Below are 72,089 nucleotides of genomic sequence, written 5' to 3'. Positions count from 1 at the left end.
AAAAAGGAAGCTCCATGTCTTAACAAGGCTATTCTTCCTTCACTATCATATTTAATTTGTCACAAGTCATCGACGACATCCTCCAACACTTCGAAATCATGAACATGAGAAAAACATGTTGGGGTTGAGATTGTGATGTAACTCATGAATGATGTGCAAATATTCAAAACAGACTTTGAGGGATCAGCTTATCATCTAGCCCTCCTAGCGCCAGAAATGTTGACGATGTTGGACCCACCAACATTCAAGCGGATCTACCTAGTAAGAAGTTCCAACTATACCTCATACCATTTGGAGTAGAAGTCCCAGTAGTGGGTTGTATTGTAGTGCCTTGACCGTGGTAGCATGTAGAGATAAGAATGACGACTTTGGTCATAAGAAAGTGTGTGACCTTGTAGCGAGTCAAGTGAGATGCATGGGGTTTATAACAAACATAGGGGAAAAGGAGGTGTGTCCCTTGGAAGCCTATAATAGTATGCATCTTTAAAGGAAGACATGAGTGGAAGGACATCACAAGCTGGAAGCAGAATAGTCCACAAACAAAAGTGACAGGTTAATCTAGCAACATGCCTTCAACAAGATTCATATAATTGCATACAAAATAGTTCATAAGTAAATGCGTAAGTTAAACAACATACATTGCTAAATTAACTAGAATAGTCAAACTACAATAAAAATATATGCATGAAAATGTGTTGGATTAGTTATATTATTATTAAGTGAAAGTTCCATCCATATATACACCATTGACAGTCACTAGCCCCAATAATGGAACATTATAGTCAACACTGCCTAAAACTCCAAAGAATTGTACTTGCTCTACGATGTGGAGAAGCCAAGGCTCATCATAATACTCCCAAGTCTTCTCTAAGCCTAATCCTAGCAAAACACTTGGCTCCCTAAAGCCTCTTCTATGAGTTATGTGGTTCTATTTATAACAAATGGTGGGGTGACCCTTGACTTTCCCCTTTGACTCTTTGACTACACTCATGACTCTTCAACTCCTTTACAAATATCTCTTTACATTACATAGTGACCTTCCACATTCCACTAATGACACTTGGAATTTCACTTACAATATATTTACAAATAATATACATTTTCCACATATACCCATGTGGGACAAAATAAGTTAGAGTTAGCCTAACAAGACAAACACTATGACTCTAAACCTTGGGGAAAGATCAACTCAGCCACATCTTCTTGATGATCTTCGATGACGAACTAATACTAGGCTTGGTACTACACTATGGTGTCCCCATACTGTTTGGTGACATATTTATGGAAACAGACTCTTGCCTCCATGGCTTTTGGATATATGGTCCTCGAACCTTTGTCCAACTCATATTTAAGAATGTGCAACATTTTTCCTGAGTACATCGGAACCACCAATGTACTTCTGCATGTTTTCTGTGCTCAGCTGCAAGTCATTACCAGTGGCCTCTCACATTAAAAGCTCCATGTACCTATCGACCTCCAGCCAGACTTGGCTCTTCTCAATGGCTTGGGTGAGGGATTCTATGTGTCCTCACCATGACATCCAGACACTTGAACAACCATGCATAGGAAGCCTCAATGCTATTAATGAGCGAAGGGAGTTTCTCATAGTTCTGGATCAACATCCAGATCCATGTTTTGTCTAGCTCTACTTGCAGCTTCATTATCTTATGCAAGTAAAGCGGGGATCCCTTCTATCTCATTGTCCATTATTTTATGTTTGCAATAGCATCATGTATGTCTTGGAGAATTTGGACCATATTTATGCACCATTGTTGAAAACCATATAGATGGGAAACTAGCATGTGCATGGTGACAAATCCGTCATAATGTTTCTGCATGGTGGTCTTAAGCATCGATACTTCAGCAAGTATTACTTACCTCATCTCCGTCATAATGGATCATACATATTTTTCTGCCCTCTACCTCGCCACTTGCAATTCCTTTTCCATATGATAATTCTCTACGAACAAGAACTTGACATTTGAGCTCGTGGCTTTCGCATAAGCCTTAGTGGCATTGACCATGGTAGCTATATGATTTCTAACATTTGACATTATCACCCTTTCCTTCATAAATGTAGGTGATAAATGATCACCCAGGAAACTCTTTCTCTATTCCTGTACAATTTTTTGTTGCAAATCACCAAAGGATATATTGTACACATCCATCACCCGATCGTCATCAAGGATAACAACCTCTCCTTGGTCACTCGAGACTACTTCTAATACTATAGCTGGTGGAGACTGCGGGGTGACATTGGATGCTCTCGACATGAGGTCATTATCTTGGTCCTGTGGATCCTATACCAACTCCATGTCCATATATTCAACCATTTTCGCAATCTACTCAGCAAGTTCCTGATACTACAACTACTCACCCTCTTCTTCATCTATTGGTTGTTCTCACTCTTCAACCTATATTGGTGCATTTTTTTTTATGATCACACCTTTCCCTTCTTCTTGTTCCTGTTTCTACTTCCCTTCCCTATCTCTCCTTCTTAGGTCTTTCTCTTCTTTCAACTTCTTCTCTATTTCCTGCAAATTCCTTTCTACTTCCTCCAACCTGTTCTTTTCTCTCTTCCTTCACTTTTCTCTCTTTATGCATTGTTTCCTCTTTGCCTCCATTTCCAAAGCTGCTTTCTCAATGAGAGGATCTTCTTTGAAATTTTAGCTTTGATCAACCTCTAGTTCTCGACAATATTCTTTTTTACTCTGTCCTATGTCGGTTTGCTTCTTAATATTGTTGTTGTTTTTGCTTCCTACGATGTTGCTGCGTGCAAAGAATCTTTCCATTCTATAGCCATGTTGGCTGGTTCATTGAGCTTAGAGGAGTTGTAATAGTACCTCCAAAGATCTTCCTTTGCCCAATGAAATGTCCTTTGGATGCATGCATAATCCACCTTCGCATAGTGTTTCTTCCATATACAGTGGGGATCATACGAATTGTAGTATTTTGTGCCGAACTCAAACTTTTCCAAGTCCTTGGCCTCGACATCCACATCCTTCAAGCTCTTGATCTCGTGCAATGCAATCTACAAAGGAAGAGCAGGCCATGGTGCCTTCTTCCTCCTATACAACCCTACTAATAACCCTGTGGATATGTGCTATGAAACCTCTTCAATGACCAACTTATCCATGGAAAACCTTAGTAGCACATGCAAAGGCTTCTCTATGCCAAACATCTTGATGAAGGTGCCACCAGGTGAGGCATACCAATCTGTAATGTTAAGTAATGCCTCCATCACTTCTTGGGACATGCAAGGTAGATCATACTCAAAGACCAGCTTGTGAACTAGGATGATGAAATGGTCAGATAGCCTTGCCATGACTCCTTGGTAGCTGCACTCGGAAAGCAACTTGGAATAAATATTCACGGTAGTCTCTGATGGTTTCCATGTCCAACCCATGACAGGAAACTGATGTTGGGCACAAATTGCATCAAGTAGGTATGCAGACATATAGAATCTCACTTTCTCATCCTTGGGAAGATTCCGAGCATTAGTCACATGCATTTTCATCTGAAGATCCAACAAATCCCACCAGTTCAATGGCCCTCCATTATTTTGCAAATGGTCCAACACAACCATCCAATTTTGCGGAAAAGTCTCTATGCTCTCTTGACCATGTAGTTAGCATGCAAAGATGATCAAGAGTTGCTAGGCCTCTCTAAGTTACTTAGTCTTGTAAACATGATTGGGTGTCGATATGAACTTCGACACCCTTGGTATTTGTGATTCTTGGTTTATGGCCTAGGGCAACCCCTCCTTCAGGACTTGGTCCAAATATATTAAAAACAATGTTTTATTCCCTATATGCTACTTTGACCTGAGATAAAAGTGTGTACACGTGGGTTAGTAAATACCCAACCCGCGTATATGTGTTAAAACACTTAAAAAATTAAATTTCCTTAATTATCGGCGGAGTTCATGGGTTTTCCCTGTTGATTAACTCCTATTCCCTGTGACCCAACTGTTTCCCAACTAAAAAACTAATTCGGAGAAGTATAAATAGACTTCTATGGGAAGGCCTAAAGGAGGAGAAGAGATAGAGTTATTATACTGAGATTATCCCTGACTCAGTCTGATGAATCGCTGTGCCTCATGCACTTCCCCAAGCTTTAGGAAACCCTTGTTTCCTTGATTATAGATATTCTCCCTCTTGCTTGAGATATCATGGTGTTGGTTATCGAAGAAGAATGTTGAAGTTTGGGATAGGACAAATCTGGAGGACGGTTCCGCTTGGAGCCGGAAGAAGAAGACTCAAGTGAATTCTCTCCATGTTATTTATAGCTTACTGGAATAAAAGGAATGTTGTCTTGTTCCCGAAAATAACTTTGTTTCTGCATCAAATTGTGTTGTAATTCATGTATGAATGTTGTTTTGATGTATAACTGATCATTATCTTATATGATATAAAGTAAAATTTCATGAATATGCTTTACCTCTATACTGCTATGTATCTTTGAATTGAATGATTTTCAGGTTTGAAGAACATCGAGAGTTGTAGAGGGTCTGAACCCTGCGGGACCTACTTAAACGAAGGAAATCTGGGTACGCTCACTCTCACATAGTTTGTTTAAATAGGAATTTTTCCTGAGTTGTATGACTGTTTCTTGTTGTAGTCTTCTTCTACTCTATTGGGGTCCTAACCTAAGGCCGTAGGATACTTATTCTCGTAGTAGAATTGGCGAGTCCATTGGGGATACCAATCTTGTTATTCCTAGTTTGGGTTGTTCAGTGTCAATCAGGGCTCAGTCTTTGGTTTGCTTGCTATTACAGTCTTATTTGGTCTACTAGAGTCTCATACCTTAAGTCTGATCTTTTTGATTTGGCTTTGTTTTTTACTTTTCTTGTAAAGCTTTGCGTATGGATTTTAGTCTGTTTACAGTAGCGTACACATGTTTGTTTCTGTGAAGTGAACCCGCGTATATGTGAGTTTCATTTATCATAAGCACGTGTACACGCCTCTATGATTGAACACAATCGCGTATACCATTTTTTGAATTGCTTTTTCAAATATCCCTCCCCATAAAGATTTGTTGTATGGCTTGCTTAGTCTCTGAGTGGTCAATTTCTGTCTGAAGAATTTCATTGTTATGTAAGCTTATTGTTTCGAAGTCTCTTCCTTATTGAAAAGATTTGGCCTAGGTTTTCTTTTTGAGCGAGTTTGTAATTGGTGTTTTGGCACATAAGACTTCCTTCAGAAGTTCTTGATTGTTCGGATCCTCCAGAATAGGAGATTGTTTTCAATCTTAGTGTCAAGCTCAGTTTTTGGTCTACTTGCTTTGCTTTCCGTCATTTTGTGGCCTTATAGCTTTTCCTACTTTTCGAAAGTCTTTTTATGAATTTGAAAGTATTTTTTTCCTGGATTCTTGATCGGTTTGTCAAGCTCTTTGCTGCTATTTGGGTTGTTTAGTACATGTTGAAGCCATTTTGCTCAAGTTTTCGTTTATTTTTGAGTTTCTAACTTGCAGAGACTCCTTGTGCTTTTCTTTTGGTCTTTGAGTTTTAGCGGCATTTAGAGTGATTTCAAAAAGTTGTTTTGGTTGTTTCTTGAAAAAGAAAAGATCTCAAAAAACATTGTTTTTTTTTTCTTTTTCCAAGTTTGATTTTGGTTTCTTTTGATTTTTGAAAGTGAATTGTGATCTTTTGCGATTTGTACTTCTTGTTTGGAGAGAAATTTGTGTTCAAAATTTGTATCCTCTTCAATACTTAAGTTGGTTCATTAATAGTTATAAACAATTGCTTTCATTTTTTTTTAGAGTGATTTGGGATCTTGCATCTTCATTACACCTGGCATTACGGTAGTTTGCATTGTTAAAACATTAGTAGTCTTTTTAGTTTTTGCATGTGTGAAGAGTGTTTCAAGAAAAGAAAAGAGAAAGTATTTTGCTTTATAGAAGTTTCGTAGAACCCATGTAGAGATCTCTTTTCATCGAAGAACAAATGATTGCATTCATGTAGTTAGTTTTTCATTGATTTCTTTTGTGTCATACAAACACCATTGGTTTCAATTCCATCTATACCCTTGACTTGAAAAAAAATCCATTAAAATCAAGTGCTTAATTAAAATAAACTAGAACTTTTGTATTTTCATCAGAATACACCAACAAGTTTAGGTTTATTAGGGCCTTGGATTAGACGAGAGGAGAGTTAACTCTCCAAGGCCACTCTAAATTACAAAACATAGAAGTTTGATTAATGAGAGAAATCCAATAGTGTTAGGGAGACCGGGAAAGATCTGTGACTGGGAGTAAAGCACGAGGGTTAGTGAAGATAAGGACAAGAGATACCCCCTCTCTTACTTGTCGAATCCTACCTCACGACTGTTCCACCCAGCTTCTGATACGAGTTAGTGACCATAGTTGCCTATCCTAGGAACCACACAGGTGGCTACATAGGGGAATCCCATGGCACCTGAGGTTGACGTTGTACCACGTTCAACAGTACTTCTAGAGGGCACCTTTATAAAGCTTGGGGGCTTGCACTGGCAAAGGATGTTGTTTGGAGGTCAACGTAACTACCTCTAATACCTTCGCTAGTAGGCCTGGGGTGTAATTACCCCAGTCTATTTTCGAAAGGCCCTTGTTATTAACTTTCTTGTATTTTGGTGTCCAGTCCTAATCACCCGAAGCAGAAATACTTGAGAGTTGTTTGATTGCTGATATATTTAGGGACATTTTAGTGAGTGTTCTGTGCTCCTAGCCAGCCTAGCTTTATAATTTTTTCTGAGTCTTTAAGTAGATCTTTTAAATAATTCAAAGTGGATGACCGACCATCTCGAAAGTCTAGGATACTTCGTGTGCTATCACCTACGAGTCCGGAGCCTTCTCCTAGAAGGCGTAGGAGTGATTCTGCCAGTGGTTTCCAAACAGTGGAAACAGGCACATCAGAGATTAATCCTCCGCTTGGGGGCATTAGTTCGCAAGATAGACCTGGTACCAGTACAGAGTTAGAGAGGAACGCACCAGTTCTTTCTCAAGTACTCTTTCAGTCAGAAGATAGTATTGAAGTAGAAGAGGTTTTAGAGTCGGTTGCGGATCCGAATTCTCCTCTCCCTCCTCACCATCTAGATGTTTTTTTATATGTTGGAACTCCAACTCATAGGCCTTCGAGCCTAGGTTTACATACATCTATTCCTTCAATGATGACTATTGGAAGCATGGCATCTACGACGAGTGTTGCGAGCATGCAGACTCCCATATCTGTACAAGGGGGAGGAACTATTTCCATCCCTTCTAATACTCCCAGCACGACCCTATTTGGGTCTACTTCCATTCTATAAATGAGTGGAAGTTCTCAAGTTACTTCATCCAGTTTTGGATTCTTCCCATTTGGAATGTTGTCTCAAGGTATTCCTTTAGTTCCTTTGAACATACCATCAACTCCCTCTACATCGATGATGACTGGATCAACTTCTTTTCAGGGTTTCCCATTCGGAAGTGGTCATATACCACATTCCAATCCAACAGTAGGGTCAATGCCTATTTTTTTTACAAGTCAAGGTAGTAACCCCTTCCAGAGTTGGAAAAACCCTACGGTTAGTGGGATAGGAGCTGGGAATCAATATTTTGGCCAACAAGGGAATGTTTCGTATTCTTTGGTTAATTCGTTTCAAAGTTTTCCACCCTTTTCTAATGCATGGAACCCTTATCAGGGGCTGTCAGATCCTTTCAATACTTCGTTAGGGTGTAACTTCAATGGTTACAAAGGATTTTCGGCAGGGGTTGGTCAAACTCCAAATTTTGTCGGACCATAAGGATCACCTTTTGGTTTAGTAGGCTCTACGAGTCACTTTAGGCAACCTGGTGCCTTTCAGAATCTAGGTCATTCTTTTCAGACCTTCGAGAACCCCAACCACTCTGGATGGAATTCCCAAGGTCCCCCACGTCTTTCTTTTCTGGCCACGCTTAATTTTCCAGACTTAACTAAATTGATTAATGATCCAATTAGGTACAATTCAGCTTGGCCTTCAGTCCCAACTAAACTTCCCTCGGATATTCCAAAGTTAGAAGGGAAGAGTGGTGAAGACCCAGGAGATCATGTGACCACATTTCACTTATGGTGCTCATCCAAATCCGTGATAGATGATTCGACTAGGTTGAGGTTATTTCAGTGCACCCTAACTGGAAATGCAGCCAAATAGTATATAGAGTTTCCAGGGGGAACCTGTTAACACTCAGGTTGTTCCCTATGAATCCCAAGGGAATACGACCGGGGTAACCACTAACCAGTCTTTGGATTGCAGCCTCTAGCCAAGCTGTAATCAGAGAGGGCTCTCTCTTTAAAGTTTAACTCTGTTTTGATAGTATTTCAGGCTAGCTATGATGTTCAAGGTTTTTTTTCTTGAAATATGTTTGGTGATGGTTCCAGTTAATATATATAGGTACTTACTAGCATGTCTTAGTCCATTGGGCATGGAGTCAGTGGTCCTTTAGTTCCTCTGATACTGTGTGATAATTTAATGATGCTGCAGAGCAAGATTTGTGTCTGTGGAACAACGTTTATAATAGTGATTGAGTAGGGTGTGTCCAGTTTATGCAAGGAAATTAAGAATCTCACATAAAACTGCTAAAGAAAAGATGGTAGGAACATGAATCTAGAAGCAATGAAGAATTTCTAGTTAACATTAACACTTATAGAATTAATAGACACATGAGCAGTTAAGGATTCATGTATATCATTAATTCTGGAAACTAACATTCACAGCAGTAAAAATTGAGCACAAGGTGTAATGAAACAAATCCTGTACTATTCTTTTTCTTTACTGCTAGCTTAGTACAACATAAGTATGGTTTGATAAACACAAGAAAACAAGAAACATAGATTGAGGAAAACTTGTTATTTCATCAGACAGCACAAGAATTCTGCATCAGCACATCTAGCATCATCCATACATCAAATACTTCAGGAAATCACTGAGCTAGTCCAGCCCTCTGTATTAGATAAAACTGAAAGTATACAATAGATTCTCCTTGGAGTCAAAAATCACCAACCCCTTATGCATTACTAAGGGGAGTATTTATACAAAATTTACATGTAAAATGATCAAGAAGAGGAGTTAATGGCTCATAAATGTTATGCCAACTCCTCGAGCTTGGTAGCTGAGACAGTAAAAGCTGTAGTAACTTTTTATTGCTTTAGCTGTCAAAAATAGTCAGAAATTGATGACTTGGTGGGTGTCGAAGTCGGCTGAGGCTAAGCTGTCCAAATATGCGCATTTGCTTATCCTTTAGGCTAGCTGTCATTGTCCTTATGCTGAGTCACCCTTTGAGCTGCCTTTATTTCTGACTTTGTCATGCTGTTTGTCCTGTAGTGACCTGGAGCTAGCAGTGGCCGAACAACTGAGGCTACCGTGGCAAAATCTGAAGCATCGCTTGCCACCAATCCTCCTTAGGCATTTGATGTCTCCGAATTTTTATCAAGGTCTCATCAGCCTCTTTATACCTATAAAAGTTAGGAGGAGTTTCAAATAGATGATTTACCTCATTTTCAATGAAGAACAGGCCTTCAAGTTTTTCATACAAGCTCTGTCCTGTGGGGGGCCCTGTTTGCTCAGATGTACTGCCAGATGCAACAATCTGATTTTCAATAGTGGTTGCCATTCTGTTGGCAAATTGATCTCGAGAGATCAGTCTTCCTGCACCACTTAGGAGGCTGGGCAGTCCCTTTGATTGCAGCACTGCCATCTTGACTTTATATTCTTCCACCTCAGCTTGTATCTCATAGCACTTCCTCTCCACAGTTTGTACATAGTTCCTGAGAGTTAGTACCTTCTTAGCAGTGAGGACGGCCTCGATTCTGTTGGCAATGCCTATGGCTACCAGTTCCTCCTTTTCTTGCCTGTTCAGGAAGTCTATCATCCTGTTGGCCTGTTCTGGCTTGTCTCCCAGTGTTGTCTTGGCCTTATGGATTTCTGCTTATGCTTGGCCCATTAAGTCCATCTGTTCATGTATTGTTTTGATTGACCTCCATTGTTGATTGATGGAATGGCCAATTTTGGCCCATAGAATCCTCTTTATGTCAGCCATGGCAGTCTGTAGATTCAGTTCCTTCTCTAAGGCTTTGATCTTGTCTTTTAGGGCCTTTATTTCTCTGCCCTGCTCCGCTACAGTTACCTTTGACTTGTCATATTTGGCATCCAGTTCTGCCAATTTTTCCTTGGCCTTCTTTATTTCATTGGCCTGGAGCCCCATTTCCTTGATGGCCTTGGTCAATTCTTCTATACATGCACTGGCATCTGGAGCTGCTGCTGTTCCTGCTGCTTCTGTTGTGGGGGCCACTGCTGCCCCTGAAGTTGTTGCTGTTGTTGAAGTAGTTGGAGGAGCTTGGGAAGTGGATTCTCCCTGTTTATCTTGTAATGCTCCTTCCATCTCTTTCTCCAAATCCCTGATCCTTTGGTCTTGCTGCATTATGAGGTCTAATTGGTCATCAACCTGTTTTTGCTTTTGAAGCTCTGCGGTTTGAGGGTGCTCTATGGGCTGCAGCTTCAACCTCTTCTTTAATGCATTCAGGTCATCATCTTTCTTCTTCATAAGGGCCTTCACACCCTTTGGATCACTAGGATCATGTCCAAGATTAATGATGATGTCCTCAAGAGACTTTATTCTATTGTCTTTGGCCAAGGAGGACATTCTCTCGAAATCCAACTGTGTATTGGTGTTTTTTAGGGATTCTTTCAGCTCATGGGCCATGGTTGCCCTCTCCACCAAGGTTGCATAAACCATTTCTCCAGCTTGCTTGTGGAGTTCTATTTGGTCCATGGGATGGATGTCTTTGGCCATGACCTCCACCCTTGTCTTCACAAAATCTGCAGCTGACTTAGGCTGCGGTATTGTAGGCTTAAAGTGACTGAGGATTATTTTTTCCTCTTTAATGTCATACACAGACATTAGCCTTTCTTGCTGGGCTGGTGTTGCATCTATAAATTGCTTGTAGACCTCATCCCTCAGCAGATCATTCTGAGCTTTTATTTGTTTGAAAGAAGCCTTAGTGCTCTTGGGCTTCTTGCTCTACTGGGAGGAGGAAGACACCTCCAAACCAAGTTGCAATCCTTGCTCCTGCTGAAAGGAGCTTGTCCCTGTGTGCTGGCTACCCTCCCTATTTTTCCTTGAGCTGTCAAGGAATTCTTCAGTGATGTCTTCTACCTCTGGGGAGTCTAGCCTTTGCCTTTTGGCTCCTGGTTGTTGGGAGGATCCACTAATTGGAGTGGACTCTTCTCTATCTCTTTTCATACCCCTTTCTTCATGTGCTGGGGTCTACAAACTAGGAGCAGTCAATGGCTCAGTCTGTGGAGGTGGAGTTTGCATTACTGGAGTTGCTGGTAGCTCCGTTTGTTGAGGGGCAGTCTGCTCTTGCTGCTGTTCTGTTTGCTGCCCTTGTTGGGGCTCTTGATGCTGCTCATTTGCAGGGGTAGGATTTTCTTTCACTGTTTCCTCCTCTGTACCCATTATCCCTTTGCCTTTGTCTGCAGCTGGTGCTGCTGTGGAGGGTGCTTGTGTTACTGGTGCAGTCCTTGAGGCCGAGGTCCCTTCTCCTGTTGAATAAGGCCGCTTGAAAGGTACCTTCTGCACAGAGTCTAGGTCAATGGTTTTTTCCAGCTCCTTCATATTCTTTAGCATTATCTCTTCTTCAGTTAGCTTTTCTACTAGAGTACCCTGCAGCCATTCTTGCTGGTTGGCATATCTTTCAATGTGTGGGTATTGGCAATGCCTATAACCTAGAAGCCTGTATTTGTTTCTTCTGGCAGTAATGAAGCCCTCAGGGTCATAAGGGACCCACCGGAAACTGTATGATAGTTTATATTTGTCCTTGAGGATGAGGTCAACATCTTCCCATCCTTCTTTTTTGTTCATGATGAAGGGGCCCAACTGGTGTTTGAACTTGAGGTGGGCCTTCTTTCTGGAGCTGTGGAAATGGGTGAGGTCAAACTGAATCAACTGCCTATAATATTCCAAGGCAAATATCCTCATGGGCACATACTTTGGGAGTCTGTAAGGACAGAGCTCACAGCCATAGACTCTGATGACTGTGTGATCCTCATATAGGTACCAATCACCTATTTTACATTTTTTGGAAAGCTGCAGAGCCTTCTGTATCTCAGTTGACATTCTGGGAGGAGGGGACCTCATCAATAGGCAAGAGACTGGATACACAAATTGGTCAACAAAATCACAATAGGAATAGGGTGAGTTTGTGACTATGTGATAGACAGAGGTCCAGAAGATGACAGATCTTCTTTCCCCTCTATAATCCAGCTTTTTGATATAGCATGGAAAAGCCTCAGACTGATAATACATAAAGAGGTGATAAATATAGGTCGAGTACTTGAAGACCCCTTGTCTATCCACTGCACCCAACTGATCATGGATTTTGTTAGCTATAAACTTGGCAAAGTTATATTTGCGAGCAGGGGGTTGGCCTGGGCTGTAAACAGCTAGTAATACTAGCATTGTCTCATCCACATGTTCGCTGGTTCTGTATCCCAGCACATAAGCAATCATGTCCAGGAGTAATCTGCCTACTTCAGTGAAGTGGACATCTAAATAAGGAGGTGGCCCTGCAGGCTGGCATTCAGGTCTCATGAATGTCCTGGTGACCTTTTGAATCTCCTCACTGGTCATCTTGGCACCAGTGTCCAGCAGATAGTTCATGGAGAATGGGATTAGCAACTCTGTCTAATCAAAATGTAGCATTTTGTTGATGGACTCCGGATTAATGTAGAAGAGGATCCTCCCAGATGGGGTGCTGATGGCTCTGTACTGCACATCATAGTTTTCAGCACATAGGCGAATGATTTCAGGAAACACATTTACAGAGGGGAGACAATAGTATGGCAGGTTGGACTCCCATATGCCATATGTATCATGACCATTCAGGTAGTCCTCTCTCAACTTCCTGAAGGTCTGCAGAAAGTCCCTGTCTCCCACATAGTCTTCAATAAGGTAGTCCTGGTCAGCAAGAGGCAAGGACTGCAGGTCTTTATTGGGTGGATTTAATGGAGCAACACTGAGAGCTGTGGGTGCAGGGGCAGCCATTGTATGATTTGATTTTGAGTAAGATGAGTGCAATGGTTTGCAAGCCTCCTAAGAGATCAAATGATAGGCCAACTGTGGACAATGTCTGAAATGTTTTTTAAAGTGGAAAAGTAGGCTTGCCTCTGCAGATTTTGGTAAATTCACAGGGGTTGTGAATTGCTGGGGGTATGCAAGGTTATGGGAGGTCTATTTAGGAAAGCAGCTGCAGCTAGTCTACACCCGGCAAAAGGGAACAATGCCGGGCCCCTCGAGGACAAATTTAGAATCTTGGTCAGCGTTTTAACTATTTTAGTGTTAAATTATGGTTCCGGGGTAATGCAGGTTACCTTAGCTCACTTTTAAGTAGTAGACAGAGCTTGTATGGAATTTTGACAAGTGCTTTAATGGTGATTTTTACAGAGAAATGGTATGCATGGGCCAAATGGAAGAATTATGGTGAATACCTGGATAAAACGCTTGAAAAGCCTGCGGGCCGAACTGTGGAGGCAGAATTGATGAGTTGGCACAGTTGCAAATTTGAATTTGGAGGTCTGGAGGCGCTTTGGCAGTGAACCAGCTGCAATGGCTATGTCTTCTTTTGCGCGAAAATGACATAAAAACGGCTTAAACCATGACTTTAACGACAAATTTAGAAAAAATAGGTAATTGGCGCCTTCCTGTCGATGACGTCAGCATGACGTCATGGCGGGCCCGGGTACGGGAGTGACGTGGCTGCTGAGGTGTGGGCTAGGGTGGCAGGACACGGTGGCGAATGGATAAGGTGGCAGGACTACGTGGAGGGCCACACGGCGTGGGGGCGGGGAAGGGCGCTACGTCATGATGACGTATGCATGTCGTAAAGGGGAGGTGGTAACGGGATGGTGGTAAGCGGTTTCCCCGCACCACCTTTGGGGAAAGGCGGTATCGGGGAGGGGGGCTCTGAACAACCCCGCCGCCTGCCACGCGTCCCGTGTACGGGGCAGAAAACCACCATTCCCGGGATGCTAAAGGTCGGCAGATCCGACACTGAAAATGCCCGCCCACCGTTGGATCGTGGGTGGCAGACGATCGACGGCTGGCGGGCCTTCCGACGGATCGTGCAGGTTGGGGGGGGTCCCGCTAGCATATTAAAATATTCGTTTAAATAATCTGGGCGGAGAACCTTAGGTTTAGTGCTTTTTGTGGGTTTTTTCGGGGCAAGGTTAATCCAAGGGGGGAAAAAAGGTTTAAAAGTGGGTTTTGAGCAGAGGGGGGGGGTTCTTGTGGAATTTATTGGACAGAGGTGAGGTGATGGCTTAGGGGGAGGCTGTCACTCCAACCTGAGGTCACAGCAATTCCCTGACAGGGTTGACCATAGTCCCTGGTGGACTAATGTCTCCCTTGACAAACTTATTTAGCTATAGTGCTAAAGGGAGGATATCTATACAATGCTGGGATTTATACACCATAGTGTTATTATAGTAGGGAAAGGGGGACATAGGGGATTTAGATAGTAAAGTTAAGGGTTACTATGGATAAAAGAGGTGAATGAGGAATGAAATCACTAAGTTTATTTGAAAACTACTTAGTTTTAGGGAGTAGATCAAAATGAAAAGAATTTTAGACAAGAAATGTGGCTTTTAAAGGAATAAGCACCAGCATAAAACCTCAAGTTCTCTTATGAACACAACTGATGAAGGGATGTTAGTTATGAATGGGAAAAGGGAAAATGGAATGTTAGGCATGCTCCTTTGCTTTGATGCCACCTGATGGAGAAGAAGAGCTTCTCAATCCATTGATGCTCCTTGGTGAATAGGTTAGCACATTTTCAATTGTAAGGAATGACATTTCTACAACCCCATCTGCTTACCCATCTATTTGCCTAGCATTTTTTGTTTCTTCATGGAAGGTGCACTTAGACTTGCAGACCCTTATTTGCCTTTTCTTTTCTCTTGGCCTTTTCTTTTGATTTCCTATCTAGAACCACCCTTATTGCTTCCAAGGTCCCAGATTAAGTAGTTGGGAACCTTAATTCTCTACCTAAGCTACTGGCCTGCCAAGATTAAACAGTTTGGACAAACTTCTTTCTCTAATCTACAACAGAAAATTGAAACATGGCATGATCCAGATTAGGCTTTTGGACCATCCATCAAAATTGAGTCACCCTAAAACTATATACACACAATGTCTTCTCTTGGAAATATGGGATCTTTGCATCATCAAAGCAGAGCATATTTGGAACTTTCTTTGCCAATCATGAAATATGAAACCTATTGGTATAGGTAGCTAACAGAACCTATACTTCTTTAGCTGATTTGGCTAATATTTTCTTGAACCATTTTCAGTTGCCTGTTCGCTATGAAGCTGGAACTGAACTTCTGGCCAACTTTCAGCAAGACACAACAACTAACATTTCAGATCACATCTAGGAATGGAGAAGGACAAAAAGGGTTATCAAAGCTGAAATTCCACCAGATTTCCTTCTCGAATGGTTTTTCAAATCATTACAACCTGAGATCTCAAAGGATGTTTCTCTTTCTGGAGTTTATTCGGAAGAGCAAGCTATTTTCCGAGCCCAGCAATTAGAACTAATTTATTCTTAGTCTAAGACTCTTAAAAAAATCCTACTTGATGCTCCTAGATCTAAGATTGATTTAGCAAAACCAAAGCCAAGCCCTCATGCCGATGGTATAGTTGGATCAATTGACGCAAATACGGTGAACCTTTTGAATCAATTGCAACAGTTGTTTCTACAAACTGCTTCTTCTAACTAGGCAGCACCATCTACACCTTCACCTTCCCAACCTACCTCTATAAATGCCGTCCAGGCCTCTAACGCCAAAGGAAATAAAAAATCCGATGGGAAGAGGAAGGGACGAGGTAAGAAGAAGAACTAGGAGGGGAAATGCAATGCAAACAAACCCGGCAATGGTGCCGGTGAGGGTAGAAAAGAGTCCAAGAAAAAAGTTAATTTTCCATGCAAGTTATGCAATGGAGATCATTTGAATCACCTCTTCCGTAAGATACAAGATGCTCAACGCTTGTTAGTGCAGTAATGGTCCTCTAGCTCCCATGTTGTTTTGACTAACCCTTTTTCCCAAGGGCAGCAATTACTTGTTGGCGCGAACTCGAACGATGGTACCTCTGCAGGGGGCAACCAGGAAGGGGAAAATTCTTGAAATGTTTATATGATGAACTCTCATGTCGACATTGCTACACAAGCATGTGATTATGGTGAAACAAAAACATCTAAGGCTAAATCTATTCTTGAAACCACATACCCACTTCATATTGAGCGACTCTCTGCTGAGTCTATACCTTAGATATTGAAAGGTTCCACAAAGCACTTGACTATTAACCCTAATGCTGGGTTAGCCCAGAACTACTCGATTGTAGAAGATCTGGCTCAAATTCCTTGTGCTATGTCTGCTTTGGAGGTACTCTAGTCGTGTCTTGCTCAGACAAGTGCTTTGCTTTTGGCAATCGGTGCAGTGGATCCAAATAATTCTTTAGTGCACACTTTTGATATGTTGAATGTCAAAAAGAGACTTCCTCACCATATGGCTTTCCAGATATAGTCCACTTACCAAAAAACCAATATTTTTCAGACAGTTATAGATGCGGGAGCTTCCACATGCATAATGTCTATGTCATGTTAAAAGGCCATTGGATCACCTTCAGTTGTTCCTTCACCGACTCTCTTGACAACATTTGATGGACATTCTCATAGGCCACATGAAATTATCCCGACCATTCCTATATGTTTTTGGGGAAAGGTCATAAATATTGAGGTGGAAATCATTGATGCCAACTTGGATTATAACCTCTTGTTAAGAAGGAATTGGATTTTCGAGATGCATGCCATAGTTTTGTCTTTAATCTGCATCCTCTATTTTCCTCATGATGGGGGAATTTTTAAAATTGATCAATTAGATTATTCTCCAGGTGACTCTGACGCAACTTTGAATTCTACCGTTCCATTGGTGGATAATCCCCGTCAACCTATTGAGAATTTAAGAGTTGGGATGTACTCTTTGTTAATAGGTATATTTGACCTTCCTCCTCCTACAACTAGAATCAATACAATTTCTTCCTCCAGGGGGCCTTCACGGAAAGAGTTCTTTCGAACTCATTATTTTTCAGACCCTTGGACCTTACCTTCATCTACCACCACATTAGATGGAGAGCGGGTTGGAGGAATGGAATTTCCCATGTTTGCAACAGAACTTAGCTATCAATCTATCGTTAACCCTACAGACAACCATCCCACTCCTCTTTCACAAGAGGAGTTAGATAGTGATGTGGCTCCAGCTTGGACCCTCGACTCTACTTCAGCTCTGGATTGCTTAGATACAATTTTACCATCTGAAGAAGCAATTTTGGAGGCAATGATGGGTGTGGATCGACCATGGGAAGATTTACAACATCATTCATGTTTTCTTCCTCCATTGCATGAAGTTGAATCCATGTTCTCCAGTATGCTTACTAGCAATGTTTGTGCAGTTTCAAACCCTTTGGCTCAAGCACAATTATCTGCGTAAGGTAATATGTCGATTATCTCAAGAATTGTACCTATAAACATCTCTAGGAATCCTAATGTTATAGAAAATTTCTTCATCAGAGCCGATTTTTCCCCTGAAGAAATTCAAATTTACACCGACCTCTTTATAGAGTTTCACGATGTGTTCGCTTGGTCTTATGAGGAAATGCTTGGAATTGATCCATCTATAGTCCAGAATGATATCAAGACGTATGAGAACACCAAACCTATTCATCAGAAGCTTCGCCCAGTCAATCCTCGGAAAGAAATAACTATTAAAGTTGAAGTTGAAAAGCTACTTAAGGCAGGATTCATATACCGCGTTCCTCTGACGGAGTGGGTTTCCAATCTAGTCCCAGTAGATAAAAAGAAAGGAACGATCCGAGCATGTATCGACTTTAGGGATTTGAATAAAGCTTGTCCAAAACACAACTACCTCACGCCTTTTATTTATAAAATTGTTGATGAATGTGCGGGTAATGAAATTTTTTCATTCATGGACGGATTCTCTGGTTACAATCAAATTACTATCCATACATAGGACCAGCACAAGACAACCTTTATTTGTCCCTAGGGCACATTTGCATACAAGAAAATGCCTTTTGGTCTTTAAAATGTTGGAGCTACTTTTCAGCGGGCCAGGTCTTATGCTTTCCATGACATCAGACATGTTATTGAAGCATACTTGGATGACTTAGCTGCTCGTTCTTGAAAGAGAATAGATCATCCCAGCCACCTTCGGTTAGTTTTTGAGAGGCGTCGTTTTTATAAAATCCAGTTGAATTCGAATAAGTGTGTTTTTGCGGTCACATCTGGTCAGTTGTTAGGATTCATCATATCGACTAAAGGGATTTAGGTTGATCCTTTCAAGGTTGAGGAAATAATTTAGTTGCCTCCCTCGTCTTCCATTCGTCAACTTCAAAGTCTCTAAGGAAAGGAAAATTTCTTAAGAATATTTATAGCAAATTAGGCTGAGATTACCAAAGGATTTATGCGTTTTCTTAAGAAAGGAGTTCCATTTTTGTGGGACAACTTTTCACAATGATATTTTGATGCCTTGAAACAGGGATTAATCTCTGCTCCATTGCTGAGTCCACCAGATTATGGCATAGATTTCCTTTTCTATCTCGTTGTGGCACAATCAACCATAGGTATGGTCCTGGTTCAGGAGGATGATTCTCTCAGTGAGCATGTAATATACTACTTGAGTCGAGGCTTAGTAGGGCCTAAGCTACACTATTCTCCTATCGAGAAATTGGCCTTGGTAGCGGTCCGTGTTGTCCAGCGGCTTCGTCATTATATTCTGCTACAAAAAACGTTCGTCTTAGCGGCTGTCAATCCTTTTCAATTTTTCCTTAGTAGGCAAGTGATTGGGGGCAAATATAATCGATGGATTGTTATTTTGAAACAATTTTGATCTCAAGTTCTTGTCAGCTAAATCTAAGAAGTCATTGGTTTTTGCGGAATTAATTTCCTAGCTGCCTTGTGAGGAAGCCATTATTTCTGGGGAAAATTTCCTCGACGAACATTTATTCCTCATTTCTTCACAAGATACTTGGTATGGAGATATCATTACATATCTCCAGACTTCGAAGTTCCCACCTATTTCCTCCAAAGATAAGCGTCGAAAGTTACGTCCCCTTGCCAAAAACTATGTTATCATTGGTGATACATTATACTGCAGATGGGTTGATTCAATCCTTAGGCATTGTTTAACTTTGGAAGAAGTAAAGTCTGTACTTAATGATTTCCATAGTGGATCTTATGGCGGTCCTCTATTAGGGCTTGTAACGGCCTAGAAAATTTTGCATGTCAGCTACTTTTGGCCTTCAATTTTCAAAGATTGTATTGAAGCAGTCAAACTTTGCCACCCTTGTCAAATTTATACTCAAAAAATGTGCGCGTATCCAGCTCCACCTTTTCCTATTATCACTATCGATCCATTTATGAAGTGGGGCGTTGGCTTCACTACCTGTAATCTGCCTTCAGTAGCGAATCACAAGCACATCATTGTGGCCATAGACTAATTTATGAAGTGGGCTGAAGCCATGCCTACTTACAAAAATGATAGTGAAACAGCAGCCTTGTTTCTCTTCAATCAGGTTATTTCACGATTTGGTATCCCAAGAGAGATTGTCACTGACCATGGCAGTGTTAGGATATTCCGACACATAGGAAATAGTTAAGTACAACTTGGTATAGTATAGAGTTAGGTAAAGTTTGTTTCTTTACTGTTGTACATTTTGTAACTTACAATCCGACGGTCACAATATGTAGTGATCCGACGGTTCATTCTCTCCTTGGTATTACCGACACTTGATCCGTGGCTTGACACCCGATTGGTCCATGAATTCTACTTAAAGCGCATGGAGGGTCATTTGTAGGGTAATCCGTGCATGAGAGAAACATATGTAAATTTTTCATTCTTTTATTAATAAATTTCCTGAAGTGGCCACGTTGGCTCAGGCCGTGGACTGTTTCCCTCTTTGAGGGTTTTAACCACGTCAAAATACTAGTGTATTGATCTGCGAGCTGGTTGTGAGCGGTGTCCTTTCGGTGTTCTATCTGAGGAACTTACCCTGTAAATTCCTACATGGTATCGGAGCTATTTGAGAGCCGCGTCCGTCGGTGATCCAAATCTAAAGCCGGTAGAACTGCATCCGACTGCTGTTTCCTAGATCTGTTGTTTCTGACTGCTTTTGGGCCGAGAGGACTACTCCGTTATGTTGGGAACATCTGTTCCAGTGAGGAACCCCTTTCGTTTCATGCGAAAAGGTTTCTGGTAGCCCTAGCTGCGTCATTTTTAAGATCTGGAAGTATACAGTGTTTATTTGCAGTTTACTGTTATTTTCTCTCTGTTTATTTTGGTTTCGGTTTATTTAGCCTTTTTATTACCGGATCTATACCTTTCATTTCTGCATATGCTCTTTGCCCTGCGACTCTTTGTGATCTGGGCAAATCAGAAACAGAAAGGAAGGATTTTTCTCATGCGTATGCTCTTTTCCCTGCGCCTTAGGGTGATCTCGGAAAATCAGAAACATTGAGGAAAATATTTAGTTTCCGGCCAAAGATAACTTTGAGCAGCAAGGTTCATTTTTGAAAATATTTAATTTTTCGGCTAAAGCTAACTTCGAGCCATAAGGTTCGTTTTATTTGCATGTCTGTGTTGGATTTTGTGTTTTTTGTTTTGTAGGGAAAAAGAGCTTTCTCAAAGCAAGCATGCAACCCAAAGCATCCCCCCCCCTTCTCTCTCTCTCTCTCTCTCTCTCTCTCTCTCTCTCTCAAGTTTTTTGTATAGATCAATTGGTTCAAAGCTATTTTAAGAGAGTAGAGGTCTTGGGTTCAAGTCTCCATTTTGTGGGGGTGGACTTTTTCATTTCCGCACATTCCCGCACTTCGTCAGCAACTTCAACAACTTTTTTTCAAAAAGCCATAACTTCTTCATCCGGAAGCCGTTTTCAGAGCCGTTTTTTTTAAACCAGCCTAATTTTTCGAGATATATCCATTGGAACACTTATTTTTAGCATCTTTAGCTTCAGTTTCCATTGAAATGGAAAGTCAATACCAAGTTACCCTTGACAGCACCAACTACTTCCAATGGTTGGCTTACATTGAGGATTTACTTAGAAGTAAAGGTCTCTACAGAATAGACTCAGGCCAAGAAAAGAAACTGAAGGATGAAGATAAGGCTGCTAAATGGAAAAATAGGCAAGATCAAGCACGTGGATTGATAGGGATGTCTATTTCTCCAGATCTTAGATTCCATATTGCAGAAATTGATTCTCCTGATGAAGCAATGAAACAAATCAATAAAGTTTTTGGGATTAAAAATGAAATTAGAGCCCATCAACTTGAAAATGAGTTGTTTACATTAGACCCTAATAGTTTTTCTTGCATTGAAGATTTCTTGTCCAAGTTCAAGAACCCTTAGATATCTTTTGGAAGGTGTTAAAGTTACGAAAGAAGATAGTAACCTTATCTATTCCATTCTTACAAAGTTGGGACCAGCCTACTCTGTGTTTGTTTCCACCTTCCATTCTACAAGAGAAGCCTTCATTTCTCAAGGAACAGACTACAAGTCCCCTTCCTTTGACTCTTTTTGTGATTCTTTAATAAGAGAACAAGAAAAACTCTTACACCTTGGTCTTCTTAATCTTGGAAACTCTTCCAAGAAAGCGTTAGCCGCCTAGCAGCAACCAAATTCAAAGAATCCTAAGAAGTCATATCCTAAAAAGAATGGTCCTAAACCAAACAAGGGTCCTAAGCAATTTCAGCCCCAAAATGAAAAATCATTTCAACAAAATGATAAGACAAATAAAAACAAAGGGAAGAAATTGATAGACATTGCAATTTTTGTAATCGAGATGGCCACTTAGAATCAAAATGCTTTAAGAAAATGGAAGCCTTGGAAGAAGCAATGAAGAAGCATAACATCCATTTGGGGAAATCTTCAACTTCAACTTCATCTTCAGGAATGGCACTTTCTGCATGTGGTTGTCAAGCATCTCGGTCTGGCTATGCATTAAATGTATCTTCTTCTTCTCATTCTCATGAGTGGCTCATTGATTTTGGAGCTTCTTATCACATGGCCAAAAACAAAGCCATGTTTTCTTCTTTAAATGATTGTAACACCAAAAATATATATGTTGGTGATGATAGATATCTTAATGTTGTAGGGACTGGAACTGTTCATCTAGACAATGGTCAGTTTAATGATGTATTATGTGTTCCAACCTTATCCTACAACCTTCTATCTGTATATCAGATAACTCATTCAGGTGAAGGTAAAATCATTGAATTTTCACCTCATGATGTTGTAATCAAGGACTTAAGAGATCCTAAACAAATTTTGGCTACTGGCATTGCTGATGATTCTACAAGGTTGTATAATTTTCACAACTTTGGGTCATCAAATCTTCCCTCAGTATTTGTTGCTCATAACGATGAAGTGAGAAAACTTTGGCATGAGCGATTTGGTCACTTAAACTATCGCTCCCTTCAGCATTTATGTAAAGAAAATATGGTGACAGGTCTTCCTATGGTATCTTGCAGAGATGGTGTTTGTTCCGGATGTGTACTCGGAAAACATCATCGGGACAGTTTTGAAAAACGTGCCTCTTGGCATGCCTCAACCCCTTTACATCTTGTGCATAGTGATTTATGTGGTCCACTTCCAGTTGTGTCATTCTCTGGCTACAAGTATTTCTTAAATTTCATTGATGATTTCTCCAGACACACTTGGGTATACTTCTTAAAACTCAAGAGTGAAGTATTTAACACTTTTTTGGCCTTCAAGGCCTTTGTTGAAAAACAATCTGGACATCAAATTCTTAAGTTAAGATCTGATAATGGCGGAGAATATGTTAAAAACACATTCATCAACTATTGCACTGAGAATGGAATTCAAATGAAATGTACTGTTCCATATACTCCACAACAAAATGGTGTAGCTGAAAGGAAGAATCGCACCTTAAAGGAAATGGCTAATTGTATGCTACAATCTAAAGGACTTGGTCTTAGTTTTTGGGCAGAAGCAATTAACTATGCAAATTACATAATAAATCGCACTCATACTAAGGCTTTAAAGAATATCACCCCAAAAGAAGCATGGAGCTCAATCAAACCAGATGTAAGTCACTTTCGTGTTTTTGGAAGTGAAGCGTGGGCCCATATTCCAGATGAAAAGCATAAAGCTTTAGAACCTAAGAGTGAAAAATGTACTTTTGTTGGATATTCTGAAGATGTTAAAGGCTATAGACTTATTCCATTTAAGTCCAAAAATGTTATCATTAGAAGAGATGTAAAATTTGATGAAAATATATCGGCCTGCGAGCCTAGTCCAACGGATGTGCCACCTCTCCCTATCTCTTCTAACTTTGAAAACATTTCTTCTTCAGATGATGAAAGTGAGGATGACAATCCTCCCCCGCCATCTCAGGATCCTCCTTCAGCTCCTGAGCTTCCAAAATGGGTTCGTGCTACTCGAGATGCAGCAGGTGATCTTGCCAGTGATCCTACAGATCAGCGACACACACGTTCTCAGTTCGAGAGAGCCTCTTCTTTACTGGCTCAAGCTCCAGTAAATTATGATCCTGACACCTTTGCAGAAGCTTCAGGCCATCCAGATTGGGAAGTAGCTATGAATGAAGAATATCATTCATTGTTGGCAAATGATACATGGGATCTTGTTCCTCTACCAAAGGGACGAAAACTTGTTAGATGCAAATGGGTTTATAGAACCAAGTATGGACCAGATGGGAAAGTTGATAAACATAAAGCTCGTCTTGTTGCTAAAGGCTTTTCACAGGTTGAAGGCATTGACTACACTGAAACCTTCTCCCCTGTTGCCAAAATGAACTCTATCCGCCTTGTTCTTTCCCTTGCTGCCTCTTTCAAATGGGAAGTCCATCAGATGGATGTTAAATCTGCCTTCTTGCATGGGGACTTGCATGAAGAAATCTATATGGAACAAACCATTGGCTTCATACAAACAGACTCCAACCTTGTATGTCGACTTAAGAAATCCGTTTATGGTCTCAAGCGAGCTCCTCGGGCTTGGTATGCCAAAATGGATAGCTTTCTTTTAGAAACTGGCTTTTCTAGGTGTCATTCTGACAATACTGTCTACACCAAGATAGTGGGCAACTCTCTTATCATCCTTGTTCTCTATGTTGATGATCTTATCCTTACTAGTAGTGATCCCAACCTTATAAACAATGTGAAGTCTAGCCTTAAAAGGAAATTTCAAATGATAGACTTAGGACACTTACACTATTTTCTAGGTCTTCAAGTCTTGCAATCCAAGGAGGGTATTTCCCTTTCCCAGTCCAAGTATGCTTGTGATATTCTACGTCATTTTCACATGGAAGACTGTAAGCCAGCCCCTTCTCCCTTTCAGTCTGGAGTCAAACTTTCAGTCACTTGTAATTCTCCTGAAGTTGATGCTACCTTATACCGTCAACTTGTAGGAAAACTTTTGTATCTAACCCATACTCGTCCTGACCTTTCCTTTGCTGTTGGCCTTGTTGCTCGGTTCATGCAAAACCCCTGTGAAAGTCATTGGAAAGCAGCTAAAAGAATACTTCGTTATGTTCGAGGTATAGTTCAGTTTGGGATTCATTACAGTGCTGAAGCAGCTCCTCTATTGGTTGGTTTCACTGATTCCAATTGGGCTGGTGACCCTGATGATCGGAAGTCTACTGCCGGTTATGTGTTCACTCTTGGTTCAGGACATATTACATGGGCTTGCAAGAAACAAGGTGCCATTTCTCTTTCATCAGCAGAACCAGAGTATCATGGTGCCGTAGAAGCTAGTAAGGAAGCCTTGTGGCTTCGTCAGATCCTATCAGAGTTTGGCTTTGAGCAGCAGCATCCGACTACACTTTGGTGTGATAATCAAAGTGCCATTCAGCTATGCAAAGATCCAGTCCAACATTAGCGCAGAAAACACATTGAACTGCACATGCACTTCATCAGAAAGCTCATTCACGACCATGTTCTTGAAGTGCAATATCGTTCAACAGATGATCAAGTTGCAGACATCTTCACAAAGGCTCTCACAGAGGCGAAGTTCACTAAACTTCGACTTATGGTTGGAGTTCAGGAAGTTGTCACTAAGAGGGAATAGGCTCTAGTGCCTCCTTCCTTCTCCTATTGTGTCATATTTGTAAATCCTTCAATCCTATCCCAAGTTGTTCTTAAGGGGGGATGTTAGGATATTCCGACACATAGGAAATAGTTAAGTACAACTTGGTATAGTATAGAGTTAGGTATAGAGTTAGGTAAAGTGTGTTTCTTTACCGTTGTACATTTTGTAACTTACAATCCGACGGTCACGATATGTAGTGATCCGACGGTTCATTCTCTCCTCAGTATTACCGACACTTGATCCATGGCTTGACACCTGATTGGTCCATGAATTCTATTTAAAGCGCATGGAGGGTCATTTGTAGGGTAATCCGTGCATGAGAGAAACATATGTAAATTTTTCATTCTTTTATTAATAAATTGCCTGAAGTGGCCGCGTTGGCTCAGGCCGTGGACTGTTTCCCTCTTTGAGGGTTTTAACCACGTCGAAATATTGGTGTATTGATCTGCGATCTAGTTGTGAGCGGTGTCCTTTTGGTGTTCTGTCTGAGGAACTTACCCTGTAAATTCCTACAGGCAGTCACTTCCAGAATCAACTGATGACCAAATTGGCTCTCATGTTGGGCTTCCGGTAGGAGCATTCACCTCCGTATTATCCTCAAGCCAATGGGCAAGTTGAATTTGTGAATAAGTCCCTTAAGATTATCCTGTAAAGGAAAATTGACAAAAATCGCTCCAATTGGCACATCATGTTTTACCTAGCACTTTGGGCACACCGAACCTCGGTGAAGACTGCCACCGTTTTTACTCCTTTTCAATTATTTTATGGGCTAGAATCTATTTTTCCTGTCGAATGTCAAATTATGTCCCTTAAGCTAGTTGTAGAATTTCTTCCAGAGACATCTAGTCCCGAAGAATGCCTCGTTCATTTGGAACACCTCGATGAGCAACATCGAGATTCCGCCATGATAAACAAGGCCCATAAGAAGAGGGTTAAAACTCAGTATGATAAATCTATCTGTCGGTTTTTTTCTGAAGGCGACCTTGTCTTAGTCTATGACCAAGAAAAAGACACCTTGGGGTAGGCAAATTCAAGTCTATGTGGTATGGTACCTTTGTAGTCAAGCGAGTTTTGGGGAAAGGGGCCTACAAATTAATTTATTTTGAAGGAAACAAGCTAGCAAAGCCCTGGAATGGGCTCTACGTTAAAAAGTATTTGCTTAGGTTCCGGCCCAGCAATTGCTTGTTTGTATATATTGTATTTTTGTACATATTTGTTTGGAATTTTGTGATATCGACATTTTTTTATTTGCTTTGGCAGGTGTTGATGGATGATTTAATATATTTCGGATTCACCAATGGTACTAGTCAGCCCACTTGGAATCTTGCTTCCGTAGCTTGGGTGATTTATCATCCAGCTGGCCAGTTGATGGTGTTAAGGGGAGTATGTATTGGTCCTGCTTCGAATAACATTTCTGAATATATTGTCATCATTAATTTACTATCCGAGGCAATTTCTTATGGGATTGATTTGTTGGTAGTTTTTCTAGACTCATGACTGGTAGTGTCACAATTAAATTACATTTATCAAGTTCGTGATCCTTATTTATATTGCCAATTTTTGAGAGTGAGAATGTTGCAACAATCATTTATTCATATTACATATGTTCACATTCCACGATATAAGAATTCATTAGCAGACTCTATTGCTAATCAAGCATTATATTGACATATTAATCATTCATCAAATTAAAAAACATCAAAAAATTTGAATCTGTATATATATCATAAAATCTCTTCTGTATAGATAAAGTGTTCAAAAAATATTATACAAAATTGGGACAAAATTCCCTCAAAATTTTGGTTCATCCCCATAATCATGTCTAGTCTGTCTATCGACCCGGCTCAAGATGAGCGGCTAAAAGGTAACTACTACATTGGCTACACGCTGAAGTATGCAGACCCAGTCCCATGGTACCCCTACCACGCGGCGCTGCATCTCCTCAGGTAGATCCTCTATGGCTATCATAAGTACCTGGTGAGTTAGTCTCACCAAGCTTCTCTGAAATGCATATAGGACTCTCTCTGTCTCAGCTGTTGCCTCTTCGACACCTCTTCTATGACACCTGTGCCTCGGAAATCCATCTGCTCTCATTGGACCCACATCTAGAGCATGGTCATTTTGTCAGTATCTTGTCTCATCAAAAATATTTCTAAGTTCATTTAGTATTAAAAATAAAAAATCAAAAAAATCAAAAAATTAAAAATTAGTTACCTATGTCTCCCCATGTTGCGTTTGGTGGCAACACCAAGTTTGGATCTCCTCGGAAATCCATACCAACATATGGGTAGTTGTCGACTGTGATGATCTGTTGGTCCCATCAAGAAGAAAACTCATCATCGAAAGTGTTACACTAAAATTTATCACCATGACTATTTGCAGTTAGTCTGGCTCCATCAACTGTCATACTATCCTCCTTGGTAAGTCTCATACCTCTGCTCTCCATGTCAAACTCCAAGAAAGAGAGAAAGTCTTTAAAAATCTATATATCTCTGGGTACACAGTTTCTCTTAGCCTTACGTGCATGCACGCACCCCAAGTTCACAATACCTGCGTACTTGTACGCTCTGTCTATAAAGCAATGGGTGCGTACTCCTGTAAAGGTCAAAAGGCGCAAGTTTCACTCCCAAAAAGTTACTTGTGGTCATTTCTAGAGCATTCTAGAAGCTTATTTGACGTGTATGAAGTGCCTCCAGATGGTTCATGTATCCCTACCTAAGAGGAACTTATCCCATCAAGAGGGGAGCTATCCCATCCAAAGAGGGGCTTATCCCATTGATGGTGGACCTGAATAACTTCCTCTAGAGCACTATAAATACAGGCATTGGGCCAGAGGGAGGAGAGGTTGAAAGCTGAACATTCCTAAGGGTAGATGCTGCTGGAATTAGGACTCCCTTGTAAAACTTGAGAGGAGAGATTCCCATCCTTTCCTAGCCTTATTTGAGAGTGGGTGAGCTGATCAAAGTAAAGGAAAACTCTTGCTGGACCCTAGGAGGGACTTGCACAACACCAAGGCTCAGGTTGTAATGGTTCCTTTTGTTACCTTTTAATGCAAATGAACTTATTTTTCTCAACAGATTGTTATTCATGGTTTGTTTCATATACTCCTTGGTCTATATGATAGATATGTATTGTTTTATGAGTTTATCAGGTGCTATTTAATATTTTGGCTTGTTAGTGAATGCAGGTTTCGAAGAGAAGGAGGAGCTCATCCGGATCAGCGAGGCTGGACTACTACAAAGCATTGGACTAAAGGTATGTTAAAGATCCCCTGATTACTTGTATTTGCAATGCATGTTTAGAGAAAGGTAGGATTTATTTGTCTTGTTTTTCACTAGAAAGCTTTTGCTTCTAGGGAGGTCGGTTGTATCCGCACTATCGACTCTTTCCGCATGACAAAATGGCGACTCCACTGGGGAATCCATTGATGTGAATGATTTTTCCTTTGTGTGAAACTTTGGTCTGAGAAAAGTCGTTTGTTTTCTGCCTTTTTCCTGTCTGACTGTGTATTTGGGTGGGCTAGCTTAGGGTTAAATTAGATTTTAGTTTTTCTTGGTTTTGCTAGAAGTACACAGCCTCTGCGTTGAGCATAGTGCATACCTGTACGCACTGCAGTTTTATACACAGAGCATACACGCACCTGTGCAAACAGGCTGCCTGTGTACCCCTGTCAAAAGCCTAGAAAATTTCAATTTTTTCTTTTTTATCTTTTAGATTTTGTTTATAGCTTGTTTTTGCTGCCCAGATCCACTGGTTACCTGTCAGAAACTTTCCTTGGTTAATTCCATTGGCATTCCTGCTTTAAGCTTTCATCAATTGGGTGTTTTAAGTCTCTTTTTTGAGAAATTCTTAATTTTATCTCCTTTGGTCATTACTTGGAGGTTTGTCTCAGTCTTTTCACAATTTTGCATCTTTTTGCTTTTGTTTTTGCAAAAAAAAAATTCCCCCTCATTCGCCGAGGGGGGGGGGAGGGGCTAAATTGTGTATGAGTGTTAATCGCCTTTGAGTGTTTTTATTTTTTGATCTTTGGAACTCTCACCCAATTTTCTCAACTTGCACTTGATTGGTTCTTAGATTACATTAGAATCATCTTTTGTTTGAGAATTCTCTTGCATATATCACATTTGCATAATTAGAATTCTCATTTTCAGAATATGAATGAAAAATATGCATAGATTACATTTGCATACTTTTCAAGTGAATTGTGCATAGATTACAATTTCGTAGTTTACATTCTGAAAAATCAATCGTAGATTTAGATCAGTTTTCTTTGATTTGAATTTACACAAAATAAAAAAATAAAAAATGGTTTGGAATTGATTTGCATTAGTTTTTCTTGATGAAATTAGTGCATTAGAGAATTTGTTATATTTTCTCTTAGTGATCAATTTTTTGCATTGTTGGAAGTAAATGGAAACTCTCTCCTTACTTTAGTTAGGATTCATCGAATTGAAAAGATTATATTATCATATTCGATTGCATTCAGTTGAGTCGGGTCATAACACCATTGGTTTCGTATCCATTTACCCATTTGAGTAATAATAGCCTTAATAACACAACGCTTAATTAAAATTCATCTAGTAATTTTTACATTTCTAGGGCTCTGATACACCAACGTAGCTTAGGCTAGTGTCTTGGAGTAGGAGAGTAATTAACTCTCCAAGATAGCAAAACCAAACAAGTAGCTCATCTTGTGGTAGGATAAGTCCAACTGTTACATTTATGCTCTGGGAAAGGTCCTCTTAAAGGAGAAGCACGAGATCGTGTCCTAACCAGTGAGGGGATCAATCCTCCTTCATTGGGAACGACGCCAGATACGCACGTACTACAAACGGTAAACCTCGGATTATTGTCGAGGAGCCTGGGGTCACTTGTCGGTAAACCTTGGATTATTGTCAAGGAGCCGGCAAGGGGATTGAGCTTGCTACTCTGCCCTTGTGTGCTATCAGATCGTAGACTGTTCCCCCAGGTATATTTGTTACTGTTGGTGACCTTAGTGACCATTATCTTTAGGGTTCTACCCAAGGTGGCGGTGGAGGGAAGATCCCACTGTACCTGGAGTAGACATCGGCTAGACTCACTTGGATTTTCTGGGGGGTTCACTTGACTCGAGACGGTTAAAGTGGAGGAACTTGGTCCGGTCTATTCATTAAGTAGGTTGTCGGGGTAACTGTTCCACCCGCCACTTCTGTACTGAATTCTGCGATGTTGGATTTCATCACCAACTAGTGTTTTCGGTCCGGAAGGCTACTGTTTGTGTGTGGTTTGACTCCTAGATTTGATAGCGCGTGTTAATTTGTTTGTTTTTAATTTTAGAGACCATAGGTGTGAATTGTAAATTTTAATTGTTAGGTGTGAATTGTGAATTGTTAATTTTAGTTTTAAAAATTGTTAATAAAATTCACTGAAGTTGAATATAATGGCAAATGTTCCAGAATTTACCAACCTAGGAACCCCTCCTAACGAGAATCCTAGTACTTTTCCTTACTTTGGAAATGTTGGTCCTCCTTATATGGCTACTTTGTCATTACCTAGATTTACAATAGGATTACCGATATGGTTATTTTCAACTTCGTTGGCCCAAAATACTCCAATTGTTCCACCTCAACCGAATGCTTCACCTCAACAGAGTTCACCATCTCAACATCACCAACCTTCTGTTGACCCTTTACCTTCTTCGCCTAATTTTTCTTCCTCCATTTCTTCCTCTTCGCCTGGTAAAAGCCTTGATGCTAGTAATCAAGAGGCTAAGAAGAAGAAGAAAGGGAAGAAGAAGAAGAAGAAGAAGCAAGATAACAAATAAGTCAACCAACCAACCACGACTGTAAGTGTTAGTTGTGTTGAGGAAAACTTCGACATGCATCGTAAACCCAAATACCCTTGCAGGCTATGTAAGGGTGACCACTTCCTTGTTAATTGTCCTGGTATTCCAAAGGTCTTGGAAGTATGGTCAGAAAAATCTCATCAACTTTCCATTGAACCATCAACCAATGATAGTCAGGTTCCTGGGAAAAAAGGTAAAGTTAGGTTTCCTTGTAAGTTATGCAAAGGGAGTCATCAAACTCACATTTTCCCTCACATGGATGAAGCCTCAACATTGTTGGAAAACCTTCCTGTTCCACAGCAAGAATTTCCAACTGGTTACTGTAAACTTTCTCCCAACCTACCGTCAACTGACAGAGTGATTGATCTAATTTCAAGTACAGTCGATCAAACTCTTCCATTGGAGAGTGAAACTCATGTCACTCAGGTTGATGAACCATTAGTTGATCAAGTGGTCGATTCAATTTCACATTTGGTCGATCCCACTTTCCCTTTAGAGAGTAAACTTCATACAGCTGAGGTTCTTCTTGTTACATCAGATTCTTCTATGCCGGGGGGCATTTCACCTATTTCTACAGAACCCCCTCCAAGCACTGAGGTCTTTTCCTTTGATTGGAATAGACTGACAGAACCTCGTCTTCCTTCCTCTATCCCTTTCCAAATCATTGTCAAGGCTGGTGGTAGGGACATACATCGTACATAGGTAGATGAGGGTGCTTCTGTTAGTATTTTATCCTCAACTGTTTGGAAAGCTTTGGGTTCCCCTCAGCTTGCGCCTATTACGCAGAATCTGAAAGCTTTTAACAGAACCATTAGTGAACCTTTAGGGATCCTTCCTAAGTTTTCTATTACCTTGGAAGGTAAAACTGTCTGTATTGATCTTATGGTAGTTCGAGGTCCCTTGGATTTCAATTTACTCCTTGGGCAAGACTATGTTTATGCAATGAAAGTTGTCGTATCGACACTCTTTCGCGTGATGTCTTTCCCTCACAATGGCAGTATTGTGACTGTAGACCAGCTTTCGATCCCTAGTCTTGTTTCAAATACCAATAATATGACACCCCTAAATGTTCCTGATTCTAAAGTGGTATCTACCTTGCCACGGGTTAATTATGTGGCAACTGGTCCCATGTTTTCAGTTATCGATGTAAGTGAGCCTCTCACTATTTTCTCATCTTCCTTCGATTTAGATCTGGTAATGGACATGGAAAACTCTATGGGATTACTTGAACACGATGTTATTATCCCTTTTGAGTCCCTTGACATGTGTTCCTTCCAGAGAAGTATTCTTCCTTCTGATGAAGACCTCTTGGAGGCCATGATCAAGGTGTGTCCATTGACATGTCTTTCTTCCAGTTGGAAGCCATGATCAATGTGTGCGAGGATAGTTCCTTTTACTGTGTCAACCTTGTTAAAAAATGAATCAGTGTGTACGAGGAAAGTTCCTTTTACTGTGTCAACCTCGTTAAAAAATGAATCAGTGTGTACGTGGAAAGTTCCTTTTACTGTGTCAACCTTGTTAAAAAATGAATCAGTGTGTGCGAGGATAGTTTGTTCCCGTCTCAACCTCGTTAAAAAATGAAACTGGATGTTAGCGAGGATAGTTTTGTCCTGTATCAACCTCGTTAAAAAATGAAATATGATGTCGCGAGGATAGTTCATTTTCCTGTGCCAACCTCGTTAAAAAATGAAACAGGTGTCTACAAGGAAAGTTCCTTTTACTGTGTCAACCTCGTTAAAAAATGAATCAGTGTGTACGAGGAAAGTTCCTTTTACTGTGTCAACCTCGTTAAAAAATGAATCAGTGTGTGCGAGGATAGTTTGTTCCCGTCTCAACCTCGTTAAAAAATGAAACTGGATGTTAGCGAGGATAGTTTTGTCTTGTATCAACCTCGTTAAAAAATGAAATAGGATGTGGCGAGGATAGTTTTTTCCTGTATCAACCTCGTTAAAAAATGAAACAGGTTGTACGAGGATAGTTTTTTTCCTGTATCAACCTCGTTAAAAAATGAAACAGGCTGAGCGAGGATAGTTTTTTCCTGTACCGGCCTCGTTAAAAAATGAAACAGACTGTGTGAGGATAGTTCCTTTTCCTGAGTCAACCTCGTTAAAAAATGAATTAGGAACGAGGATAGTTTTTTCCTGTATCAACCTCGTTAAAAAATGAAACAGGCTAGCATGAGGATAGTTCTTTTACTGAGTCAACCTCATTAAAAAATGAATCAGGTAGATTTTAGGATATGTAGGTAGATTGTAGAAAGTAGGGTTTTGAGGATAGTTCCTGTTACTGAGTCAACCTCGTTAAAAAATGAATCAGGTATGAGGATAGTTCTTTTCTTGTCTCAACCTCCTTAAAAATGAAACAACTCCCTTTTCAAGTTAACTATTGAAAGTAAACCTTCATTCCATCCATCTGGTTGAATGCAATGAAGCTGGGGGGCATGTACCTCGCTTTGCATCATTATACTGGGGGCATGCGAACTATTTGAGCATAGTTCCTTGTCTTGTGTCAAGCTCGTTAAAAAATGAAACAAGGGTAGATTAAGTAGGTAGATTGTAGAGAGTAGTCATGAGCATAGTTCCTTGTCTTGTGCCAAGCTCATTGAAAAATGAAGCAAGGGTTTGAGGATAGTTCTTTTCCTGTGTCAACCTCACTAAAAAATGAAACAACTCCCACAAGTCTTTCCAAGATTTTGAAAGTGAACCTTCATTTCATCCAGCTGGTTGAATGCAATGAAGCTTGGGGGGCATGTACCTTGATTTGCGTCATTATGCTGGGGGCATGTGAACTTATAACAAGCATAGTTTTTCGTTTCAAGCTTGCGTAAACATGAAACCGAATCCGAGCATAGTTCTTTTCCTGTGTCAAGCTCATTAAAAAATGAAACAAATCCTCCTCTAATTGAGTCGCGAGTTTGACTAGATCTCATAAATGTTAAGTTGTATATTTAGGTTAGTTATTTCAGTTTTTGCATAATTTTCTTACAGTTTTAGGTTGAGTCTTTCAAATGATCTCGTAACTGAACCTTCATTTCATCCAACTGGTTGAATGAAATGAAGCTGGGGGGGGGGCATGCGCTCTAACAGTTACGCTTAGGGGGCATCAAGCACAGTTTTCTCTCTGTTTCAAGCTTTTGTAAAAATGAAACTACTTTGAAGCATAGTTTTTCTCTGTTTCAAGCTTTTGTAAAAATGAAACCTATTTCGAGTCAATTTCAGTTATTTTCAAGGCTCGTTAAACTCATGAAAATTCTGAGATTATTTTGCTATTTTTCATTCTCGTAAAACAAATGAAAATTCCGAGTTCTTTCCGTCTTTTCCTGCTCGTAAACTAAATTGAAAGTCGGCCATGAGTACATTTTTATCATTTTTTCGAACTCGTTAAAACTTACGAAAAAGTGATACCTCAGAGTCATCTTTTAAGCCCTTTTCTGACTCCTAAAACATGAAAAGATTGCCGAGCGTTTCTTTTACACTCGTTAAAATGGAATTAAAAGACGGTCCCCTTATAGCTCTTTTCTGACCGTAAAAACAGGAAAAGATTGCCGGGTTTTTGTCGTTTCAAACTCGATACTGGAAATAAAACGACATGTCCTTGATCGCTTTTTACTTTTCAGGTCAGAGGAACTAATCATGAAAGTACTCCTTGGTCGCAAGACTAAGCGGTTCTCTCAAGTATTATTTTATACTTTTTCGGACTTGGGAGACACAACTTTACGAAAAAGTTCAACCTGGAGTCTTCTTAAGTTTTTTCAGACTCTCTAAAAATGAAAAACACCGAGTTTCTCCTATACTGGACTCATTAAATTTTCACAGTAAAGGACCTGTTCGATTACAAACAGGAACAGACCACTCCTTCTTAGGGTTCGAATCAAAACTAAGTTGGACTCATCCGAAGGATGAGCTTATAATCAAGCATATGTTATCCTCCTCAAACTTGTAAAAAATAAAGAGGTACTTGCCAGAAATGGTGGGGGAAAAGAGAGAAAAATGAGCCCATTTGTTATTCTTTGTCTCAGAAGAAGCCTTATTACCACTCTTGAACACGACACTTTGCATTCACCTGGGTTGGGAAATCCTTTGCCTCACAGTTGATCAAACCACATTGAACGTCTTCAGCCGGGTATTAACTTTGGGTCAAATGTCACCAAGCCATCTGTCATGTCGTTATGTGTTCAAGAGGTCTCTGCAATAAAAATTCATCTGCAAAATACCTGCCATCCATTTTGACCATCCCTGAGTCAGTCCTTACAGCTACATTTCTTCAACTTGATCTATGATTTCGTGTTGTGGGCTTGCCTGCAACGGGTCGCTTCCTATCGACATCAGCACATTATCTAGAAATATGACCTAGGAATCGTCAGTACCTTGAAGTCTGCATGCATCAATGGCAGGTTTCTCGCCTTTGACGACAGTTTACATCATTGACTTTCGATCGAAGGATTCCGTGAAATGTTCGACATCAACTCATTCATTCACATCTCATGGATTGTACTAGGTACTTTGAGAACCATTGACATCACTGGTGGTCTCTCTCACGCTTGTTAATAGTTTACATCATTGACTGGTAATCAAGTGGTTTCTACCATGTTTGACATCAACTCATTTATTCACATGGATAGAATCGTACATGTTCAAGAAGTAGAAATGAAGACCCTGGATCTAGTTTCCACCATCTAGGCTGCGAGGAGTTTTGTATTCATTATACAGTAGACTAACTATAAACAGATGGCTGCGTCCATACTGTGTCTACAAAAGTCTATGATTATGATGTACTGCAGAATCATTCCTGTATCAGAGCAGCAGTTAGTTTCTTAGTTAAAGTTTTTAATCTGAGTATGGGAATGCCTACCTCAGTGATGATATGATCTTACATATGTATTTTGTGTTGAATACTTGCAGGTTCCGACTGGGCTCTCCACAAGATAATCCTTGAAATGATAAAGTACTTCACCCTTCCTAGATGATATGAAACCCTTATCTACTACAGGCTTCGCACTTTAGGGGGCAATCTGTTACACTAAAATTTGTCACCATGACTATTTGCAGTTAGTATGGCTCCATCAACTGTCATACTATCCTCCTTGGCAAGTCTCATACCTCTGCTCTCCATGTCAAACTCCAAGAAAGAGAGAAAGTCTTAAAAAATCTATATATCTCTGGATACGCAGTTTCTCTTAGCCTTACCTGCGTGTATGCACCCCAAGTTCACAATACTTGCGTACTTGTACGCTCTATCTATAAAGAAATGGGTGCGTACTCCTGTAAAGGTCAAAAGGCGCAAGTTTCACTCCCAAAAAGTTACTTGTGGTCATTTCTAGAGCATTCTAGAAGCTTGTTTGACGTGTATGAAGCGCCTCCAGATGGTTCATGTATCCCTACCTAAGAGGAACTTATCCCATCAAGAGGGGAGCTATCCCATCCAAAGAGGGGCTTATCCCATTGATGGTGGACCTGAATAACTTCCTCTAGAGCACTATAAATACATGCATTGGGCCAGAGGGAGGAGAGGTTGAAAGCTGAACATTCCTAAGGGTAGATGCTGCTGGAATTAGGACTCCCTTGTAAAACTTGAGAGGAGAGATTCCCATCCTTTCCTAGCCTTATTTAAGAGTGGGTGAGCTGATCAAAGTAAAGGAAAACTCTTGCTAGACCCTAAGAGGGACTTGCACAACACCAAGGCTCAGGTTGTAATGGTTCCTTTTGTTACCTTTTAATGCAAATGAACTTATTTTTCTCAACAGATTGTTATTCATGGTTTGTTTCATATACTCCTTGGTCTATATGATAGATATGTATTGTTTTATGAGTTTATCAGGTGCTATTTAATCTTTTGGCTTGTTAGTGAATGCAGGTTTCGAAGAGAAGGAGGAGCTCATCTGGATCGGTGAGGCTGGACTACTACAAAGCGTTGGACTAAAGGTATGTTAAAGATCCCCTGATTACTTGTATTTGCAATGCATGTTTAGAGAAAGGTAGGATTTATTTGTCTTGTTTGTCACTAGAAAGCTTTTGCTTCTAGGGAGGCCGGTTGTGTCCGCACTGTCGACTCTTTCCGCATGACAGAAAGTCATACTAGGCACATCCCTACCTACAAGGCGTTTCATCATGTCAGCCCATCTACCCATTTGAGGATCTCAAGGGCTACTAATGGAGACAGATGCTTTGGGACGTAGCCCAGGTAACTTCTCGAAGAAGAATGAGCATAATATAGTCCCATATCCAAATTTCTTTGTCTGACCCTTATGAATAGAGGTCAATTGGCTCTTCATGTTAGTCAGAAGACGTGTGCACCATGTCATAGCCTAGATCGACCTCAGGCTGAAGGGAGGCAATCTTAGGACAACCACAAACCACGCTTAACTTGGTAGCTAGCCCTACCAGGTCGGGAGAGGGCTCTCTCCTTGTCAATCTCAGTTAAGATGGTTGCAATTATGACATGCGATGATTGAAATTGAATGTATATTTTAGGCTAGCTATAGTAGCTCAGAGAATTTTGGGTTGATTTTTAAGATTTTGTTGCTGGATCAAATGAAGCAGGCAAGTTGGGTTCGGGAAATCAAATCAGGGATACAGACATGTTCTGTGGGGTGAGGTAGAAAAAGTTTTATGTAATAGAAATGGATTGAGATGGTAGTTTAAGATAGCTGAGGAGTTGAGGAGGGCATAAATAAACTATGAGTCCTCTTCAAACAGTTGAAAACATTGAAAACCAAATGCATTCCCAAGACAAAGCACAACAGTGTATTTTGCCTATTCACCTTGATTCATTTAGTTTTAGAAGAGAAAGATAGATTTGGATACATATAAAACATAAGAAAAACTCATTCAAAACAAGAAACAATACATAAACTCACTGTCACAAGAATCCCATAAAAATAGCTATGAAACTTGGTTTTATTCCTTGCCAAGCTACAGATACAAATGTTCAATGAGTGCTACCAATTCCAAAAGAGTCCAACCTTTACAAATGAATCAAATGGTAAATGATATAGGCAAGGAAACTACTCAAGCTAGCTATCAGGGTTCGAAACCATGAGAAGAGGGGTGGTTTCAACCATATCTAAACTAGGAACACAAAAGTAGGCGGTGGAACAGCTTACCTCTAAAACCAAGGAAACCAATTCATTGAGTTCAAAACCAAATTCAACTTGAAGTATCTACCCTATCAAATGCTTTACATCCATAAGTAAATCTACATCATTTACCATGCTAATTTCACCAAGAGATCAAGAAAACATCAACTGCAGAGAAAACTAGGCAAAATTTGGCTTTTCTAGCAAAACTGGCGAAATTCATTTAATGCGCATAGCAACGTCAGATATCATTTTGAAGGTCTTCCCCTCATCCGAATCAAGCCCAAGATGGCTTGCTGGAAAGCACTACATGTCTAGTTTCTGGAACAATTTGAATCTCTTGATTTGGAGGCCATTTTCCACTCCAAAAGTTGATTCTCCCAAGACTTCTTCCCGTGGGTCAAAAAAGTGGCAAAGAGGGCACTTTTTAGGTGTTGTTTGCCCTTTTGGAGGCCAATACCTTATCCAAAACTTCTCAAACTTTTTGGGTTTTCATATATTTCCTATTGATTCCAAAAATTTAGACCATTTTGCAAAACGAGGTCCCCATCAAAAGCGCAACACCAGTGGCACTGCACACCTATTAGAAAACCCAGTTTTTCAAATTCCAAAATTCAAAATAACAAAAAACGATCAAAATTCCTTGACATTTGGCATGAGGCACCTTTATTAAGTGCTTTGTTGGGCCAATGATGCTTCACCCAAGATTTTGGGTTTATCATGTTCTTTCTTGCTCCTCAAGGCTCTCCTTAACTTAGCTTTTAGCCTCTTTACCCTTGAATTGCAAATCTTGTTCTGGTTTAAATAGTGATAGGCCATGTGGCATAGCATTTTCTTCTCTTTATTGGCCTTCCCAAGCAGCTTCTATAAGTGAATTTTCACCCTTTCTAACCAAGTCTCTCAGTCATTCTCTATTTCTTGTTCAGTGGAGGTCAACTTGACCTTTGCCCTCTTGGCCCTTTGCCAGTTTTCTTTCATGATTTGTAGCTCCATGAGGTCTTGTTTATCGGTAAGATGCTTGTTTTCTTGCTCAAGGTAGCTAATGACCCATTTATCTCTCTCAAGGTTAACTGATAAGGCTTGCATTTCATCCTCCTTCTCTTTGATAATCATGTCCTTCATTCTTGAGCCTTGAGAGCCCAAGTCAATGACATCCTCCTCAATCAAAATCAAATCCCTGTCTTGCCCTTTAGTAGGGCCATCCTCATGCATATTCTATTTCTCTTTGTCTCTGCTCCTTGACTACTGGCCAACCTGTATAGCCGAAGAAGAAGGCAAATCCCCTTCCACCCCTAGTGGAGATAACATTTGCCTCTGATCTGGTGAAGAAGGCGAGACCCCTACCACCCCTGGTGGAGATAGTACTGGCCTGGCAACAGAAAAAGGACTCCTTGTACCTCTCTCTTAAGTGACAAATACTAGCACACCTATAGTCTCGGTCTCATGGACACCTGGCTGTCCTGATGGTCCTCCTTCCTCTTGAGGCACTGATGAAAACACTTGAGGGTCTTTGAACATTTCATGGGCAATAAAGGTCTCCCATGGCATGTTCAGCAAGTTTAACTGGTGCAAGACAACAATCTTAATCAATGAGAAGTGGTAAATGTTGTTGAGCTGCTGAGGAAAAGGTTTTCTTTGAACATAGTGGGAAATATTCTCAATGCTCCTATATATAAAGTAGGAGAGGTTCATCATCCTCACCCTAGTAAAGTGCATGAACAACCTGACATGATATGCATACAAGCGGGAAAATCTTCCCTCACAGGAGAAATATTTGATAATGATCTTCATAAGAGGGGCAAACCTGTCCTCCAAGTACTTGAAAGGGAACACCCTACTGATCTTGCTGTGATATCTAGCCTTAATATAAGGCTCATAATACTCTTTGTCCACATACTGCCCTTTATTCCATTGCTCACCTACATTAGGGATGCCTGTTGCTTCTGAGATGGTTGTAGGTGACAAGGTGAAGGAGACACCAGCAAGGTTCACTTGGCCATTATGTAGATGGGTGACAAAAAACTGGGCAAGCTCATGATAAAACTTTACCCTCTCCACCATTTCACAAAACTCATAGCAAGAATGATGTCTAAAACAAGATATAGCAAGACGACAAGAAAGCAACTCTGTGAGAATGATAGGTTCCTCCCGGATGATCTTTCCCCCTTTGTGTGGATTTCTTGGCACATGTGCTTCTCTGGAAGTGTCACTGATAGTTTCCTCCTCCCTCTCATAGTATGTGTCTCTCTCCATGGGTTTTTTGGTGATGTGATAAGTGATGTGAAATGAAGGTTTGTAGTGATAACGAGATGAGTATGAAGAAATTTTAAAAATATAAGGTAAGTGAGGTGTAAGATGAGGGTGTGAATGCTCGAAGGAGTTAGGGTATAGAGTTTGATAAGGGAATGGGGGATAGTGGGAATGTAAGAATTGGGAATTAGGGTTAGTGAATAGTGTATTAGGGCTAGGGTTTAAGTAGGTTTTGGTGGAATGAAGCTTTATGACTGATGGATAGTGAAAAATACTTGGTAAAATAAGTGTAAATGAAGGAGAAGAGCAGCAGCTGACCCTTGGTGGCTTATGGGAGGTAGTTTTAGCTTATTTAGGGTTTATGAGAGAAATTTTGAATGTCAATAGGGTTTGCTATAAAATGATGCAAAACACACTCAAGAAATCAATCAGACTTCTTTCTTATCAAGGAGGAATGGTAAACTTACTTGGAACAAGCATCAAAGTGATTTTTGAGAAGTTTGAAGGTGATTTGCAGCAATTTTGGTCTTCTGCAATAGGTGGATAGCACTGGTCAACAGGTGCGCAGCGTCAGACCACAATTGCACTGCCAAACATAAATAGGTGCGCATCGCACTTTTAATGCACAACACTGGGGAAATAATGTGTAGCGCTGGTGAACTTTAGTAAAATTTTCCCTATTTTTCCTTGTTTGTTCATGAGGGTTAGAAAAACATGATTTAGAAGCTCTCCTTGGTTTTCAAACTTGCAAGAATGAGAAATGACTTGAATGAATGGGGTTTTATACCTTTTTTTCTTTTGATTTTTCACTAAAGCAAACCCACTTTCCTAATGTTTTTTCACTTTTTTAAAATACTTTGTTTTTTTCTAAATTTGGGCTTTTTGACTTTCTGACTTTTTGCAGGTGGACTTACACTTACTTCATGGAATTTTTGCAGTGGCAGGAACTGGAATTATTGCCATGTCACCAGGAAAATACTTTTTACATATAGGAACAGTAAAATTACATAAATTTACATCAAATGAACTCATTAAATACAAATGCTATGTTTTACCTCAAAACATAATTTTGAGGTGAAAGAGCTTTATTCGGCATATCAGAAGTAAAATCATGACTAAATGAACCTTTTTTTTTATCCGCTTCATGTGTCTGCTGACCCTTTTATTCAATTCTGAATGACCATGATGACAAGCCATAAGACCTAATGAAACCCTAACACTAAGCCCTAGGACTAGTAGAAAATGAATTTGAACTGATTATGGACAACTAAAAGATGTTTGAACAAGTCAGCAGGTATATGACATGAGGGAAACTGAAATGAAACCACTACCATCAGTTGATCCATGACCTAATGGAATGCAGATGATTGAATGAGACACCTAATATGCATGCAAAAGAGCAATTTGGTCACTGATGGAAGTGTGAAGACACTGACACTAACATTGGCTCCAATGGGGATGGTAGCTCCTTGGAGGTGCCAAGAACCACAAATCTTTTGAAAAGAAGAAAAGTGCCTCATCCATTGGGTAATGGAGTAAAAAACTCAAACTAAAATGCATGAATTAAAACTAACGACTTGACGACACAAACTGACTCCGAAACTAACTTGAAATTATTTGAACTAACGTAAAATTGACTCAAGACTTACTTAACTGAAACAAGTACTTACTAAGATTTTTAATGGCAGCAAACCATCGAGATTTGAGGGATTCAAATCATGATGATAACCACTTGCCTCCTAATGAAATATGTATAATCATGTGAAGTAGGCCTTCCAATGTAACCAATCCAGCAGATGGCTACTTACTGAAATCCTGCTCTCACTTTCCCTGAGCAGGAAGAATGATGTACATGTAGGCAACTCACTATAACAATTGAAACCAAGGCTTATGCTAACGAACTAGGCAACATTCATCTTCTCTAATGCTCGCAAAAGAATGCTGAAGGGATCTTGAAAATCCTGAAGCACTAGCTTGTCTTCATATCTAGCAGCAGAAATATAAGTACTCCCTTCATTTTGATTTGAAAGAATAGTTGGTTGCTTATTGATAGTAAATTCCTCGACCATGAGAAATTCTGACTTGAATTCAGGTATACGGTCTCTCTCAAGCTCATACTCCTCATTTTCATAGTCTAAGCCTTTGTTAAACAGAAAACAATCTTCAAGATTATCAAACATGACAGCCTTATCATTTTCATGAAAGAAAACAATATCTGTTCGCTGATCTATAAATCCAATTTCAAGACTATCATCATTTTCAAAAGTGGAAGAAACTTCACTAACACCTTCTTGACTATGTGAACACTGCAAACCTGCATTAGCTTGGGCTGTAACATGACCTTTCAGGAGTTGATCTATCTCCTCTTCAGATAGAGGAGAAAGTTCTTTTTGTTTTCTACAGTAATTGTCTTCTTTTTCAAGCAAAGGAGTATATAAATTTTCCTCAGACTACTGATTCATGTCATATGATTCCTGTTGACTATCAAGATACAAAATTCCTTCATCTTCAAGAAAAGAAGAAGCTACGGTATTCTAACTATGATCTTGTGTAATGAAGTGACTAGCTCTTTGAGACTATTTTTGAAGGGAAGAATCAAAGAAGGCTCCAATGATTTATTCACAGAGAAAATTTTAAGAACCCCTCTAAATTTATAAATATAATAAATGGGCGAATCTCCATGGTATATAGGAAAAATGGAAGGCGATTTTATCAATAATATAATATGTATATATAATTTTTTGGCGAATCTCTCACCAGGCATGGCGAATATTTTACCCAATTATAAAATCTTGTAAGATCTTGGCGAGTCTTTCACTAAATAATAAAACTTTATAAATTCCTAGTGAATCTTAGCATAGGCTACATGCTGGTTTAATTCCCCCATTTAAATAGGCTACATTGCATGTGAATACCATGGGTCAATACCATGTGCCATTTTGGTGAATACCATGGGTCAATACCATGTGCCATTTTTATTTTTATTAATTTTAATATTAGGGTTAATAATGGTTTTTGCATGGTATTAATAACAATCTAGTCCATGGTATTTGTCCCATAGTATTTTGGCCATAGGTTTCACCTAAATATAACCCATTTTTTGAGTGTTCGAAAATATAAGGTGACTTACGGAGTAAATATAAAAAAATGTTTTATTTGTTTACCATACCTCTCGTTTATTTATATTTTTATTAATTTACCATACCTCTTTTACAAATATGGTATTTGGCCCATAGGATTCACTTAAATAAAACCTCTTTCTTGAGCCTTCATAAATAGAACGAGGGTTATGGACTAAATATAAAAAGAGGTTTTATTTATTTACGTCTAGTTTATTTATATTTTTATTTATTTACCATACCGTTTGAGTAAGTATAAAAAGACGTTTTATTTATTTACCATACATCCACTTTACTTATATTTTTATTTGTTTACACCGTTACATGTATATAAGGTGACTTATGGAGTAAATATAAAAAATGTTTTATTTATTTACCATACCTCTCATTTATTTATATTTTTATTAATTTACCATACCTCTTTTATAAATATGGTATTTGGCCCATAGGATTCACTTAAATAAAACCTATTCTTGAAAATGGGCGAATGGAAGGTTGTAAGTCCTAATTTCAAGGGCTAAATTTACCTTTTTTACCCTCTCCCTTAAAATAAGGTGGGCTATTTGATGTGATTTGTAAAAATGTACTATGATACAAAATATTCGCCCACTAAAAATTTAAAACCCGTTAATTTCGCCAAAGGGTGAACATTCGCCCCTAAAATTATCCTTGTTTATTCATCATCATGATCTGAATCTTCTTCATCATCATGATCTGAATATAGATCTGGAATAGCCAACTTGACTTTTGCACAATCTGAAATTGGAACTTGATTTTCCTGCATACTCTCTTCTGCTATGATCAGATCTGAAATAAGACCTTCTCTTTCATTATTTTCCATTGTACTAAGATCTTGATCCTACTGCAAATTTTCCTGCGCATCTTGATAAGTATCCACTAAGCTCTCTTTATGTTGCTGAAATGGATTTTCATACAGGGCTTCCATGATCTCATCATCCATGAAGTCATCATCTTCATAAATTATTTCAAGATTTTCAATAAAACTATAAACATGTTTGCAACAGTTCTGAACTAATATTAAGGATGGATAAGATTCTTTATACCTTTCAAAGAACATGGTATCAAAATCTTTTAAACAGTAAATACAAGCAGGCGGAAAACTTTCATACCAAGATAGGGCTTCACCTTCCAGAGTGGCCATGAATATCTTCATCAAGCAGTCTTCAGGAAAATCAACCTTCAACTTGCAAATATGCATGTGAAATCTAACCAGATGTAAAGCAGCATCATTCCTGTCATCATATTTAAACATAGGCAAATTCCTTTGCCAATCTACCTTCGAAATTTTATTTGTGAAACCTGTAATGTGATCTCAGCTCTTGGGAGCATACCTTCAATCCAGAGAATCCATTTTGATAACAATGAATTCACCAAGAAATTCTTCAGGCTACTGGTTATTGAAGAGTAGAGTTGCCATAAAAATTCTGAACGTTGGGATTTTTCGACACTAGAGTCGCCAAGTGAATGATTTCAACCTTCCGATATCTAATCGTTTTCCACCATCAACAATCAGATCTAAACTTGATATTTTTTGCTGAGGAACATAAAACTAAGTTCCCTAGTATGGTCACCACTATGTTAGAGCCTAGATCAACCTCAGGCTGAACGCAGGCAATCTTAGGATAACCAAAAACACGCTTAACCTGGTAGCTAGCCCTACCAGGTTGGGAGAGGGCTCTCTCCTTGTCAATCTCAGTTAAGATGGTCGCAATTATGACATGAGATGATTGAAATTGAATGTAGATTTTAGGCTAGGTATAGTAGCTCAGAGGATTTTGGGTTGATTTTTAAGGTTTTGTTGCTGGATCAAATGGAGCAGGCAAGTTGGGTTCGGGAAATCAAATCAGGGATACAGACATGTTCTGTGGGGCGAGGTAGAGAAAGGTTTATGTACTAGAAATGGATTGAGATGGTAGTTTAAGACAGCTGAGGAGTTGAGGAGGGCATAAAGAAACAATGGGTCCTCTTCAAACAGTTGAAAACATTGAAAACCAAATGCATTCCCAAGACAAAGCACAACAGTGTATTTTGCCTATTCACCTTGATTCATTTAGTTTTTGAAGAGAAAGATATATTTGGATACATATAAAACATAAGAAAAACTCATTCCAAAGAAGAAACAATACATAAACTCACTGTCACAAGAATACCACAAAAATAGCTGTGAAACCTAGTTTTATTCCTTGCCAAGCTGCAGATACAAATGTTCAATGAGTGCTACCACTTCCAAAAGAGTCCAACCTTTACAAATGAATCAAAGAGTACATGATATAGGCAAGAAAACTACTCAAGCTAGTTATCAGGGGTCGCAACCATGAGAAGAGGGGTGGTTTCAACCATATCTAAACTAGGAACACAAAAGTAGGTAGTGGAATAGCTTGCCTCTAAAACCAAGGAAACCAATACATTCAGTTCAAAACCAACTTTAACTTGAAGTATCGACCCTATAAAATGTTTTATATCCATAATTACATCAAGTCACATCATTTACCATGCTAATTTCACCAAGAGATCGAGAAAATGTCAACTGTAGAGAAAAATAGGTGAAATTTGGATTTTCTAGCAAAACTGGCAAAATTCATTTAATTTACAGTGCCATGTTAGAGGTCATTTTGAAGGTCTTCCACTACTCCAAATCAAGCCCAAGATGGCTTGTTGGAAATCCCTGCCTGTCTAGTTTCTGGAACAATTTTAATTTCTTGATTTGGAGGCCATTTGTCCCTCCAAAAGTTGATTCTCCCAATACTGCTTCCTGTGGGTCAAAAACGTGGCAGAGAGGGCACTTTTTAGGTGTTTTTTTCCCTTTTGGAGGCCAAGACCTTATCCAAAACTTCTCAAACTATTTGAGTTTTAATATTTTTCAATGCGGATTCCAAAAATGCAAACAATGTTGCAAAAGGAGGTCCCCATCAAAAGCATAGTGCCAGTGGTGCGCAGGCGCTGCACACCTATTGGAAAACCCTGTTTTTCAAATTCCAAAATTCTAAAATGACAAAAAATGCTCAAAATTCCTTGAAATTTGGCATGACGCAAATTTATTAATTTCTTTGTTGGGCCAATGATGCTTCACCAAATATTTTGAGTTTATCATGTTCTTTCTTGCTCCTCAAGGCTCGCCTTAACTTAGCTTTTAGCCTCTTTACCCTTGATCTTGTTCCGAGTTAAATAGTGATAGGCCATGTTGCGTAAAATTTTCTTCTCTTTATTGGACTTCTGAAGTAGCTTCTCTAAGTGAATTTTCACCCTTTCTAACCAATTCTCTCGACCATTCTCTATTTCTTGTTCAATGGAGGTCAACTTGACCTTTGCCCTCTTGGCCCTTTGCCGGTTTTATTTGGTGATTTGCAGCTCCATGAGGTCTTGTTTATCAGTAAGCTTCTTGTTTTCTTTCTCAAGGTAGCTAATGACCCATTTATCTCTCTCAAGGTTAACTAATAATGCTTGTATTTCAGACTCCTTCTCTTTGATAATCATGTCCTTGATTCTTGAGCCTTGCGAGCCCAAGTCGATGACATCCTCCTCAATCAAAATCAAATCCCTGTCTTGCCCTTCAGTAGGGCCCTCCTCATGCATCTTCTATTTCCCTTTGTCTCTTCTCTTTGACTGCTGGCCAACCTGTATAGCCGGAGAAGAAGGAAAAGCCCCTTCCACCCCTGGTGGAGATAACCTTTTCCTATTATATGGTGAAGAAGGAGAGACCCCTTCCACCCTTGGTGGAGATAGTACTCGCTTGGAAGTCGAAAAAATAATCCTTGTACCTCTCTCATAAGTGACAAATACTGGCACACCTGTAGTCTCTGTCTCATGGACACCTAGCTGTCCTGATGGTCCTCCTTCCTCCTGAGGCATTGATGAAAACACTTGAGGGTCTTTGAACATTTCATGGGCAATAAAGGTCTCCCATGGCATGTTCAGCAAGTTTAACTAGTGCAAGACAACAATCTTAATCAATGAGAAGTGGTAAATGTTGTTGAGCTGATGAGGAAAAGGTTTTCTCTAAACATAGTGGGCCATCTTCTCAACGTTCCTGTATATAAAGTAGGGGAGGTTCATCATCCTCACCCTAGTAAAGTGCATCAACAACCTGACATGATATGCATACAAGTGGGAAAATCTTCCCTCACAGCTGAAATATTTGATAATGATCTTCGTAAGAGGGGCAAACCTATCCTCCAAGTACTTGAAAGGGAACACCCTGCTGATCTTTCTGTGATATCTAGCCTTAATATAAGGCTCATAATACTCTCTGTCCACATTCTTTCCTTTATTCCATTGCTCACCTACATTAGTGATGCCTATTGCTTCTGAGATGGTGGTAGGTGACAAGGTGAAGGAGACACCAACAAGGTTCACATGGCCATTATGTATATGGGTGACAAACAACCGGGCAAGCTCATGATGAAACTTTACCCTCTCTACCATTTCACAAAACTCATAACAAGAATGATGTCTAAAACAAGATATAGAAAGAGGACAAGAAAGCAACTCTGTGAGACTGATAGGTTCCTCCCTGATGATCTTTCCCCCTTTGTGTGGCTTTCTTGGCACATGTGGTTCTCTGGAATTGTCACTGAAAGTTTCCTCCTCCCTCTCATAGTCTGTGTCTCTCTACATGGGGTTTTTGGTGATGTGATAGGTGATGTGAAATGAATGTTTGTAGTGAAGAGATTTTAAAAATATAAGGTAAGTGAGGTGTAAGATGAGGGTGTGAATGCTCGAAGGAGTTACGGTATAGAGTTTGATAAGGGAATGGGGGGTAGTGGGAATGTAAGGATTGGGAATTAGGGTTAGTGAATAGTGTATTAGGGCTAGGGTTTAAGTAGGTTTTAGTGGAATGAAGCTTGATGACTGATGGATAGTGAAAAAGACTTGGCAAACTAAGTGTAAATGAAGGAGAAGAGCATCAAATGACCCTTGGTGGCTTATGAGAGGTAGTTTTAACTTATTTAGGGTTTATGGGAGAAATTTTCAATGACAATAGGGTTTTCTATAAAATTATGCTAAACACACTCAAGAAATCAAGCACACTTCTTTCATAGCAAGGAGGAATGGTAAGCTTACTTGGAACAAGCATCAAAGTGATTTTTGAGAGGTTTGAAGGCAATTTGCAGCAATTTTGGTCTTTCCCAACAGGTGCGTAGCGTTGGTCAACAGGTGTGCAACACACTTTTAATGCGCAGTGCTTGACCAAAATTGCGCTGCCAAACTTCAATACATGGGCAGCGCACTTTTAATGCGCAACGCCTCGGAAATAATGCACAGTGCCGGTGAACTTTAGCAAAATTTTCCCTGTTTTTCCTTGTTTGTTCATGAGGGTTAGAAAAACACGATTTAGGAGCTCTCCTTGGTTTTCAAACTTGCAAGAATGAGAAATGACTTGAACGAATGGGGTTTTATACCTTTTTTGCTTTTGATTTTTCTCGAAAACCAAACCCACTTTCCTAATGTTTTGTCACTTTTTTAAAAATACTCTGTTTTTTCTGAATTTGGGCTTTTTGACTTTCTGACTTTTTGCAGGTGGACTTACACTTACTTCATGGACTTTTTGCAGTGGAAGGAACTGGAATTGTTGCCAGGTCACCAAGAGCATACTTATTACATATAGGAACAGTAAAATTACATAAGATTACATCAAATGGACTCATTAAATACAAATGCTCTGTTTTACCTCAAAATAGAATTTTGAGGTGAAAGAGCTTTATTCAGCGTATCAAAAGTAAAATCATGACTAAATGAACCTTTTTTTTTTATCTGCCTCATGTATCTGCTGACCCTTTTGTTCAATTCTGAATGACCATGATGACAAGCCCTAAGACCTAATGAAACCCTAACACTAAGCCCTAAGACTGGTAGAAAATGAATTTGAACTGATTATGGACAACTAAAAGATGTTTGAACAAGTCAACAGGTATATGACATGAGGGAAACTGAAATGAAACCACTACCATTAGTTGATCCATGACCTAATGGAATGCATCTTATTGAATGAGACACCTAATATGCATGCAAAAGAGAAATTTGATCACTGATGGAAGTGTGAAGACACTGACACTAACACACCAGTCGAAAACCGTGGTAAGGCATTCCACTGCTAGGTTCATGGACATTCGTGAAACATGATGCAGTGAAGCTGATCCATTTGCCCTTGCAATGGTAAATAGTAGAATCCTTAGAGATAAACTTTCCACGTGTTTGATTGGAATTTGACTTCCAATCTTCTCTGGGTGTCTAGGACAATATATATGTACATAGTCTTCTACTGAAAGAATACTTCTTGTCTTGCCAGTCGAATGCATGACCTCCCCTCCTCGGGAGAGACATGTAATAAAGTAGATTTCTTCAACCTCAATCTGTAGAGGCATCTGGTCTATCATGGAGGCATCATCCTCTGCACTCCAGTAATGGATCAGTAATTCGAGCAGGCATGTGTTGGCTTTCATGTTTGGCATTTTGAAGAATTTTACCTCATTATCAATTGTGGTATGCTCTCTTTCCCTCCATGTGATGGTCATCTTGCAAAAAAATTGAGTTTCAACCATTAGCTTTTGTGTTTAAACTTTAACTCCTGTACACGCAGGTTCCCTTTACACACAGTCACGTGTAGGGTCGTCGTATATGCGGGTTATCACATCCAACCCGTGTGTACATAGAGTTGGATTTTTGGGCATAAATTCCCACGGTAAAAAAATTATGAAAACTTATCAAAACTATCACAAAACATTACAAGCCTGATTTGAGGGTTACCTGATAACTTTGGTATGATTTGAATGGTCCAATTGTTTAGAGGTAAGCTTGCTCCTTTTCGATCCACAACTCTTTTCTCCAAACAGAAATAAAAAAACTTAGAGTTCAAAAGTCATTACATAACTTTGAAATTGCGAAATATTTTTTCAAAAATTGATTTTTGTCTCATGGATGTTTTGACCTATGGGCTTGGATTGTCGAGAATGGGTTATTTTTCAGGATATTTTGGAGACTTCTTCAAGATGTTATTTTGGTCCCATGATGGTTGACCTGTCATGGCAAGTATCATTCACTCACTGCCATATAGATTAGGGAAAACCATTTTTTCCATTGCATCTTGCATACTAGCCTCCGTTCAGCGATACATTAGCCATAGGGTCGACCCCATTGTGTCTTGGTTAGAAAACCATGTTCACTCGCCAATTTTTAAATCATGATGTGATGGTAGAGCCATCCTTTACATGGGAATCTTAGTTAGAACCTCGCTGACATTGATTTCCCATGCTGCTATACTGAGTAGGCTCGGGAGTCATCTTTAGTTCTACCATGAATTATGTGTTGAAGACACATTCTCCTTTCTTCTGTGCTGATTTCCAACCTTATACCCTAGAGGCTCCTTTGTGTTGAGTTGTACTACTGCATTGCATTTTGACTATTTTCACCTTTTGGCCTTGAGCCGGCTCCACTTTGACTCGTGTTTAAGCCACTTATTTGACTATGTCTTCTGAAAAATCAACCATGCAATCACTTAGCTTCTGCAACTTGACGTATCCTTTGAGTCGTGGAAAGAACATCCCTTTGAGTGTCCTTGACCAGTTTCGCCTCCTTGCATTGAGCATAGTAATGTTCCCATCCCAGGAACTAGATCATCTATTTCTCATACACTCGTTCTTTCCACTGTACTATAGCATTCTTTTATTCTTTTTCTATCTTAAAGAAAAAGACAAAAAAATTATATATTCCAAAAAGAGCGGGAATGGGACAACATTTCCATATTTTGTTGGCAGCTAGAGTCAGTCGTGTCACTCTTAAACAAACCACTCAAAAGAAAGTCTCTCCTCCATTTTGGGCGGGATTTATTTTGACATAGGTATGCCTTAACCTTGTTATTGAGTCAATACTCCTCCGATTGGTTACCTCTTCCAATCATATGGAGAGTTTACTCATCCCTCTTGCACGAAGAACTTATACAGAGTTATTATATGCTACCATGTAGTCCTAATTGAGTTGTGCTTTTGTTCAAGGGAAGTAAGCCTGAGTCGGGCTCTCTGCGGTGTCTCCTAACCTATTTTTTCAGTCGGCCATCCCTGGTTGTCAGTATCATGTTTTTCATCACATTAGTTATATTGATCCTTTGCTCATGCCGGTTTGAGAAGGTCTCCATTGACTTCTTGCTGGCAGGTCTTGTCCTTATCGACGGCGACATATTGCTCTGAGGGCAGGCCTAGAGCTGCACCATAGCCCTATTTTCATTGTTGATAGGTCACCTTGTGCTCAGCATCGATCAGTATCATGGGAATTTGACTGAGTGGTTTCCCTTGTGCTCGACATCAGCTTTCATTATCACACATTGGGATTCGTGCAGTTCCTTAGTTTCCATTTGACCCTATTGGTGGATTCCTCGCCTCTGTGTCAACTTTCATTATCGATTGGTTCACAGGGTTTCTATCGTGCACTAGCTACATCTTGTGTATGTCGGAAACGTGCTTCGGTTGGGTTGCTACATATTTTTTGTCTGATTCCTTCAACATTGTTGGCCTATGGATTACACTCACTCTAGATTGATGGAGGATACCTTAATGCCTTCCTTCTAGCGGATCTTTTCCTATCGACTACAACTCATTTTCTCTGGGACAAAGATCTAGATTCCATTTGGAAGTACGTTGGGGTTTGCAGTCATCAGTGGAAGATTCCTTCGCTATCGACAGTGGGAAACCATCATTTTCCCCTGATTGATAAATTCTTCCAAGTGTTCGACTTCAGCTCATTTATTCACATTTTTTAGATTGTAATGGGTACCTTGAATCTCATTTTCATTATCAGTGAGTAGTCTTGCGTTTGTTAACAATATACATCAATGACTAGTAATCAAATGATTTCTCACATGGTCTACCTTAGATCATTTATTCCCATTGTGTAGAAATGTACCACGACAGTCGGTGAATACCTTGGGTTGCATCAACATGTCTTGGTTCACTTTTCAGTTGCTCCTGTTGCTGTTAGTTGACACCATCCACCGTATATGTTGCAGTGACATCTTATATTCTTGCACCTAAGTTGCGATGTAGTATAATTTTATTCCATCATGTTCATTTGGTACTATTGGGATCAGTTCTTAACATCAGTGATCAGCTTCATTGATCATCTTCTTATATGTGATACTCAGACATGTACTTTTTCAATCACGATAAGATAATCCATTATGTACTTTCAATTCTTTGTACTTGTATACATATTGGATCCACTTGTACTTGGTATGCTGACATGATTTACCTTCTCTGAGCATGGGCATGCCCGCCTCAGATAACATTTTCTTTCTGATCTCTTTTTGATGGCTTGGCAGGCTAAATTCTGGTGAAGTCCTTCTCAGTTTTCGACAAGATTCTTTCCATACACATAATACATTTCGGCCATCATTTACCCCTTCCGACCTCATATATTAGGGGGCATCTGTTATAGCACCATTTATCATCCTTTGTATTTGTGATGCTTGGTTTATGGCCTAGGGCAACCCCTCCTTCCAGACTTGGTCCAAATATATTAAAAACAATGTTTTATTCCCTGTACGCTACTTTTCCATGAGATAAAAGCGTGTACACATGGGTTAGTCAATACCCAACCCGCGTATATGTGTTAAAACAGTTAAAACAATTAAATTTCCTTAATTATGGGTGGAGTTCATGGGTTTTACCTATTGATTAGCTCCTATTGCCTGTGGCCCAACTATTTCCCAACTAAAAACCTAATTGGGAGAAGTATAAATAGACTTATATGGGAGGGCCTAAAGGAGGAGACGAGAAAGGGTTATTGTACTAAGATTATCCCTGACTTATTCTGATGAATCTCTGTGCTTCATGCACTTCCCCAAGCTTCAAGAAACCCTTATTTCCTTGATTATAGATATTCTCCCTCTTGCTTGAGATATCATGGTGTTGGTTATGGAAGAAGACTGTTGAAGGCTGGATAGGACGAATCTGGAGGACGGTTCCGCTTGGAGCCAGAAGAAGAAGACTCGGGTGAATTCTCTCCATGTTATTTATAGCTTACTGAAATAAAAGGAATGTTGTCTTGTTTCTAAAAATAACTTTGTTTATGCATCAAAATGTGTTGTAATTCATGTATGAATTTTGTTTTGATGTATAACTAATCATTAGCTTATATGATATAAAGTTAAATTTCATGAATATGATTTACCTCTATATTGTTGTGTATGTTCGAATTGAATGATTTTCAGGTCTGAAGAACATCGAGAGTTGCAGAGGGTCTAAACCCTGCTGGACCGACTCGAACGAAGGAAATCTGGGTATGGTCGCTCTCACGTAGTTTGTTTAAATAAGAATTTTGCCTAAGTTGTATGAGTGTTTCTTGTTGTAGTCTACTTTTTCTCTGTTGGGGTCCTAACCCAATTCCCTAGGGTACTTATTCTCATAACAATATTGTACACATCCATCACTCGATCATCAACAAGGATAACAACCTCTCCTTGCTCACTCGAGATTGGTTCTAATACTATAGGTGGTGGAGACTGTAAGGTGACATTAGATGCTGTCAACATGGGGTCGTTATCTTGGTCCTGTGGATCCTGTACCAACTCCATGTCCATCTATCCAACCATTTTTTCAATCTACTCAACAAGTTCCTGATCCTGCAACTGCTCACCCTCTTCTTGATATGCTGGTTGTTCTCACTCTTCAACCTGTATTGGCACATTTTTCTCTATGATCGTGCCTTTCCCTTCTTCTTGTTCCTGTTTCTACTTCTATTCCCTCTCTCTCCTTCTTAGATATTTCTCTTCTTTCAACTTCTTCTCTATTTCCTGCAAATTCCTTTCTGCTTCCTCCAACCTTTTCTTTTCTCTCTTCCTTCACTTTGCTCTCTTTATACTTTGTTGCCTCCTTGCCTTCATTTCCAAAGCTGCTTTCTCAATGAGAGGATCTTCTTTGAACTTTTAGCTTTGATCAACCTCTGGGTTCTCGAAAATATTCCTTTTTCCTTTTTCCTATGTCGGTTTGCTTCTTACTGCTTTTGTTGTTGTTGCTTCCTAGGATGTTGCTGCGTGCAAAGCATCTTTCCATTCTATAGCCATGTTGACTGGTTCATTGAGCTTAGAGGAGTTGTAATAGTACCTCCAAGGATCTTCCTTTGCCCAATGAAATGTCCTTTGGATCCATGGATAATCCACCTTTGCATAGTGGTTCTTTCATATACAGTGGGGATCATACAAATTGTAGTCTTTGGTGCCGAACTCAAACTTTTCCAAGTCCTTGGCCTCAACATCTGCATCCTTCAAGATCCTCATCTCGTACAATGAAATCTGCAAAGGAAGAGTAGGCCATGGTGCCTTCTTCCTCCTATGAAACCCTACTGATAGCCCTATGGATATGTGATATGAAACCTCTTCCATAACCAACTTATCCATGGAAAACCTTAGTAGCACATGTGGAGGCTTATATGCAGCAAACATCCTAATGAAGGTACCACCGGGTGAGGCATACCAATCTGTAATGTTAAGTAATGCCTCCATCACTTCTTGGGACATGCAAGGTAGATCATACTCAAAGATCAACTTGTAAACCGGGATGATGAAATGGTCATATAGCCTCGCATTACTCCTCAGTAGCTACACTTGGAAAGAAACTTGGAATAAATATTCACGGTAGTCTCTGATGGTGTCCATGTACAACCCATGCCAGGAAACTAATGTTGGGCACAAATTGCATCAAGTAGGTACGCGAACATATAGAATTTCACTTTCTCATCCTTGGGAAGATTTCGAGCATTAGTCACATGCATTTTCAGCTAAAGAGACAACAAATCCCACCAGTTGAATGGCCCTCCATCATTCTCCAAATGGTCCAACACAACCATTTAATTTTGCGGAAAGGTCTCTATGCTCTCTTGACCATGCAGTCATCATGCAAAGATGATCAAGCGTTGCGAGGCCTTTCTAAGTTACTTAGTCTTGTAAACATGATTGGGTGGCGATATGAACTTCGATGACTCTTTCACCTAACACTTTATGATGTCTCTAGTGTTAACATTGTTGTGGGTGGCATGGAGAATTACATCCATGTGGTTCACTAGCTGTGGTAAGTGATACATCTAATTATATTTTTTTGTCCTGAAGGTAGCAAGATACATTCCACTGGCATTGCTTAAGTAAATCGTCTGGGGATCGGTATGTGAGAAAATCTAACGAATGATGTTTGGACATGGGAAGGCAAGGTACCTGGATGCAACCTTATATATGCCTGACCGGTGGATGTTGACATAGACCTGCTGATCTTCTAGATCTTCCTTGAAGTTCCCTACAAAGATATCCTTGATTTCCTTCCACGTTATATTCATGTACTTCTCCATGAATAGTTGTGTGTCTTCATAGACTAGCAAGTTCACTAACACCTATTCAACTGCATCCCCAATTCTTCTCTCGACAGTATCCTTTGATGTAGCTTTCTTGGAATCCATGTTACCTATATTACTAGAGAGATGCTCAACAAATTTTGTACCTGGATACAGAGAGGATACTCATGGCATGCAAATGTTAGCCTGAAATGAAAAGCATTTTAAGAATATACTAAGAAACAAACTAGGAAAGTATTGGGATGGATTTCACAATTCTGGTTCTTAGAGGTGACTGACTGTCAGCTGGATCTGCGCGTTGCATAGTCCCAGCTTCTAGTGGGGAGGTGATGTTGATTGGAACTATGTAATATGCAACTTAGTTTGTATTGTGTTGGTTGGGACTGTGCATTTTGAAATCCCAGTGGCCAAGGGTTTGGGACTGGCTCCTGGAACTATGCATTACACAATTGGAGTCAGGCCTTGGCAGCCTCTACGAAATTCCTAGATCTAAGACAGAGCCTTGAGATATAGAAATGAGTAGTGCATGCCAGGAAGAGTTAAATTCAGTCCAAGGAAGCCCAGATCTACCGAAGGGTAACATGAAAACAAGCAAATCTGAATGTGTAAGTGATGATTGGTGTAGATCTGAGTGGATGCTAATGCATTTAATCAAAACAAGTGCATGAATCGATCAAACTGAAGAACAATGAAGCTTATGGATAGATTCGTCGCAACGACGACAATTAGTGAAAAACCTAGGCTATGCATGCAACACTTGGGAAAGGAAATGAAAAACTTAAAAAAACACTTCTACAAGATAAAAAGAATTAAAACACCAGTGGTCATTCAATAAAAAAAGAAAAACAACCAGATAAATTTTTAAGGATGGAAGTTTATCTTAAAGTTTATAAACCTTGGCAAATCTCATGAGTTCCTAATATGCAAATCGTAAATTTTTTGGTGATATTTTGTAGAAATATTTTTATTTCCAATGATTTTATGTTAGTCAATATAATATTTTGGAGATTTTTAAGGTAAAATAATGGTGTACTATAAAATTTGGGTGAATCATTTTAGAAAAAATTGGAGATTGTCGAATCCTTTTTTTTAAAGCATGGAAAATTAACCCACCTACAAATATTAGCCCCTAAAATTTTCCATGAAAACAACACTCTCACAAGCCAAGGAAACAAAAAAATAGAAAAAGCAACAAAAGACTAGAAAAGCAAGACTTACTTGGAAAATTTACGACAAATCTGCCGCAGGTTCCTATATCTCCTTGGGAATGCCAGAGCTCCAAGGTTGAATGTGAAAATGAGCTATGGTGTCGTCCATTAAATATATTTCATCGATTTAGGTTTTATGATGTGGAAGGCCAAAAATATAGGAAAAAATGACACATTACATCAGTTTCCAAAAATAAGTCAAGTGTAACTCTTACTGCTAAAAAGATCTCCCTATTTTTTAGGGATGGTTGTTCGCTTTTAATTTTTTTCATTTTCAGGAAAGGATACCATGCATGCTCAGAGCGATTGTGTATTTCCAGGGATAAATGTGCAACTCACTGGCATATGCATCCGACAGCTACTAAGGGAATGCTTCTACACAATTCCTAGGTTGAGTAGCTATGGCTGCCTCTCATGCTCTGCATAGTTTCCTAGCTGAAGGTAAGATGCCAGTTATGTCTGTGCAATTCTAGAGCAGAATCTCACTTTTGGCTTGAACTATGCATTTCCCAAGAGAAGGGTTAATTTCCCTCAATGATTGTGCAACTTACTAAGGCAAGCCTAGAATCAGATTACAACCAAGTCAACAGGTCAGCTTGTGGTTAGAAAAAAAAACAAGTACACAAGCTATCAAGGAAAGGATAAAACTTAATGAAATCACAAGTACCTAGGTCAGTGCGAGATAAGTTGCTATGATTTTAGGAGGGAGGCTCCAAAATGAAGCATAGAAAAAAATTTAGAGGGTGGTTGTAGGTCCTACGACACAACCATAGATCATATTTGAGCAATATGACTAAATAACACAAAAATAAACAATAGCAAATATTGATAAACAATGAAAATGTTTCCTCCTCACAAGGAATAATTCCTTTAGACAATAGTTGTATAAATATAAGGCAAAGATATTAAACTGCATATGATTAATAAAAGCGAAACTTGATCCCAACTGAGATTAAACTTTAAAGAATAATGACTCAGTTAAGATACAATCACTTGAAGTAGAGCTAGCTCTTGACACAAGCCATAACATCTTCAACCTCATGCCATGAATAATCTATTTTAAAGTATATGCTCATAGAATTTCTTTTAATCATTGGAGATTCACTGGCCCTTTGAAAATTATTACACTCAGGCATCATTCATGTATGGTCACTTAATGAATCCAATATAAAAAATAATGAGAATTACATCCTAATGTGTGTGTGTGCTTATATATATCTATATATATATATATATATATATATATATATATATATACATCGAGAGAGAGAGAGAGGGGCAAAGAAAGTTATTAATAGTGTCATCCATATATTCATACAAATCCACCTATATTAATCACTAGGGGAGCCAAGCTTGTGATAGAGAGATAAAATTAACAATAGAATACCATACATATAGTAATAAAATGAATGGAAAAATTCCAACAGAAATCATTAATTCAACAACCTCTCATGCAAGGAGGAAGAAATCGAGATCCAAAAAAAATATTAGCTCAAAGAATTATGAATATGTATAATGAAGATTTTTGGAGCAAGACTAAATTCTTTTAAGCCATTTGGCATAAATAATCTTTGGATTTGTGGTCTTCATTAATAGTTAGTAGTGGAGCAAGACTAAATTCTTTGAAGCCATTTGGTATAAATAATCTTTGGATTTGTGGTCTTCATTAATAGTTAGTAGTGTTACATATTCAAGGAATTATTACCACTGTTACATAACATGATCGATACAAGTCAGGCTAAGATATATGGTGTTAAGCATTAGCAAGATGTGGAATATGTGTAATGGTACATAACCTACAATTACAAATCTTCCTTAGAATTCTAGAGAAATGTTAAGGAGTATAAGTTAGAATAGTTACGATGCTATAGCAGTGGAATTTCAAGGAATCATTTCATAAGTGTTACATTATATGAAAATTTTTCAACCTATGCCAGAGAGCAGTTACATTTGTGCCAAACTTCCCAATGTCCCAGACTTGTGGACACGAAAAATTAAGTATAGCATAGAATAATATGTCAGACAATCAACAGCAAATATGGACCAATTTTCATCATTTGGAAGCTTTTCAAAACTTGTGTTCATTGAATTGAAAATGGTGGTATCTCTTTTGCAGAAAATTGACAAATCAACCCCCTTTCCTTTAGTGTAAAAGGGGGAGGTCAAGAGTAATGAGAAATTGTTTCCATCAATGAAAAAGGGGGATATTTTTGGTGGTTTTGTCATTGATGTCAAAGGTTTCTCGAATTCCCCATTCTTCCATGGAATTCTAGTCTAATTGCTTTCCAAACACAATTATTGACCAAATATTTATTGGATACAAACCTATGGATTTGAATGAAATAGAGTATTATATTTATAATTAGTTTGTTCATTTATGTTGCATTGAAGCATGGGCGCACTTACAATAATTTGAGAACACTATTTCAGCATAAGTTTGTGCATCATGATTCATACAAATATGATGGTTATCACTTAACCTAGATGGGTTAAAATTTTCTTCCAATAAAGACATTTGCAAATCGTGGCATAATTGTACATGTTGTTCGTCGAATAGGTGTTCGAAAAGAATTAGAAATTTTCTAGGTTTCCATAGAATATTGTAGAACATTGGCAATGAAATTGCACAAACCAAGTCATACGCAATTTAGAGTTGTTAAACCTAAGCATGACTATTTGAGACATCAAGACAAATATAATTGGCTCTACCTATCAAGACTTGTTGCTCTTAAGGAATTTTCCTTTATTAAGACCCTTGAATAACATGGTTTCCTAGTTCCTAGTGTAGTATATTTTAATTGACGTTGTGTTATAACATCTCTTGTTACAGGTTATCCTCTAGTCCAATTTAAGCAATTGAAATGTCCAAAGAAACAATTGATACTATAATTCACCTAATTGTTCGATTGGTAGAACATGGTATCATCCATTGTGATTTCAACGAGTTCATTATTATGATTGATGACACAGAAAATGTCCAAGTGACTGAATTTCCACAATTGGTTTTTGTCTCTCATTAGAATGCACAAATGTATTTTGATAGATGTACATTCTATATTCAATTTATTCAAAAATAGATTTGATTCCTCTACTACTGAGGGGTCAAACATGAAAGAAGAATAAAATCCACATTTGTATGATGAGATGAGGCCATTCTTTTAAGAAATTGCTAAATAAGTTGGTTCCATGGATAAGGTGCTTGCAACAAGTGGGTTCATATGATAAAATTAGAATAATTTTCAAAAAAAAATCTTTGGGAAGGAAAGTAGTAATGATGCCCCAAGTTTAGATTTTGAAGATGACACAAAAGGAGAAATATTTCCCTAGGAAAGTATGCTTAGTGGTGAAAAATCTAGTCGTATTGAGACCCATGAATCAATTTCCTAGGAGGCTCTACCTAGGGGTAAAAATTCCAGTCATCTAAAAACAATTTCTATGGATGCTAATGGTGATTGTGTAGAGGTTTTAGATATTGAGGATAATGTAGATAGTTTTAATGCAAGTAATAGGCCCCATCATACATGTTGTGGTAAATACCAATACTTGTCATAGGTGTTGTTCCCAGTAATGAATTATGCAAGTGATATATCTCTTAGATCATGCATAGGGGCTGACCCTAAAGAAAAACTAGTTCAACAGGATGAGTTTAGAGGCTTAGACAAAGCACTACATTCAGGATTTGAAACCCTATACAACCATATCAATATTGAAGGAAAATCATCTAACATGTTTCATGAAGGATTTGAAGGTTTCCAGCCAGAACATTAATAAGAAAATATAGCTCAACAATGCTTGACATATAGAACCATTTTTTGTTGAATTTGAAGCAAGAAAAGGCTTCATTTTACTTGTGTCTTATTCAAATGGAAAAATTCAAATTTCCACATCAATAGGATGAATTGGATTACAGTGAGATAGAGTGACATGGCTTTGTCCCCTAGGTAAATCAATAAATTAGCAAATTCGAGATTTCAGGCTAGAAATAGAGTTGTGCATGAGTTTATTGCTAAGATATATCATTCTAGTGGAGTTATTATTAGTTAAACTCAGTTATCTAAGCTCTAGCCATTAGTAGAGTCTCTATGAGTCCAGAGGAGTAGTAATAATTGTTGTTAACTCACTAATCTCTTAGTTAACTAATCAATTTACTAAAAATAGTCCCATTCATGCATGGAATTTGAATTTCCTTATTAGAGTGGAGGAAAAGGCACATTGTAATTATCAATTGCATACTAGTTGAGTGTTACACATGTTTCATGATTGGAAAAGGTGGTTAGATCCTATAAAAATTTCATAAGGAAATAGGGAATTTCCCTATCTTTTAGGAGCTAATTTCCTCAAGAAATGCACAAGGATATAGGAGGGATGAGGCATATTTTGGTTAAGTATTGGTAAGAGAAGGTTAGTGCGTAGGATATCATAACTCCAATACACTGTGTGCTTCATGAGTGAAGCTGACATTGTAATTGATCCATATTATCATATAAATAAATGCAAGAAAGAGCAGGGGTTTTTCCCAGTTGGGTTCCCTAGTAAAATCATTTTCTTCCTTATGTTTTGAAGGTTCCATGTTATTGCATGTGTTTCTATTGCATGTTTTACCTTCTAGAAATTGAGTAGAAAAAATTTGTGTCTATTAATTTCAGTTCAAATTCATTAGCAGTTGCAAATTTCTTTCAATTTCTACATGGTATCAGAGCCATTGAAAACTACATAGAAACTAGATTCAAAATCTTCTCTCTCAGAAATTTTGAATAGCAAATTTGTGTTGCAGGAAATTTCTTTAGTGTTGGAACAATTTCCTTCAATGGATTTAGGCTTGAGTATGCATTGGAGGGAACTCAAAATTTTGTATCTTAGAAAGACATAATGGAATTTTTGTTGGATGAAAATGGAGTATTGGAGTACATACAAACCAATATTCCAAAACAAGCAACATCAGATGCACATCAAATGACGCAGTGGAAGAAAGATACTGCAAAATCCAAGAGGGTGTTAGAGACCATGTGGTTTCAAGTTTGCATGGAAATCAGATTGCTTATGCTATGTCGAAAACCATCATAGCCTTATTCAAAAGCAGCGATGATGTCAAGAAATTGGCATTGAAAGATAAGCTCAGGAACATTTGAATGCAAAATAAATGAAACCATTGTCTAGTACCTATCCAAATTCACTCATCTTAGAGATGAACTTGGATAATTAGCACAGAATGTGATACCACCTGACCTTGTGATATTATCACTCCTTGGTCTTCCAAATTCTTGCCACAGCTATCAAGATTCAGTTAATGAAAGAGACAAGCTACCAATATGGGAGAGACTTTAGTTTAATTTGGTGCAGTTGGAGATTAGAAGAAACACTAGAGATGGTGTCTCATCCATATCTGATGAGGAAGAAGAATTTTCTCTAGTTGGAAAAGGAAATAAGGCCCAAGGAAAGGTAGAATCCAGCTAGAACCATGGCAAGAAGAAGTACCTCAAAAAAATAAAATGTTTGCACTACCATGAGTATGGACACTATGCAACCAAGTGTCGACACAAGAAATACAGTAAGGAGCCTACAATAGGATCAATAGGAGATGCTCTCGCATTACAATTCAAGTTTTATTTCACCCTCGTTGTTTTCATAGAAATCATAGTAAGAAGGAGTGAATGGTACCTATATTCTGGTGCCTCATATCATATTAAAAGAAACAAAAAATTCTTCAGTAGCATATAGGATAAGGACCTATAATTACCTATAGATATTCTAGATGATGGAATGTATATTACCAAAGGGATTGGAACTATCACCTTTAATAGGGATCCAATATCCCATATTTAGCTAAAGAATGTAATGTATGTTCCTGGTCTAAAGAAAAATCTAGTTTATGTAGTTGTACTTGAAGAAAGAGGATATGATGTGATGTTTAGTAGAGGGAAGGAATATCTAAAGCATGTTTCTACTAGACAAGTAAAAAAAATGGTGTTCAAGTTAAAAATATCTACAAGCTAGAGGCATATTCCTCCATGCAAGTAGTTATACCTCCAGGAGTGAGGTGGGGCATTTAAGATCCTTACTCACATATTTGCAAAGAGTTTGGCAGGGTCCATAGGAGAGCAGTAGAAGTTACAATATAATATTCTCATGGATCATTACCCTTCCTACGTGAGCCCACAATATTCAGTTGTAGAAGGATCAGTGTCAGTTGATGCAATCATATCTTTATTGACAACTGCATGTTATTAGTAGTCAAAGATTCAATAGATATTTGTAGCTCAGAGATATAGTTGATTTCGTATTTTGGATGCTTCCCAGTCGTAGTTTTTGTAGTATAAACAACAAAAGTGAAAGGGAGTTTTTTAGAGTACAATGTGAGATTGGTGTTGTGCAAAACCCTTTTCTTTATAAGAGGGAGTGTTGAAGTTGTAGCAAGAAAAGGTGTCATTTGACTTGTGCCTTAGTCAAATGGAGAAATTCAATTTTCCACATCAGCAGGATGACTTAGATTGTAGTTAGCTAGAGTGACATGGCTTTATCTCCTAGGTAAATCATCAAATTCAAGTATGTAGGCTAGAATTAGCATTGTACATGAGTTCATTCCTAAGATATAGCAATCTAATGGAGATATTATTAGTTAAACTCAGTTATCTAAACTCTATTCATTAGTAGAGTTAGTAGGAGTTCAATGGAGTAGAAATAATGGTTGTTAACTCATTGATCTCTTAGTTAATCGATTAATTTACTAAAAATAGTCCCACACATGTACAAAATTTGAATTACCTAGATAGAGTGGAGGAAGAGGCACATTGTAATTATCAATTGTATACTAGTTGAATGTACAAGTTCTGCGTTGGAGAAGGTAGTCAATTCCTCTAGAAATTGTGCATGTAAATAGGGAATTTACTTATTTTTTAGGAGTCAATTTCCTCAAGAATTGTGCAAGGAAATAGGAGGATTGATGAGGTGTGACAACCCCACCCATGGTTCTCACATAAAATGCATTGTAAATATTTTACAGTTACGTCAAATGAAAAAAAAGGGCCTCAGTCAAGGGACACAAATTCCAGACTTAGATAAGAGGATGGCTTGCTTGGGATGTAGTGATTTCTTGTGTAGAGAAAGAAACCTAAATTTTTGGATAGTCATTAAAGATTGTTGGTGCATGAATTCAATGAACCAACGCTCAAAATTGAATGAACTATAACAAAAAGTACACAACCCATGTTTCTTGAGAAGTGGTAGAGTTAGTAGGAGTTCAATGGAGTAGTAATAATGGTTGTTAACTCATTGATCTCTTAGTTAACCGATTAATTTACTAAAAATAGTCCCACACATGTACAAAATTTGAATTACCTGGATAGAGTGGAGAAAGAGGCACATTGTAATTATCAATTGTATACTAGTTGAATGTACAAGTTCTGCATTGGAGAAGGTGGTCAATTCCTCTAGCAATTGTGCAAGTAAATAGGGAATTTACTTATTTTTTAGGAGTTAATTTCCTCAAGAATTGTGCAAGGAAATAGGAGGATCGATGAGGTGTGACAACCCCACCCATGGTTCTCACATAAAATGCATTTTAAATATTTTGTAGTTATGTGAAATGAAAAAAAAAGGGTCTCATTCAAGGGACACAGATTCCAGACTTAGGTAAGAGATGGCTTGTGTGGGATGTAGTGATTTCTTGTGCAGAGAAAGAAACCTGAATTTTTTGGACAGTCATTAAAGAATTTTGGTGCATGAATTCAATGAACTAGTGCTCAAAATTGAATGAACTATAACAAAAAGTGCACAACCCATGTTTCTTGAGAAGTGGTAACAAGAAAAGGGGACAAGAATTTTAGGAGGGGGGGACTGTGAGTTCCAAGGAAGCAAGCATGAGGAGGAAAGGAACCTATGAAAAATGGAGAAAAGGGCATTGAAGAGAAAGTGGGAGGCATAAAGGAGAGACATGGATTTGAACTCATGCATTTTATAAACACATAGATAAGTCACCAAATTAGGCATTCATCGATGGTCATCAGAGGATAGCGCTGAAGAGAAGAGAAGAGAAGAGAAGTAGATTATTTCTTTGGTTCCCTAAAGGCTATGGGTTGAGTTTCTTGTATCTAGAATCGTATAACATCTTGGGGTCCCTGGAGTCTGTGGGTTAAGATAGGATCCGTGGAGAATTGTAACATCTTGGGTCCCTAGAGGTTATGGGTTGTATCAAAGGTCTTTGGAGTCCTGTAACAACTTGGATCCCTAGAGGCTGTGACTTGGGATGGAATCTCTGGATCCCTGTAACAGCTTTAGTCCACTAGATGTTGTGGTTTGAGATAGAAAACTTTGGATCCCTATAACATCTTGGGAAGAGGCCATCTTGAATAATCACTAGAGGAAGATCTAATGAGAAACATGTGGTTACACTTGTGTGGTTATAATGGATTATGGACTCCCTAGAATGGGGTGAATCACTGGGTGTGCAATTAATGTGATGTAGTAAACCTTTGTAATCTCTGTGTTGACAAAGAACTAGCATCCAACTAGTGGGATTGAGGAAGGCTGTTCTCTAGAGTCCTTGTCTCATTCGGAAACTGGTGTTCAATCCCTTAAGCAAGCATGCCTCTCAGACTTTGAAATTTGGCTCGGGAGTGGCAGCAGCAAGTAAGTGTGGCTAAGCTGTCTATAGTTGGGTGGAGAGCCCTTATCCCATAATCAGTTTCCCTACAAATTCAAAGATAAATGTATGCTTATACTTATTTATTTGTTTATTAAATCATGATACATTATGATTATAATAGTTCCGGATTTGGGGTTGCACTAGTGCTGTTATTTCTATAACATGTGGTTACACCCTTAGTGGGAATATGACAATGATGGGCATGTTAGGCATCATAGGGCATGTATCATTTCTTAAAATGATTAAAACCAATAAATAAAACAAGTAAGAACTAACTCTTGTACTATTGTGTAAATGATGTGCTAGCGTTGTTCACATAGCATCTAATGCACTAATGTGTGATACACCACATGATATTAAGGTATAAGTTGTAACTCTAAGTTGAACTTCATTATGAATGAATAATAACACATAATTAAATACAGAGAAGTAGTAGGTCGCATTACCAGTTGTAGTAAAAGCCACAAGAGCTTGGAGTAAAATGTAAAAGAAAAAAACAGGGATCAGAGACCTTTTTCATTAATGTAAAAGGTTACGCATATATTTCTTGTATGGGTAGGGTCTGAAAATTCTTGTCCACTCTTAGTGTCTTGGCTTATAGTTTGTGCTTCGGCATAGAGATTTCCACATAGGCATAGAAGTAGTGACTTTTATTCTAAGTGTGGGGATAGCCTGAGGCCATTGCAAGAAGGCTTAGCTATCATTGTACCCTCAACATATTGTGTATCTACTTATAGCATCCTCATGTTGTTGATGAGGCACCAAATGGCTCCACGCATCACCATAAGTCCTATTTCATCGTTGAGAAGAATCCTGACACTAATGTCATGTGGCAGGATAGGGGGAACCCCTTCAAAATTTCACACAAAATCTGTGGGAGGTACTGGCCACTAGAGTGCCTCAGCCACCATGCCTAAGACTCCCTATCCGAGTTCAAAGTATGAAGAAGGGGTCAGAACACACTAAGTAATATATTGCTCAATATCAAGAGGGGTAGCACCATGGAACACCTTATCAAACCATTATTGTTAGCGATAGGCACTAACATCGATCTAGGAATCCATGGAACCTCTATGGAAGATCCATGGTCAAGAGACTAGCTCTAGATGATTAGGGTAAAGTTGATGTTTGTTTCCATGATGACCATAAAGAACCTGCTATCATGCATAACAAAATAAAGGGGAAAAATCACTTAATCAAATCATGATGAAAGTGGAGAGCCACTTCAACGCGGCCCAAAGAGGTGTGTTCTAACCTTATAACATTGATTGATTAAACCTTTTCCTACCATGGGCAGTTGACCCTATATCCGGTAGTCCCAAACTGGTTGCTGATATCACACAACACGGTGATTTGTTAGGGCTAGACCCCCTTTCTGAGTTAATTGATTAGGCTCAAGTCAGAGGATGGAAGTCAAGACTGCTACAAAAGAATGCCACATTGGGAGGATGGATTTGACCTCGACTAGTCTGGAGAACAAAGAATAGAACCCTGGGAGGTTGAGTGCCAACCCAAGTCAAGAGTCAGGGGTCAGACTATGGTGAAAGGTTATCACACGCACATTATAGGACCGACTTCGACAAGGTTGTAAATTGGGGGTCGGATTGAGAGAAGTAAGAGCACAACAGGCGAGTTAGACAAAACTCGACCATTGCACGCACTCAATTTTCATTAGGGGAATTATGAGGCCTAAAATGGGCCTCCTAAGGAAATTATAAAATAATAGTGGACATAATAAAATAAGGCTAGATTACATAATCAAATTTTAGAGGGAAAAAAGACATTTTTTTCAACTTGTATTTTCAACTTATCTCCTTATGGGCTTACTCAAATTTAGAGTGACAAGACTCGTTGGATGCATAATTTGATTCCTTGTCTAAGGAGTACCCATGTTGCATAATTTTGATAGACCCTGCTACATGAAAAATGAGAAATCATGAAAAACGTGATTGCAATCATGTTTTTTTCATGTATTTATCATTTTTCGTGTAAAAAGGTCCATCGAAAGTTTGCAAAATGGGCACTCCTTGGATGAGGAATTAAATTTTGCATCCAATGAGTACTCTCACTCGAAATTTGAGTAAAACCTTAGGGAGATAAGTTAAAAATATGAGTTGAAAAAATAGTTTTATTATTTTATTATTTTTTAAAATTTTTACTTTTTTACTCCAAAAATGGGGAATCATCCCCCATGGTTGACATCATCATCTTGAATCCTATTGGTTCATATAAGGTTTATTTTGGTTGTGATTTTTCTTAGGAGGCCCATTTTAGACCTAAAAATTTCCCTAATGCATGCAGGCCCATGGTGGACCTACACATGGAAGATAGAGAATGTGGTAGAGGAGAGTAGTCAATTCGCTAAGAAGTGAAATCTCCTAATTCAGAGGTCTAGTGGAGGTAAGGGGTCATATCAACAATCTTTCCTCAATGAGGCAGACATACTGGTGAGGGTCACTCTGAGTTTATGAAAGTTGTACAAAAAGAAAAAAAGAGGATCGAAAATTAATAGGTCTCCTTCCGATAAATGTACCTTGGGAGCTAGACTCGCATAGTAGCTACCCCCCTACAATGGATTGGTGGGATGGGTACGTTACATAGTGGTATTAGAGCAAAGTTCAACACTTGGATTGGATGGGCTTAATCATGAGCAAGTGATAAATTTTAAAACCTATAAAGTGACTGTTTAGGTGTTAAAATTTGGTCTAAACTATTTATTGTTTCTTTCTATTGATTTATTGTTGATTATCATTATAGGAAATGTAGGTTTGAATGATTGTTGCATATGATTGTAAATGTGTTTTCACATTAACATGGTTTCCTTGTTATAGCATAAACCTCCTTGGAAGAACCATGAACATAAGACTTTGGGTTATGATTATATGTTTCTACATTTATCATGGAATTTCTAACAATGTGTGTGGTTTACAACACCTCATGAGCATCGTAACATAGAGGAAATGCATAAATCAGGACCAAAATGGTTGAATACAAGTCTGATCAATCACAACATTGAACTCATGGTGTCATAGATAATGAACAAGAAATATCATTTGGCCAAGTGGCAAGAAATCACTCCACAAACTAGATGGACATGTTGAGAAGCCTAGTTGAGGTAAGAAGAGTTAAAGACGATAATGAGAGGCAAGTAAGAGCCCAAGAAAGTTAACAAAAGATGAATGCAGTCATCCTAAAGAGTCTTTTTGACTGTCAGAGACATAGGTAATCTGATTTGAGGGCTATTAATAGAGATAGGAAATACCTTCATGGCTTAGGAGAAAACACCAATGGAGCAAATGGTAGAGGTCCAAAAAGAGACGCAGGAAAGGAAGTGAGGACACTATGCCAGGGGATGTATCCTTGAGTACCCTAAGAGGAGGAACTAGCAAACAAGTGCATTACTCTAGAAAACCATCTAGTTTTGTTTCTCAAAGGCACCACCATTGTCACCATTAGCATCATCATTCAGGAAGCAAAGAAAGGGACCACATCCCTAAGGATTTTAAGAAAGCCAAGAAACCCACATCTGATGGGGATATGAGGAAAGAAAAGGATGTAGATTCTTGGTTTCTAAGAATGAAGAAGGTTTTCAGAATACATGACTATTCAAAAAATATGAAAGCTACAGTTGTCGCCTACAACTTAAGGGGAAAAGTCGACATATGGTGGGAGGACTTGAATAATGTTAGGGTCATTGTTGAGAGAGAATTGACCTAGGGCAAGTTTGAGAAGATATTTAGAGAGAAATACTTTTCTGAATGCTACTATGATAGTAAGGCCAAAGAATTATATGAACTCAAAGTGGTTTAGTTAACTATTTTTCACATCCTGAAGATGAACCACCGTTGCTGGTTCGAAACGTCAATAAGAAAGAAACCTAATGCGATGTATCCGGAAGATTTACATAATAATAGTGATGAATATGTCACCAAAGTTTTAAACTATTGAGGTATATTCCATATATCAAGGATGAAAAAAGACAAAATCCAGAGATTCATCAGTGAGTTTCTTATTGCATTCAGAGACAAAATTGAGTTATTGGAACCCCAAACTCTAAAAGAATTTATCAAGAATATAGGACATTGTTATGAGAAAGCACAGCACATGCCTGATACTAAAAGTAATTGGCAAGTCAAGGGAGATGTTGGACATAAGAAGAATTGGACCTGAAGAAGATCAAAAAGGAAAGAAGGTAAGCACCCTTCTAAGATAAGATAATTTCAATAGAGAGCCAATGTTGTTGTTAGGAAAAAAGTGTAGCAACAGATGCCAACACAACCCAAGTTTGAAGGTAGGGATCTGCCCAAGCTTTGGACCTATGGTGAGAACTCTTAGATAATTGTATATTACAGAGTAATGGAACACATAAAATATTGCAGAGATATAAACACATAAAACAAGATAGACACAATATACGTGGTTCACCCAGTTTGGGCTATGTCCACGAAGAAAGAGACAGTCCTTCCTTTTATATTATCCAACAAACTCAAGAGATACAACCTACAACAGATCTGTTGTAATTCCTTCTTCACTCTCAATCTCCTCTCTCTTCCTCACTCAAAATATAGATCTAGATAGATGCAATACAATTCCCTCATATATAGTGAGGGGTTTCCTTCTAGGGAAAAAAACCCTAAATTAAACATAACTTCTACCATCAAATCTCTGCCTAATGAATGACCTAGATTGACTAGGAAAATACAACATTTTACAAGGTAATTTTACATCTATTTTTAGCTTCAAGGGTGCTATCCCCGATCCCCCCACTAGGGGGGGGACCCCAAAGGTTGCAGCCCCGCCCCCTGGACCCCCCTGTAATGAATATTTTACGGGCGACGTTGTCTCCCCATTACGAACTGGGGTCCAATGTGGTGATACCTTTGAATACAGAAGATAATCGAGCTCCACGCCCAATAATCTCCCACTTGGAGACTGATTATAACAACTCCACCGTTACTCCATTTGCTGGAAAATGAATCCACTTTGGACCTAGTTGTTTCTCATCTTTTTCATCATACTTGAAGACCAATTGAAACTGAGCAGATTCTCAGTTTCTCCCTGGTTACAACTTATGTTAACATATCTGCAGGCTTCTGGCTAGTGTGTATATTTTCAAGCTTCAACCGTCCATCTTCCAACCCTAACCGTATGAAATGGTACATGAGTTGTATATGTTTAGTCTTGGAATGAAATGCAGTGTTATTTGCAAGATGTATCGCACTCTAGTTGTCACTATGTTATCGGGAAAACTAGTGTCCATTCAGATCTGCTAGTCCCACTAAGACGGGTAGCTATCTTAGAAACAAACAAACTAAAGTCACTTGTGTTTTCCTTTATGAGAGATAGATGAGAGAGAAGCATAGAGTACCAACCTCATTCTTTCGCTTGTCTCCTTTCTTGTTTTCTCCCTCCTTTGACAGAGCTTCGCCACTCTTTCCTCACTTGTCATACTTCAAAGAACACTTGTAGAGTCAAACCATCATAATACCATCAAAGCATAGAGATCTATAACCATAAAAAATATAGGATCAGATGTATATTAACCATACAAATGCATATATCAATACAAGATTCAGAGATATACAAGAATATGGAGGAAGACTCAAATAGCTTTATTGATAGAAGTAGTGGAAGAGAGGATTACAACCCATTGGTATGACCCAGCACCATCCTCCTAGCATGAAAGCCCTCTCCACCTCATGAAAATCACCCAACAATACAATGTTGCACAGAGAAACCAACAACACTTCCTTACAAAATACAAAATTCCGGCCTCTGGATCTCTTGGATGAGGGATCCATATATAGATGTTTATAGGAGAGTGATTCAGATTCTGGGATTTTGATTAGTGTCATTTCACTGATAGTTCTTGGTTCCATTTGGAGATTTCATATCTCTGACTCATCCCTGGGTGAATTCAGAGAGGCAAGTGTCATATGAGCAGTTTCTAGAAGATTCCCTGGGTTTCCACCTAGCAAACTGCTTCTGCCATTTGTATGCTCTCACTCATCACACCCTACAGAAGGGCTTTCCAGTATGCATCACACCCCCCATGTGTAATAGGTGAGATGAATCGTACCCTATCATGGAGCAGTTTGTATGGTCCAGTTTTGACCAGTTCTGAGTAGTTTTTCATGGAGAACTTATGGGAGATGATGTAATCAGCTGACCTTGTTCCTTTAGCGTATGAAACAAAACTTTTAGGGGTTTAAAATCTCTTGGTTTATGGACATATGTGATTGGGGTTGCAGTGCCAAAATATGTCTATAACAGTTGCCCCCTAAAGCATGAGGTCGTAAATCTTTTGATGTCGAGTGAAATGCTTTATAATGAAGATTTGAGGTTTTTTGAATTGGAAGGTGACCTATAATAAGATAGAATACAATACATTATCTTCATAATATTTTCATGATCTAGCTGAGGTGGGCATTCCCATGCTCATC

The 72,089-nt window shown here is 38.9% G+C and overlaps 1 pseudogene; it reads left to right on the top strand.

The window, feature by feature from the left end:
* The first annotated feature begins 40,485 nt into the window (after nt 1–40,485).
* Nucleotides 40,486–60,128, top strand: LOC149187354 (uncharacterized; annotated as a pseudogene).
* The last annotated feature ends 11,961 nt before the right edge of the window (nt 60,129–72,089 follow it).

This window comes from Pinus tabuliformis, chromosome 3_1, assembly GCF_031772625.1.
Source record: "Pinus tabuliformis cultivar Carrire ecotype Pingquan chromosome 3_1, CPIR1, whole genome shotgun sequence".
Classification (NCBI taxonomy): Eukaryota; Viridiplantae; Streptophyta; class Pinopsida; order Pinales; family Pinaceae; genus Pinus; species Pinus tabuliformis.
Note: the sequence above shows the minus strand (reverse complement) of the source record. Positions and strands in the feature narration are given on the sequence as shown.